This window comes from Anguilla rostrata, chromosome 14, assembly GCF_018555375.3.
Source record: "Anguilla rostrata isolate EN2019 chromosome 14, ASM1855537v3, whole genome shotgun sequence".
Lineage (NCBI taxonomy): Eukaryota > Metazoa > Chordata > Actinopteri > Anguilliformes > Anguillidae > Anguilla > Anguilla rostrata.
The window spans coordinates 29607895-29678062 of NC_057946.1; the positions used below are offsets into that span (position 1 = coordinate 29607895).

Sequence of the window (70168 nt, forward strand, 5' to 3'; positions counted from 1 at the left end):
GGTACTCTTCTGACACCCCCCTACCCCAGTGTAGGATGGAATTTGTGCATTTTTGTTAGTAGCTTGGACTAGGGGGGAAAAAAACAACATTCCTGTGGTGGAAGTCTCCCCCTTATTGGAAAAAGGACTTCCCACACATACTAAAATTAACTCCTGAAACATGTATTTTCATTTTTGTCTGACACAGACAAGCTTTGTGTCAGGATGTTTCTGTGACATTTTGCAGGCAAACGTTGATGTGGAAAATGTCTTGCATCCAATACGAGTCAGATTTGAGTGATCTCAGGAGTCATGTCCTGCCGGCAGATACCAAAGATGCCGTTGGAAACATTCTTTCAGGAATCCTAGGACTCCGTTTTAAATAGCTTGCAGAGATCTCAATGATTGCAATGATTCATCTCCTCTTACTGATAAACCTAGCTGGCAGGCAAGGTGAGTGTGTGTGTGTGTGTGCGCATGTGTGTACATATGTTTGCATTTTCCTGTGTGCAGAATCTATTTTTTCACGCGAAAGACTCCGTATGAGTGTGTTTATATATGAATCTGTTCAGGCATGTGACTGGCTCTCCTTGTGTGAATGTGTGTATATGTGCGTCTCTGTGGGGGTCTGTTTTGACATGTGACCAGTTCTCTGCGTGCCTATATGTGTGCGGTTATATGCGCGAGTGCATTTGTGCGTGTGTGTCTGTGTGTGTGTGTCTGTGTTTGCTGAGGGGCCTGTTGCTACTCTTGACGGTACACAAGGCCTCATGTATTCTGAAATATTTAGTTGGACGGGGTCATGCACATCAGCCTTCCCCCAAATGCAGACTTGTTTGTTTTACCCAGAGGAGCTCAAACCACCTTTAGTGCTTTTCATAGAGGCCGTGTTTTCAGTGAGCCCCCAGAGCAAATAACACATCCAGAGTACAGCTCCACAACTTCACGTCTTAGAGATCCAGGCCATGAAGAAACGGCTTTACTCCTGAATCTGTATTTTGACATATAAAATTGTGACAGTGATGTTATTTTTTAAAATTATTATTATTATTTAGTGAATTTATTTCACTGGTGGTACAACTGCGAGTGAAGCGCTATCGGAACAAAACAAGTATGCCTAAGGCTGTATGTTTATTTGGGCACCAAATTCAGCCACTATGTTCATAGTATAACAATATGACACAATGCGTTTATACAATTTTATAACAACACTAATAATAATAATAATAATATCAACAACAACAACAACAACAATAATAATAATTAATATTGGGGTACCTACCGATCATGCAGTTATAAGGAATCTCGTGTATAAATGTATGTGTCGACTGGTTGAGTAAAAGGATGCCATAACTGAGGTGTTGACAGCTGTGCTCCATTCCAGTCAAATGTGCTGACACTGGCCTAGGAGCCTTAGTGCAGACCTTTTAGATGGGCCACAAATGAGGACTTTGTCATTTATTGCAATCTGTCTGTCATGGTTGGATTTATTTTTCATTTTTCCTGCTATGGATCTCTTTGTAGACTAGTCTGAAATAAAAAAAGGTGAATGAAAAAAAAAGCATATTATTAATATTAGTGTCATACTTATGAACAGTATGATGAATGTTACCATGATGTTGATGATGATGATGATGATATTATTATCATCATCATTTGCATGCTAAGATGGCCGAAGTAAAGCAGAGTCCCTAAAGCATGAATTGAGTCCACAGCCAGAAGAACTACTAGATTTCTTTTTTTTTTTTTTGGATGTTTCAGGGTTTTCATGGCTGCCTCCAGGGCAGCTTATATAACTGTAATTGAGTCCTGCACACAGTAGGCCACTGGTGGAAAGCACGTGTGACTCACAAATATAAACAAACAAAACTATGAATACTTCAGCATACCTCCACGGGCATACTGCAAACTAGGGCAAGGTTGAGACGAACTAGGGAACCAATGAGACACTGTGTGTGTGTGTGTGTGTGTGTATGTATGTGTGTATGTAAATGTCGCCTATATGTGTACATAGCCATATTGCAATTAGTGTGAATTTATGTGAGTTAATCATGCCAGTTCCCATTTTGTGAAATTCGTTTTTTACATTTTTGGAGTCCATAAAATGAAATGAATAAAATAAGTTGTCTAAATGCATACTTAAGCAAATAACAATAGTTGCAACCAAAACGTCTCATAAAATGTATCATAATACTACACAAAAAGTTAGTGAAAATAGTGAAAATACATCTAGATCTCCCTGGTATTAGAGTTTTTATTTCAATAAAAATTTTGAGTTCACTCTCCCTCTGTTCACTGCATCTGTTTGTGTTTTGTAATCCATCTCTGACTATGAGTGAATTCAAGTCTATATTCTAATGCAAGTCTGCAAGTCTACAAGTCTACATTCTAATGCAAGTCTACATTCTAACGCAAGTCTACATTCTAATGCAAGTCTACATTCTAACGCAAGACTACATTCTAATGCAAGTCTACATTCTAATTCAAGTCTACATTCTAACGCAAGTCTGCAAAGTCTACAATGTAACGCAGGTCTACATTCTAATGAGCTACACAGCAGGTTGAGTTCATCCTGTGAGATTCCAATCCAACATTTGATTCACATTTTGCAAGGCTAACTGATGCGTCTTACACGCAGCCTGGTGGCATGGTTCTCTGATAGGAGCTATGAAATCCTGACCCCGATAATGTAGCAAAAACACAGAAAAACAGCAAGCGTGTGCCTGTCAGGCGCTCAACTCAGATGGTGAGCTCTGTGATACAACCGACCGACCACGTCACCATCGAAACGCAAGGCCAGGAAGCCCCACTGAAACATGTGATGCATAAGTCCTCTTTTCCAACATTAAAGAAAGGCACTCATTTGATTAAAAAATGGAAAATGCTCTGAGGTTTGCCTAAGTGCTCTATAAAATACCATATGAGGACATGGGGGGAAAAAAAAGATCAAACCTGCTTTTTTCCACCATACCGATGCTCCCCATTCTATCTCATCTGGTTTCTAAATCACGTATTCACATTACCTTAATTAAAACAAAACAAAAAAATCATCAAATGGAACAGAGATGGAGATTGTGGTGAGGCAAACATGCACCGTCAGAAAACATGCACCATCAATCACAATACTTCATTCTCTGTATCGCAGTGGTACGACTGGCTCAGAGAGAACTCTACAGGATCATGGTGTTGATGATTTATTAGTTCAGCAATGGGACGTGTGTATCCTAGTATTGAACAAATTATATCTATATTCTTGGCCCATTACATTTGTTGTTTTGGAGTAGTCTAACCAGCCCCTACCCCATCACCTCCCCCCCCCCCCACCCTGCAAAGACAAAAAAAAAAAAAAAGAATCATGTAGCATATCTGCACCCAGTTATACTACTAAACCCAGCGTTGTACTCCATCTCATTGAGAATACAGCTTGCATAGAAATTCCCTGGGCAAACAAGTACTTGTTTGCTAAATTGGGCAGGGGGGCTTGAACTAAAAATAAACTGCCGCCATTGATCTTTGGCAGCTGGACCCATAGGGAGCTGGCGTAAAGATCTGCTTTTAAATTTACTGCTAGCGTCCTTCTTCGTAGCCATTGCTCCGTTGTTTACGTAAAAGTGTGGGTGGCCCCAAATTACAGATGGGTGGGGATATTAAATCAGCAGGTAAAAGATGATTGGTCGACTCAAGCAAAGTCCGTTTTCTGTCGAAAACCTGCTGTTCAGATTTGCCTATTTCAAGAGAGAAATTACTAAAATCTCCGCTACACCTAACACCTCTCAGCAAACAAATTCACAGATCTCACAATGTTACACAACGGCAACTGTCTACAGCCCATTTAAACATTGAAATGCATGAATTTTATTATATTTCGGTTGCAAGGCTATTGGCCCCCCACCATTTTGTGGATTGGCACTTCAGCAGCCTGTGAGCTACAACTGAGCCGAGGCAGTTGAGATGAGGATCAGCTGTTGAAAGAATGCAATGTGGTTGGTGAATGATCCGTGATGCAATTTTGCTAAATGCTGGTGGACTGACAGCTGGCACCAACAATAGGTGCTAGACTATTGGGTGTTATGATGGTAAATGGTAAATGGACTGCATTTATATAGCGCTTTTATCCAAAGCGCTTTACAATTGATGCCTCTCATTCGCCAGAGCAGTTGGATGGTCTTGCTCAGGGACACTGACACGCCCAGGGCGGGATCAAACCGCAACCTCCGATGCAGACAATCGTCTTACCTGAGCTATGTCGCCCCCATGATCACTCGGGACAAAAACACGGACATCCCCAGCATTGCATTTAGGGAAATCGATACTTCTAATCTGTGCTTTCAATCTGAACTGGTTCATAATCGGAGCACGCTCTGCTGTGGTAACCAAACGTTTAGCCTTTAAATGTTAGCTGAACAATACCTGCAAAATATCCATCTAGGTCTGTTTACTGGCTGCTCTTCACAACAAGAGATTAACCTGACCGGCTAAAGGCCAAGGCCCCCAGCTAAGAGAACTATTTTCACTCTTAATGCTTCTCCAGGGGTGAAGTCATCGTCTGCAACAGACATTCGCATGCTAACTCAGGTCTCTGACCTCTGCGACAGCAAGTTGCCTCAGACCTGGGTGTGTAAAATAAACTGACTAAGCTTAGGAAATAAATATGAGAACCTACAGTCGTGCGTCAGACAAATGACACTATTTCCCTCTGGCTGGGCATCTGGCGCCCTCGCTGATTGGGTTATTTATGCGAGAAGACGCTGGAAGATATATACCATCGGTCATAGGCGTAGGTCGCACAGTGAAGTGAATGCCACATGCCAACATTTTATGGAGGTTAAACAAACGGCACCGCTCCAGGACAAAAAAACGTAAACACCCCGCTCCAGTGGCTTTAGAGCCGCCGAGTCGCTCGTAAATCATCCAATCAGCACCCGCGCCTGCAGAAACAGCGGGAGGCGCCCGCGTCACGGACATCAGAGAGGTGATGAATACAATTCTGAAAAACATAACTAGACACGACACCAGGGGCCCTCGGCCTGATGTTTGGCTTACAACACACCCACCACCCCTCCAACCCCCCACTCTAGCTCTGGGAGCTCCAGAAAATTCTGTCACACGCCGTCACCCTCCTACACAGTCCTTGTTGAAAAGTGGTAAAAAATTTAATAAAAAAACACACAATGTGCCCCCCCCCCCCCAAACAAAGCCATTGGGGAGCAGTAGGGATTGCGACCATGCATGTTAGTCAGTTTAGCAGTGAGGTGAGGGCACCCCCCCAGGGCTACCCCGGCTGCCTTTTAGTGGGGTGTTCAGTTCTGGCGCTGCCTTTCCCCTGGAGTCAACATTGCCGCCAACGCTAATGGCGTCTTAACTGTGTCCTCGTCACGCACGGCAGGCCGGGGGAACCGGAGCTGCTAGAAGCAATTGTGCCGATGCCCAGCGGACCCCAGGGTTCTGGCCACCCAAAGTTGTGAAAAAAAATGCTTAGTGATGTCATTAACCGCCCTCAGCCACCTCGCTGGCGTCCTCCTAAATCTCGCCCTGTCACACTCGCCCCTCGGGAGCGTGGAATGTGTAAGCACAGGAAGGAGCGTTTTGATGAGGCCTTGTTCCTGGCACAGCCAATTGGATCAGGCTTGCTGTTGGTGGCTTAGTTCAGGCAAAAATCAGCCAAAGCTGTGTCCCCTCGTACCGCAAGTTAGCACAGCGTGGCCCACGAGGCTCGGCTCATGAAACCGCTTCACGGGCGTCCCACCAAGCGAGCCCACTTCACGCTGGGATAGCTGTACAGGCTGTCGTAATGCTAACGTGCGAATCTGAGCTAACATTCAAAATTTGAAAATATAATACCACGGTTAACGTTTTGACCACTTTGGTCTTTATCAGAAGGTTCTGACGGAGATTGATGCGTTTGAAACGCTAACCGTTTTCATGGCTAAATAAACAGTATTAAAAGTTCTTTGGAGTATCAAGTGAGTGTCCAAGTCTTTTCTTTTCCGATCCTAAAACGTTCTTGTGAAACAGCACCGCGCACAAGTTGTTTTGGATCCTGATCAGTAGTGTCTGAGCACCGCAGACAAACTATGTTTAATTTAAACTGGAGATGGAGGTCACAATGACAGTTCATTATGCAAACACAGAATCTTATAGCCAATATTTTTTTTTTTAAAAAGGTATTACTTTGCACATTAGTGATTCTGTTTGAAGAATTCTGTTAAATTTTCCTCTTTGGCTTTCGGCCCCATAGAGCCTATGGCACGAGGGCCTCACCCATTAAATGGCCCCTGCCTTCTGCAGGTCTGGAGAATGCCTCAAACTGATGACCCAGGGGCCAGCGTCGAAAACAGAGCGTTTATTCAGAGGCATCACAAATTTTGACAATGTCCAGACTTGCATCCTGCATAGTGTCAGCATACCTCCCACTGGTGATGGGATAATAAGCCGTAGGTATGCATATTTTAATACGCCATCTACTGTATTTACACACATGCAAGATCATCAAATAAACAGTTTGTGAATGTTTACCCACAGCAACATCAATGCACAGGCACGCACGCACGTACACACACACCCACAGTAGTCTCCACTCAATGTACATGCACACCAGTCTGTGACTCAAAGAAATTTTTGATTTACCTAATTTTCCCACAGAGAACATTGCTGACAGCAGCTCAGTTTTACGTAAGCATGCTTAAACCTACGTGTGAAATATTTTTCATGGAACGGTGATAATTTGGGTTCCTTATATTGCGTCTTCTTATTTTTCCCTCCCCGAATGCAATTTTTTTTTGGGGGAGGGGTGAAAATCTTGTTTCAATTCCTCAGAAACCCAGACAATTCTTCATGCTAGCAGACAGACACAGTGTTATTCATGAATTGAATTTTTCGCAGAGCCAGTCATAATGCAGTCATTTCGGGCCGTAACCATCCCCGGGTCATACAGTTCAGGTTCCTTTTCTGCGATTTAGTCACCGCTCTGCGGTCCAGCAGTTCAGCTGCGCAGTCACCGCGCGGACGAGCACTGTATGCTTCAGCTGCGCCGCAGGGCTCAGACTGAGGAGAGGAGACGTTCCTGCGCGATGAGGCTAGTACGGTAAACACGGTTACAGGCATTTCCATACAAACCAAAACCCCCTGAATGGGGGCTACTGAGGCGGAGCGGCGGCTAAATTTGGGCCGTACGTTCCATTAGCACTTTCAGAGTCAGCGTCAGAGACAAGCGGTGTTTGTCGGACCCGGCGAGAAAAAAACAAGTCTGTCATCATTGGTAACTTTTGCTTTCCATGTGGACAAACCACCATTGTACTGTAAATGAATAATTATATAAATTAATGAGAAAACATAAACGTTAGTTAATGAAAAGCTGCAGTCTTTATGGGATGTCGCATATGAGGGGTGCGGGATGAAACACCCAAAAAAGGGGAGAAAAGTTGACTTCATAACCCCTGGGACATTACTGTGGTGGGGTTACCATGACGACCGTTTTTTAAACAAGATGCTGTTTAGAACAGTGCTTTACCGGGTGGTTAGAACTAAAGGGATTTCTGTGTGTGGTGCACCAGGGTCAACTGGTCACCTCCCCTCTCCCAGCATCCCTTCCTCAAAAAGAATAAGCTTCCAAATGATGATCTGGCTGATCGGTAATCACATTTTCATGGGCTGCCCCAGACACCAGTGGAAAATGGACTTGGCAACTTTCGTATTTTGTGCACCAGTACTGATGGCATGCCCAGAGAGAAGGGCCTTCCTGCACTAATGTGTCATCCCTGTCCTCAAATCCCATGGTAACCATAAGTGGTCATGGGATGGCATCATCTTTAAATTGTGTACAATGTTTTATTGTATCATTCATTCTTTGCGATTCATGTTCATCTTAATAATATAGTTATAAATTTTTTATTTTCTTCGGCGTGTATGTTCAAACTAGCCTCTCTGCATCAGGCAAGGAACACCACAGGTGCATTCAAATGAAGATGACATAATGACCACGGCGCCCGTCTGCTCGATCCGTATTAATCTCGTAACAGAGGCATAATTCACGTCGCGGAGTTTGTGTATAAACGTAGCCTGTGGTCGTTATGACGGTTGCTAAGGTGGTGACACAGTCACTCTGCCTCTGCCTCGGTTGAAAGAAAGCAAAGGGCGAGAGCCTGGCGGAGAAGCCACAGCGCCAGCTCAGCCTCAGAATCGGCCCTTTGAAGAGCCGCTCGGCTCCTGGCTGCGGGGCCGCGCTGTGCTTTTTAACCGCCCCCGAGTTACACAAACTGCAGGGTTACAGCTTTGAGCATGAGGTGCCAGCCTTTTTAAACCAGAGTTTGGACACGCGTAATTAAAGGCCACAGGCTTTGTGTGCTACAGCATTTTGAGCGGTTTTGGGAAATGTTTTCCTTTTGAATTACATATGACCCCTGCCTGGTGCCTGGAAAGGAGTTTCTCTGTACGTAGGCTCTCGTGATCCCTTTGTTAAGCAAGTGTGCAGGCCAGCTTCATTTTAAAATTGCTCTGGATAGTGTAATGTCAATGTAAGTAAATGCACGTCAACATGATCCTATTTTATAAGACCCCCGTATTCGAAAATAAATGTGACTTTCACCCACATCAGATCACAAGTCCCAAGCCATTATTAACTGACAGCTAACAATGTGTTTTATCCCTTTCTTTTTTTTTGCATTTGTATACATATTTATCGCAAAACACATTTCACTAATATCCTCCTCAAGTTTACCTTGGAAACTGAGAGAAATGGGCTATTGCTCCAGCAGAAAGCCAGGCAGCGTAGCAGGGCTGGTGACCTGACACTGGCTGCCCGTTAAGGACAAGCCTGCAGTTAACAGCGTTGGACCATCGCTGCTGCCTGGTGTTTCCCAGCATCCCACACTCGTATGGATTTCATGCGCAGAACTGCAGGGGGTTTTCACAGGGGCTTTTATATGACCATCGGTGAAAGACCATCCACAGTTATACAGTCACAGATATCTTTTATGGGGATCCGAGTTTGTGACTATTCTCTCGATAGTTTCACACCAATATAAATCACGTTATTGCCGAGTATGGTGATCTACAGAAAAACTACTGCTGGAAGAGCTAAAATAACAGAAATACGGGTTTATTTGCTTGGCTCTCGCAGAGAGTCACTCACAGCTTACGTTTGTGCGAGTGATCCATTTGCGCTGAAGCAGCTCCGGTGAAGCAAGGGTACGCCTGCTCAGGGGTAAGTCTGCTCAGGGGCACGCCTGCTCAGGGGTATGCCTGCTCAGGGGTACACTGCCACCGTTGCACTTAGCACACCATGAGAATGTTATTCCTCGTTTTATTGTGTGCGTAGGATCACTTGGCCTGAGAACACACTGATAATGTGATCGACTGCTGATTTCAAACTGCATGTTCAGCTATCTGCATCTCCACAGAGGGAGGAGGCCCTGTTGACACATGCCGTGGGATAAATTCATATAAAAGCACCTCTAATGCCACAAGAGAAAGCTCCACTCTGCTCCCTGCATAAATTCTGCCGGTTTTTTTAAACTTTCCTGTTGTCTCTTATGAACATCGGGTGTTGGATTTGGATTTAACAACAGCATCAGCGATACACACACACATTTCTCCCTCATAAAGGTACTATGGCAGTGCCTCTGGTGGGAAACAAATTGGTTTTAGTCACAGTGTGAAACTCAGGTGAGCCAGTATTTACACAGCAAAAAGGTTTGGTGTTAAATCAACTCTGACAGCAAATACTTTACTCTCATAACGTGCAGCCATTAAAAACGGTTTGGACTTCAACTCCCTAGGGTTCCAGAAAGGTACTGAATGCGGACTGGTTTTGAACACCAAGTCTCTCAAAGAGGACATTTGATCCCACTTGGATTCAAATAAACTCTGTTGAATTAACATTGAAAACCGTACTGCCTACTGGTACCTGTAAAAGCAACAACAACAACAACTAAAAGGGGGGGAAAAAGATTCACTTTAACTACAGTGTGGCTTGTCCTCAGGCAGCAACTCATCAGGGAGTCAAACAAACAGTCTTCTGGTTAAAAGGGCGCGATTTTTAAGCCACTGCCTCCATACAAATTTGGCGGAAACAGGACGTGGCGCCGTGCATCGCGGCTTCCTGGAGCGACGGTAGCACTCCTGGTCGGGAAAGCTCCCCGGCGACCGTCGAGAGAGAAAAAAAGAAAAAAGAAAAAACAAACAGAAAAAGGGCGGCTTTGTGTGACTGCTGATGACATCACTTTCTGCCATTGAGGGAGTGGAAAAAAGAATCAAAGCGCGCCGCTCCTAATAAAACACCATCACATTGCGTTAATTAAAGCACGCCAAGTAAATACACGAAACTAACCTCCGCGACTCCGAGTTGACGAAGGACGCAAAAACATAACAGAATACCTCGAAAAGATCATGGAAATTCTGCCCAGCCGCCACAGTAATCCCCCGCCCTTTGTAATAATGTAAATACTAGGCCACGGAGATGAAAAAGAACGTAATCCCTGCTACTTTTGATTGAAACGCAGCAACAGTTGAGTTTATGTTAATAGTTTATGGTGAAAAGCTCAAAGCACCGAACTGTTATGAGCTCTGTTAAAGCGGCAAGGCCACACACTACCACGGAACCCTGGAGACGGCAGCACACGGGCATTCACATAAACACCTCTCATCAACCGGCACTTTTTAAAATACACGCGCGCATGATTTTAGAACGCATAATACGGAAAATAAAGAATATACAAAGAATGTACGTGAATGTGAACCATGCCTACGAAAATGTGTCACTTATTCCCATTTTTTTAAAATTCCTTTCTCACCAAATTTGGAATGTCATAACTGCAGGACTGCCCCGACTTTGCACCATACTCCGCCGTGAGCCGTGCGCGTGAAGCACCCAGTGCTTCAGTTTGCTCTCCCCTCCAGGAGCTAAGCTGTGCAGTTACTATGCAGGACGACTGCAAGACAGATGAGGATGAGTCGCTTGTGCTGAACCAGACGAGGTGCTGAAGGTAGGGAAGTACCCCATCAACTCAAACCTCCGTTCCCAGCCAGCTGGATTCCTGACCACATGATCTGGCTCGCCCTTGTCTCTGCCGTCTTCTTTCTTAACCATAAGGATATGAAACTGAATTTAGAAGTAAAAGTTATTTATTCCCTGTCTCGGCTTCACAGAAATTAATGTGCAGCCGAACGGTAGCAAATATGGTAACCCAAAAATGTGTGAAACTATCGCAAGTTTTTACTGACTTACTGATCTAAACCAATCAAAGTGGTCTGCTATAAGGAACATTCTTTTGACAGGTGTATACAAGTCACTGATTGGCAACGTGTGCTAGCTCCACCCATTGGCAGTCCTTATTAAGCTATGCTGTCTCATTGGTTTGGTAAAGACTTAAGGTTTAAACGTTGCCCTAGTAGTTGGCAGCAGACATACTAAAACAGGACAACTCAGTAGCTATTATTCCATATTATTAATTTGTGTGCCATATAATTATTCAATGCCATATTTTTCAAGCACACAAGTCCCTCCCCTCCTCCCACACGCCAGAATGATCCAGCTGCCACATTTTTGCAGTCCTGATCTTAGCACTGATATTCTCCACTTTCGCTCAGCGGGGCACTCTAGATAAGAGGGTCTGCCAAGGGCCTACAATGAAGGCCTAATGTAAGCTACAGTAACAAAGGCAATCCAAGTACTGCATTGCATTACATTCACTTACTAGAAGCTCTTATCCAGAGCAGCTCACAATTTTGGATAGTGTCAGAAATTGAAAAGTGTGATATCACCAGTGAACCCTCGCATTACAGAAATAATTCCTCGGCGCTGACTCCACACCACCCCCGGCCCTCTCACATAGTTCTGAGAGGTACTGGCCTCGTTGGCACGTTTATTTTGTCTGACCCACATGTTTTTGAGCGACAGGGCAGCCGCTTGTTTTGGGGGCGCGACCCACTTCTTTACGTTTCCACTCATCCATCACAGGCGCTGTTCCACGCTCCCGCCCGCCCCGACAGCCCAAACAGCCCTTCCTTCGCTGCTCAGGTGCTGCTAACGGGTAAAACCGACAGCACGCGTGACTTCCGCTCATTTGATAAAGTTTAAACCTCCTCCGCTCAAAAATGTTTTTAAAAAACTTTACTATACAGATAAATTTTTGTGCAGAACTTCACCTTTTTTCACATTCTTCCACTGCAGACAGAGTTTCTCCGTACTTCCCTGAAATTTGAGTTGGAAGCGAACACAGACAAGTAAAATGTGTGACACCAAAAATATATCAAACCTATCATGGTCCACTATGCAATGATATGCAAATTACAGTAGAGGGATGTGGTAAACTGAAACCTTACTGCACAGAAACCTGACTAGTGGCATTGGTGTGACTTTTCATCTAGTGAACTTGGTCCAGATTTTACACTTTTTTTTAAATAAAGGAGAGCAGACAGTCCACCCGCTTTTGATATTTTTATAAAATGTCAAATTGCCTTCATCCATGCGAGGACTTGTATGTGGCTTGAGAGTCCACCACACGTCTCACCCACATTTCACTGCTGCAATCGTGCCTGTCAGGCAGGGTTAAGTCACAAGGGAGAACAGGACATTCTGCCCCGATTCTACCCCACTGAAGGGCCTGGGCTTTTAGCGACCATGTCATTTAGCGGGACTGTGGAGTGGGAGACAGTGGACCTGTCCAAATACTCTCAAGTAGCATTCTCCCTCCCTCCCTCCCTTAATCATGGCCTGAATTACTACTGCTTGACTAGGTGAGGTCACTACCGTATTGCTCTCACCTGTCCATGCTCTACATATCAGATGAAAATGGAAAAGATAAAATTAGATATTCATGATATGACCTTACTGGTAGAAAACAGAGCGGAGCTCCACCAATCATGGAGCACACTGCTAACAACTAATAGAACAACACTGACAGTAATTGGCAGATGCTTTTTATTGCTTTTGTTATTGGCTGGGTATATTTCAATGATGCCTGTGGACTTTACTAGAGATTGGCAGAAAGCATCCTCAGGTTACAGTTGGTGTTGTTCAAATGGCTGTTACTAATGTACTCATTAGTGTCATTGATAGAGCTCTCTGTATGTTGATATGACCGTCTTATAACTGGATGAATAAATGAAGTGGCTATGACCTTTTTGTATGCAGCCCAGGGATTGTTTTGTACGTTGGGTGAGATAATTCTTTACTTCAAGACTTCCATGCTTACCACAATTCTAAATGGATGATTAACCAGGGACAACGCCACTGCACCTATGTGGACTAACATCCAGAATATTTTTAGGAGAGGAAATATTGGCTCTATCCTCTTCTGTGGTCACTCACAAAATCCAAAAATTAACGTTGCAGAGTGCGTATAATGCAGTTATACGCAGGAAAAAGAGATTGAAAAACGTCATAGAAATGGTTTCACCTGTTGTATCTTAAGGAAATTACCACATTTTCCTTTGCTTATTTGTGCTGAAGTGTTAGGCACCTAGACAACCACTATATTTTGTCTCCCAGTCAGATGAGAAAAAAATAATTGCTACAATCAAAGAACTTGCACAAGCAATAAAGAAAGTGCTTTGCAATGTAGCATTTCTTCCCATTTGAGGAATGTATTCAGGTACATACTGCCACCTACTGCACTGGGGTGTGGGACACATGCAAAAAAAGGAACATCAAAATATCTCACTTGGTCAACGGACAGAGGTGGAAAATCCAGATTCGGAAAGTAAAAGCCCTCCCCAGTATTTTTTTCCAATCACCTGGATTTGCTCATTTTCACAATTCTTCAGTCTGGAGGTAGAACCAATTAATAAAATCAGCTGGCTGTGTTAATGGGTGGAAGAAACACGACAGGACTTTCCACCCTTGTCAGTGGCCACACACTTGCCATGCACTTGTCTTTTAAAAAATGTTTAAAGTCCTGAGAATTATTAATTACCCCTCTGGTATTAAAATTCAGCATGAATTTTCTGTCCGTGTTAACTCAGATCATTGTGTTGGTAGACTTTGAGCGAGAAGCCTTGGATGCTAGCCCAATCGCTGTATCTACATCTGACTTCACTGGCTACCTTGTACAACTCCCATCAAGTAATGTAATTTTATATATTTCCCCCATAGAATGTTTAAGTCATTGTTTACAAACTTTTAAGGGGACTATAACACTATGGTTGTGAACTTATGACAAAATAACATTGAGGCCAGATTAAACACTACCCCTTGTGCAGACCACACATACCATTTTGATGTTATGGTTCCAATTTCTTATTTGAACATAAAGCTGCATTTTTAACAAATGACAGGTTCAGACTAAATGTGTTGCTCATCAAGCGTGTCAGAGATTTTGGGAATCACCGCCTCGCGAGTTCTGGGAGAGCATAATGGAAAAATTAAGCGCAAGCTTCCGAGGTTTAGTTCGGGGAACGTTAATGGGCACAGCGTCCAGACGCATTGCCGGGAAAGGAATCCCAGTCCTCTCTGGCATGTTGGACAGCACAGGGCAGGATCACTAGCACTGAGACTTCTGGAGCGCACAGATGGAAACCAGTGGGTCAGGAATTCACACCTTCAGCTAGCTGCCACTTCAGGACTTCAAGGCTTTATAAAAAATGCAATTTACTCAACCAGTTTGGAGTAAAACCTTGTTCCGTTATCCTACTTGTGTAGTTCTTTTGTAAAAATGTGCAACCGATGAAATTTATGGTTTCATAATCACTCAAACTTTGACCTTACATCAGTATTGCATTTTTTTTAAGGGTGCTGAGAACAAATTTGTACTTGTATCCCAATAATTATACATTTGGCTAATAAATGATGCAAATATGCTCATTGGGTACTGCATTGTTTTCACATGCAAAAGCCTTAGCCTCCAATAGCTCAGCTTAAGCGGAAGTACAATCAAACAGGTGCCACAAAAGAATGAAAAACAAATGATTTTTTGTTCATTTTTATTTTTTCCGCTTTTGGTCCATCAACTTACTCCTAAAAAAGGGAAAGAAAAACATCCAAATCAATACAAAGAACAAGGGTCTGAAAAAAATGACTACACACGCAGAAGAACAGAGCCTTGGATGTACTCACAGATGGGCACTCCACTCTACCGCTGTTGATGTCATCGATGACGTCATGGGGAGGACGGCCATCAATGGTGCAGCCCACTGATTGGGCAGTGCCCAGGATTTCCTTAATGGTTCCTACAGATGGAATTAAATTCAGTTTAGTTTAGCAACATATCCTGCAATCAGTTTCCACGAGATCAGACTAAAGCCAGCAAAAGCACTCGTTAGCAGTAGGGAACGGAAAACAAATATTCATCCAAGCATGTGCTGTGGCCCTCTAGGACCAGGATTAGAAATCTCTGCTGTATTCGGAATGTTCCAGATCTTTCGGCACAGAGTTGCCCATGCGTAGGGCAGCCCTGCTTCCTAGAGCTGGTTCTCTCTCAGCCCCCACTGGAGTACACCAGTCACCCAGGCAGACAGGCGTAGTGGCGGGGGGCTAACGGTGAGCGGGGTCCGGGGCTCAGCGGCGGTCTCTCACCCGACAGCTCCCTGGCGATGGAGCGGGCCCTCATCATGCGCGCGATGCCCACGATCTCGTCGAAGGTCACGCTGCCGCTGTGTTTGACTGGGAACATAGAGGGGCAACAGAGGTTAGCCAGAGCGCCTCCCGAAAAAGAAGCCTGTTCATTTTCAACAGTTAGAAACATTTTTACCTTAAAATCAGAACTCAATGTGGATACAGAAAAGAGATGAGATTAACTGCTTTAATCGATTAAAAGCAGACCCTGTAGCTCTCCAGGAACAGGGTTATAGACCCCAGATCCAAGTTAGTTAACTTCCTGCAAGAATCATGCGACTTGAACAAATGCTGCTGCAGCACACAGGATACAAAACAAAAACCCATAGGCATGAAGGTCACATCCACATAACCTTTACAGTGCACGCAATATATACTGTAGGTGTGAAGCAGGGCTGCCCAACCCTGTTCCAACTGTCCTATAGAATTCTACCATCCTGTAGGTTTTCATTCCAACTAACAAATCATGCCTCACTCAACAGCTACAGATGTTGTCGAGCAGCCAATTAGTAGAAGCAGGTGTGCCAAATTAGGGTTAAAATGAAAACCTACAGAATGGTAGATCTCTAGGAACAGGGCTGGGCAGCCCTGGTATAATGTAAGAGGTTTCCTCACAGGCGTTTGTCCCAGATCTTTCGGCACAGAGTTGCCCATGTGTAGGGCAGCCCTGCTTCCTAGAGCTGGTTCTCTCTCAGCCCCCACTGGAGTACACCAGTCACCCAGGCAGACAGGTATAGTGGCGGGGGGCTGCTAAGATAAGATTGTAGCTAAAATGTGATGAATTAATCTATTAGCCTGATTATCATCTTTTTTTTTCCCCACCTACAACTTTGTAGTACTGACTGTTTCGGCCACAGACCAACTATCGACAATCACGATTTATTTTACATTTTTCTATGCATAGGCTATAGTCGCGGACAAAAACCACAGTCAGCTGCTCTTCATCCATTATGACCCTCTCATCTACTTGGCAACCACCACGTGCAAATGTCTGTCCCTGGTCACCCTCTTGTAACGTGCGACCTCACGCCATTGCCCCGGCTGATTGTGTGTGCACAGTTAAGACTGACGGGAATCACAGGCAGTAAAATGCAAGAGGTTCTGCAATGTTACGACAACACTAGAGTATGTCTGGCCTAAGAGTAAAAACCCATGATTCCTGTTAAATGTGAGAGCATGTCAGACTTCAGTTGTCTGGAAGTCTTGTAGTGTATGAGCGGCATAAGGGAGTGCGAGTTTGTTTATCGTGTGTGCATCTAGTTTCACGAATCACCTGTCCCTGTACATGATTTTGCACACTCCTTTATCCTGACGGCTTCAATACACATTTAGGGAAAAGGGTAAAGGTGTTTTAACGAAAAGAAACAAGTGGAACTCACTGTTCTTGACCTTCTTCCTGTCACGGGGGGGCTCCTTCAGGGCTTTGATGATGAGGGCGGAGGCAGAGGGCACCACCTCAATCTGGAAGGAGGACAGAGAGGAGCTGAGGACGGGGGAAACGTCTTTAGTGGGGAAACTAGCGACTGGCGGTTCTTTAAAGCTCAGGATAAAGAGGTAGTGTACAGATGACCCAAAGGACAATACAGTAATTACACCAGGGGACTGTGAGGTTTGAAAGGACTAAACCCTTGAGACAAACTGCTGAAGATTAGACCATTCTAAAAGGACACGTTTTTGCCAACAGTCCAAACGAAATTCTTACGAATATTAGTAATATGTTCAGTTGAAATGCCAAATTATGGTTGAAATAAAAGCCTACAGGATGGTAGATCTCCACGTAGAGTAGCCCTGGTATAATGTAAGATGGGCTTCCTCACAGGCGTTTGTCCCAGATCTTTCGGCACAGAGTTGCCCATGTGTAGGGCAGCCCTGCTTCCTAGAGCTGGTTCTCTCTCAGCCCCCACTGGAGTACACCAGTCACCCAGGCAGACAGGTATAGTGGCGGGGGGCTGCTCTGGACTGCTCCGGCTTTGTAGGGCTCAGTAGCCAGCATTTTCCATCTTTTATTAAGTGTCAGTGTGAGAGTATGAGCGAGTACAAGCATGAGAGAATGTGCTAGTGTGGGTAAATTCATAGGGATCTGCTCAAGCATTTTTTTTAATTTGACCACCAACAAGAGTTAAAGTACTGAGCTAAGTGCACGCAGAAGCCTGGCAATGTTACCACGGCAACGTCGTCTTACCGCTGCCTGTCTGTTTTGGATGGTCAGCTTAACAGTGATCCTCAGGCCCTTCCAGTCACCAGTTGCCTTGGCGATGTCGTCACCCACTTTCTTGGGAGACTGAAAGGTGACAGAGCAGCATTATGGTACCTCCAATCCAACATAAACAAATAGTAACCATTATAAATACACTGGGAATGTTCCAGATCTTTCGGCACAGAGATGCCCATGTGTAGGGCAGGCCTGCTTCCTAGAGCTGGTTCTCTCTCAGCCCCCACTGGAGTACACCAGTCACCCAGGCAGACCGGTATAGTGGCGGGAGGCTAAGTCACTCAAATAACAGACCAAACTCGGAGTGTTACTCACCAGACCCAGGGGTCCAATTTTGGGGGCCAGGGCAGAGGTGGCACCCACTTCTCCTCCTGTGCACCTCATGTACACTGTGGAACAAAGGACAATAAAAAATAAGGGGGCAGGGTTAGGACATTTGGAGGTCTCCACACCAAACAGGACAGGCTAACAGAACCCTGCACTTTACCAAACACAAATGAGGCACTTCAGTGACCTGTAGCCTTGATACTGAAAAACAAAAAGACCTGCTGGTGTTTTTGTTTTCACATTAAATATCAGCAACCAAATTCAGACATTTCAAACTGCTATATTGAACAGCACTGCACTGAAACTCCAACCACACTGGATAAACTTCAACACGTTTCCTGCTTGGGGGACAATCTTATCAAGAAGGACTTGTACCTTAATTTATCCAGCTGGGGGCTCTAAATATTCATGTTAACAGCCTTGTTGGCTCAGCATCTAAAGGCAGTGTCCCTAGTGAGTGTCACTTGTCACTAGTTTCACATTCAGTGCAACCGGCCCACCCTAATTTTCAAGTAGCTACAAACAAAAAGACTGGAATAATTCACAAGTCTTTTTTGCTATTGTGCATGTGTCATTGTGACATTTTGTACAAATTGTGTTCATGTGCTGTGCTTTAACCGTAACCTCCACTTTGACCAGAACACACAATTTTACTGGAAAAATGTGTTACTGACAAGACTTTTAAAAAAAAAAAACATCAGGTCTAGAGCCAAACCGCTAATCCCCAAGTGCATGCTCAGTGTTTCATGAAGGAAAACTCCATTCTTGAGAAACTGCCAAGTTCGCAACTTAAATCTGGTTTATACAGACAGCATCCTTGACATATCGGCCTGACCACAGACTGTGGAGACTGTCAAACGAACAGCCCCAAGGCCACTGAACACAACCCCCATAGGCCTGTATGGCGGGGAGAGCACACAATACATTTTATGAACCCCATCATCGCCCAACTATAATTGTATTGCCTCTATTCTGAAGTGCGCGTCCGAGAGCACTTGAGAAATGCATCAACAACCACTGCACAATTTGCTGTGCAGGGATTCTGTTGCTCTTATCAGAAATGTCAAAGCCATGATACAAAGCAACACGTTCTTATCATTTCAACCATGTAGGCTTAAAAAAATGTAAGCATACATTTACACACCCACACCAAGTGTGTAATACATGCCCAACGTATGTATACATGAATATATATATATTCATATACATGCATTTGTAATGATTATCACTTCAGCAGTAGCCTGTCACTTGCACGTCTGTGTGCAGGCCCACGTGACCCAGAAGACAAAGCCCAGTGGCATTTCTGCATGCAGCTGGCCTGTAAGGACTGGCGTGGATCAAAATTCCACTTTTGCCGTTGAGAACGGAAGAAAACCTGATGAGCAAACCTGCGCTCACTGAGACTTGCATGGTACTCAAGTTCCTGCTTAATATTGGACCTGAATGCAATGGCTACAATACAGAAGCTGAATAGCAAAGCCAATATCTTCCGATTTGGGTGTGTGGCAGTGTATTAATGTTAAGGGAACTGGAATTCCATCCCGGGATGTAGGTTCAATTCCCAGGTGGGGGGGGGGATGTTGCGGTGCCTTTGATTTATTGATATATATTGGCAAGGGAAACAAACTGGCCAAAAAACAACTTACTATTTAGATCAAGACTGTTCTGGACACCCTTCCAAAAAAAGCTTGACTTCAAATTTTTTTTGGAGTTTTACCCCATTTTGTGACGAAATATAAAATATGCAACCACTCTGCTTTAGTGGAAACCAAACTGTATATTGTACTAGGCTGCGAACACTAGTCTAAGTACTCTTCAGCACAGTTTCTTAAATGTAGTATTTTTAAATGTAAAAATTGAGTATTAAGTTTCCATTTCAAATGGAATTCACAGTATATATCCTTTCCAGCAGTCTACATAGAATCAGTTGATTGTCGTGACGACTGCATTTTCAAAATAACCCCAGCCGAGGATGGACCTTGTGAACACGTGCACATCATTGTCAGTGAATTGGCCTGTCACTGTGCGCCATGACTATGATTTAAGTCTAAAAATCCCTTGCAAGTTAAATAGATTAACGTTAGCTTAGCTAGCGCGCTAACAAACTTCGCATTGGTGATCACTGCATATTTTAAAACTTCGTACCTGAATTAAAAATGAGTCTTACACTTTTTTCCAGTGACGCTGCTAGAGAAAATTGAGGCCTAGAACTCTTTACGAACTAGCGATTAAGAAACGATAGCTTCTCTATAGCATAGCAGCACGTGTTGATATAAAAATAGCAAATTGGAATACAGTTAAATAATGAAAACATGGCTTGGCAAAGCCATAGTTCATCTGCACCGAATAAACTCCAAACATTCGAAGACTTGGCTAATGTGGTTTGAAATCCATTCCTTATACTATCCGTCACAACGGTGCATCAAACTTCCAGCTTTAGTAGCTAAATTACTGAACGATAGTTAGCGGCCTGCGGCCTAGCGCAGCGCATGAGCAAACGTTAACATCTAGTCAAAAATAGACCATTTTAAAGAAAATTACAAACTTATGTTGGAAACACGCCTGTCCATTGTCAATCGAGTTAGCGTGATCCAGCTACATACATAATTCAATCTGCCTTATACAAATGACATCCTCAAAGTGGCATTTTTAATCACAACTTCCACACGTACCGATTTTGATTTCATTTGGGTCGCATTTAGGAGGCATGGTGCTGTCGGTTCAATCAGTTCAGCTCGATTCAGTGAGGGTGTCGGATGAACCCGGATTCGGGACGACCGAAAACTGTTGCACCTTCACCGTCTAACGTGAGAAAGGAAAGGAAGATAAAAGCACATGCGGTCGGATTTATAGTGATCACAAAATAACGCGAGATTTACGTTAGCCATCTTTGTTGCGGCATTCAAGTTGTCATAAGCCAGCCACAATGTGTGTGTCAAACCCATTCTGGCTACAACGAGATCGCAGATATCGCGATGTTAAATGTCGAAACAAATCGGAAGGCGTATAAAAAATATCACATTCAGAAACAATAACATTGTTTTTATATTTATTTGTTTTATTATTCAATGTTTTGTTTAACCTAACTGGGAGGCCGATAGCTATCTACGGTACATATGTGGCTGTTCACTTGAATTTTTCTGGATTGCCAAACGTTTGCTGATACACAAGGTAATCTACGTATGTTAGCTAGCTAGATAACCATAGCCAGCGTTAACTGAACACAGTCGGCTTGCTAAATGTCAAGCAGTCGTTTGGCGAGTTTACTTTAGTTAACGTTAAGCTAGCTGGCTACATGTCTTTCTTATTTGAACGTTTTGCTTTGACAGCTGCCTAACTGCTTGCTAAGTTTGCAAACTAACCAGTTGGACTGATACCTACTCTATCATCAAAACATCGGCATGTCGTTGGCTGGCAAGTTGATGGGCTGGGGAGATGAGTAAAATACGTTAGCTTCTTAAATAACATAACTTTATGTCTTCCGGAACAAATTATTTAGCTGAGATTAGTCAGCGATTTTTTTATATTTGCCATTCGGTTCGCTGGCAAGGTAGATTCTGCATTATCTGTACTCGAAATCTCTGTATAATTGCTGACGTTAATGGTTAACGTTGCCGTGTTGCTTAAATGTCTTCTGGCTTCGTCATCCCACGGATGTCTGTTGCTAACAATATTGCTGAATACCGTTTCTTAGAGCAACATGTTAGAGTGCAATTGGTCTGAGTACAGTATGTTCTTACAGTGTTTTGGTAACGTTACATTAGATTTATTGTAAGTGCTATATGCTGCATATGACATCATGCAGTTTCCCGCAGTATGCCCGTAAAATGACTGTCGTTAAATTAATTAAATAACTAAACAAATGACGACGCGAAACTACAGTACCTTTATTGAACTGTCCATTTGCTTAAATTGCCATGATTAAACTAAGAAATGTCATGGATAAAGAGTTGTATAAATCATGACATATATAAGACATTCCATGAATTTTTCAACTTGGACATAAGAAAAATAAATAATTTGGGATGTTTTATGAATGCATGCCATTACAGAAAAACATGGGATGTATGTATAGATATACATAGGCAGGATTCATTGTGTGTGTGTGTGTGTGTTGTTGATGTTCAGGTTGTTAGCTGGATGTAGTGTAACCTGCTTATCACCACCATCTTGTACAGCAACCTGGTTGCTCTGCTGTAGACTAGAGAGCAGATGGAAGGTTAATGACTAACTGCTGTTTTTCTCTCTTCACCCTTCCTTATTCAGTGTTGTGATATCCACCCAAGCCCCTCCCACCTGTGACCTTCTCCAGCGGCTCTACAGCAACCCCTAGGCGTCTGCAGAACCAAGGGGGGAGGGGGGGTGCAGGGAGGAGTGCGTGGGCTACAGCAGAACTGAACAGGAACAGGGATCAGGGACAGGATATAGGGACCAGTATGCCTCTTTTCTTCAGGAAGAGGAAGCCAAGTGATGACTCCAAGAAGAGACTGGAGTATCAGCTGTGTCTGGTGAGGCCCCACCCACAGCACCGCCCATGACGCTGCCCATAATGACAGAGACCAGGGGTGTCAGGAGTGTCTTTGTGTCTTCCCCCCCACTCAACTTTCACTGTAAATCTTAATCAAACAAAAATACTCACTATTGTCATATTGGTTGAATGAAAGCTGAGACTGAAAATACACCTGTTTACACTTTTTTGGTTCAGCTAACACTTGAGTATTTATCATGAGTTTACTAGCCCTTCTTATACTACATCTGTCACTATACCCCGCTAACCCATTTCCTACTTACTTAAAAGCCCTGCACCCACAGTCTCCTTCTTGCAGCTATTCTGGCATTTATCATTATATTGTAGTTTTACATTCTGACTACTACAACCAGTGACACTGCTTAAGGCATCTGACTAACGTCTAAATATTCTTATAATGTACATGTTGTGACAAGTAATATTTCCATTATAATTTTCCATTGATTTAAATGCGCATGCTATGCACATGCTAATGTGTGTGGGGAGGGGAAGGTGGTGCACATTGTTGCAGATGCAGGTGAAATGAGAATAACAGCCTGACGCGCATAGCGTTTGTTAAATATGAGCAGGTTGAGCAGCGCTGGGAGCAGGCTCAAGAGCTGGAACAGCAGCGGGAGCTCCTCTGATCCGCTTCCTCTCTTTTTGATCTGCTTCCTCTCTCTCCTCTTCCAGTCCAAAGAGGCTGGTGCCGATGACATCTTGGACATCTCCAACTGTGAGCTCTCAGAGGTGGGGATTCTCCGTTTAGTCATGTTCGACGTGCTCGACTCTGCCCCCCCCCCCCCCCAGTGGTGGAATAAGCCCCTCTGCAATCAGGAGAGCAGAGTTACTGTGAAAACACACCTGTTTACACTGCATCTAAACTGAAATAACACTGTGCTCTGAGCATATATATTACCGGTTTACCGGATTACCCAACCTGTGTCGCACTATAACCTCATATCCATTTACTACTTAAATCACTTGTAGGTTTACATTCTGATTGCGGCCTGATTTGGCATCGTTTCTGTCTGTTGCCTAAATGTACTTTCTGAAGTAATTCCAGACTTCAGTAAGTGCGCACATGCCCCAGCTGACAGGCTGAGTGTTGTGTTTGTGTCATTGAGTTTAGGCGTGAGCGCAGTGACCAGGCACCAGCGCTAATGTGGCCCCCATTTCACGCCGCTTGTCTCTTTGTTACAGGCCCCTGCCACGGCCTTCTCCATATGCAGGGTCCTGCAGAAGAAGGTGAGTTGGGTCGGCCAAACGGGCAGGGGAGCAGAAATCTGCGGTATCCAGGAGAAATGGACACAAGTGTATCAATCGCCCTGTTAACTGAGCATGTTCATGTGGGGTTTTGATATACTTGCCTATATCTCCAGATGCTTACGTGTGTTTCATTTCACACGCACACAGGTCTTCATTCTCCATGGGAATGAGCTGAGGTCTCTGGTGCCGAAAGGATGCAGCATCAGCTGCCTGGCGACGCTGAAGGTCAGTCTGAGAAAGGCTGGCGCTGCCTGACGTCTGCCTGCGTCGCTTTGATTCCTGCCTCCTCCCTGTCTCCATCTTCATGCGCTTCTGTCATGTTTTGGAGAACTAGGGACGCAGTCTCGGACATGAAGCATTATGTTCTTTACGGGTTTATTTGACCAGTAGGTGAATCCCTGTCTACAACAGGGTTGTCAAACTCCAGTCCTTATGTGTTTAAGCCTTGTGGACTTTTTAACCCAACTGTTGAGTCAAATTAAGCTCTTAGGTGCTGGAGCACACGAAACCCAGCAGATACTGCAGTTCTCCATGCCTGACCCTCCCTGTTTGTATGTCTCTCTTTCCCTCCGTCTCACTCCCTCACTCACTCTCTCAAAATGAATGTGCGGTATTGTCAGAACATTTTGTATATATTGCCCATGTGCAATGTTTTTCAAAGAACATGCAATCATAATCATTGAACCCTCTATTACATAAAATAGGGAATCAGTGTGTGCATGTGGGTGTTCACAGTATATGTTAAAATGTACTAAGTAGAATTTAAAAAAAAAAATAGACTGAGATTGTTAGATAGTAGGTGATTGAAATAATATGGTTTATGGCCTGTATTTATGTATACCTCTCTCCATCTTCTCTCTCCCTCTCTTTCCTTCTCCCCCTTCCTGTCGTTGGGATTCCAGGTTTTAGATCTGCATGAGAACAAGCTGACGTCACTTCCTGATGACATTGGACAGCTCAAGTCCCTGCAGGTTGAAAAGCACCCCAACACTTCTTTAGCAACTTTTTACTTTGAGACCAAAATCTGTTACACAAAATTTTATTTATTATTTTTTAAAGTTCTTCTCTTCTGTTGTTTATTGATGCCTGCCAGGTGCTGAACCTTGAGAAGAACCACATAAAAGCCCTGCCCGATTCCATCGGGGACCTCCGGCTCCTCCAGACCCTCAATGTGAAAAGTAAGAGGCTAATGGCTAATGACTAACGTGAGAGGCTAACGGCTAATGACTAACATAAGAGGCTACCGGCTAATGACTAACATAAGAGGCTAATGGCTAATGACTAACATAAGAGGCTAATGGCTAATGACTAACGTAAGAGGCTAATGGCTAATGACTAACGTAAGAGGCTAATGGCTAATGACTAACGTTAGAGGCAAACAGCTAATGACTAACGTAAGAGGCTAACGGGTAATGACTAACGTAAGAGGCTAACGGCTTATGACTAAAATAAGAGGCTAATGACTAACATAAGATGCTAGTGGCTAATGACTAACGTTAGAGGCTGACAGCTAATGACTGACATAAGTGGCTAACGGCTAATGACCAACGACTCAGGTTCTTTTTATAACTTGTTCCTTCTGTACAGCTGGAAACACAGTGTTATGTTTGTACGGTGAAATGACTCCCTGCTGAACAGCAGGAGTTGGAATAGCTTTCTGCGGATCCTAAACAGTCTGATGGCTTTTCAATTGGATTAGCAGCTACAGCCCAAGCAGTACCCCATTGTGTTAGATTGATCACAGGCCTTCATATGGGACCGCTAGACAAGCCTCTCCCTCATTGCAGCTGTGTGCGTCCTGGCATTATGTAGCTTACCGACACCATCCACAGATTTATAAATATCATACCGCCAGTATGCAACAAGTATTAGTATTATAACAAGTAATACTGTTGTAGCTGGGAACCAACTCTACAGCGAGTGCAATGTTATTAAACAGGGATACAACTGCTCTTCTCACGGAAACACTCTGAAGGATGTGCAGCCAGGAAGAATTTCCCATATATTCCCAAATATCACTTAGTCCAAAGTGTGATTAGGGAAGGCGGCCCGTTAGTTGCTGTTTTTTGGAAAGATTTTTCCATTTTAAGATCGTGTCCTTGCGCGAGGCTCAAAGGGAAGTTCTGTGGCTTGGTGTCCCTCGCAGGGAACAGTCTGACCCAGCTGCCGGCCTCGCTGGGTCAAATGAGCAGCCTGCGCACGCTGGACCTGAGCGAGAACGGCGTGAGGGAGCTGCCCACGGAGCTGGCCAACATCCGCACGCTGGAGGTGAGTGTGTGCGGGCGCGGCCTTTTACAATGATAATAATAATAATAATAATGATGACAATAACAGTAATAATATTAATAACTACAACATGCTGTGCTTAATAATTAGGAAAGCTACAGATTCTTTCCTGCTCCTTCCCCCGGCCATTACTACCACCTCTAACATGTTTGTGTGTGTTTGGTATTTTTGTGTGCAATTCTGCGCTTGTGTCTGTGTGTCTGTGTCTGTGTGTTTGTGTCTGTGTCTGTGTGTGTCCGTGTCAGTGCCTGACGCTGGATGCCGCTCAGATGTCCTTCCCTCCAGCCTCTGTGTGCGGCGGCGGCACTGAGGTCATCCAGCGCTTCCTGTGCACAGGTGAGAAATAGTAAGAGGAGGAAGGCCTCTTACGGTTTCTGAAGTACAGAGGGTCCCTGACCCTGACCCTGACTCTGGGGAGCCCCCGGGTCTGCGCTTAAAGGTGAGGCGATCTGACTTTGAGCCGAATAGCAGTGAAAAGCAGCGCCCCCCTGTGGCTCCCCGGCGCCGTGGCTGAGCTCTCCTGCTCTCGTGCGCTGGTCTGAGGCCTGCCCCTGTGTGTTTTCAGAGCTGGGGGTGGAGTACTGCCCCCCCTCTCAGTACCTGCTGCCCGTGCTGGAGAGCGACGGCTGTGCCCAGATGGAGGACTGTGTTGACGGGGAGGAGGTCGCTTGGCAGGTGTGCCCCATTTCTGTCCGTATGTTGGTCTGAAGTTCAAGTAGGCCTTTTTGGCATGATGGTAAACAGGATTGAGTTTGCAATGCATTTTAAAACAAAATCTCTCTCTCTCGCGCTCTCTGTTCCTCTCTCTCTTTGTTTCTGTATGTCTTTCTCTGACTGCAGAGTAAATTTCAGGACTACGAGAAGAAAAAGGTAGGAGCTGCGCTTTTTCTACTGTAGTGTCATTAGCTGGGGTGGTGTGAGTAGGGTGGTGTGTGTGGATGTATACAGGTAGTGTTTGGGTGGTGTGTGTATAGGTGGAGTGTATAGGTGGTGTGTGTGGATGTATACAGGTAGTGTTTGGGTGGTGTGTGTGTATGTACAGTATAAAGGTGGAGTGTATAGGTGGTGTGTGTAGATGTATACAGGTAGTGTTTGGGTGGTGTGTTTAGATGTATGTAGGTGGGTGTATAGGTGGTGTTTGGGTGGTGTGTAGATGTGTTTAGGTGTGTGTATATGTAGGTTTTGGTGGTGTGTGTGTAGATGTGTGTAGGTGGTGTTTGGGTGGTGTGTGTAGATGTATACAGGTAGTGTTTGGGTGGTGTGTGTAGATGTATGTAGGTGGTGTATATAGGTGGTGTTTGGGTGGTGTGTGTAGATGTGTTTAGGTGGTGTATATAGGTGGTTTTGGGTGGTGTGTGTAGATGTTTTGTGTGTAAGGTGGTGTTTGGGTGGTGTGTGTAGGATGAATTTAGGTGGTGTATATAGGTGGTGTTTGGGTGTGTGTGTGTATTTAGTGTATACAGGTAGTGTTTGGGTGGTGTGTGTAGATGTATGTAGGTGGTGTATATAGGTGGTGTTTGGGTGGTGTGTGTAGATGTGTGTAGGTGGTGTATATAGGTGGTTTTTGGGTGGTGTGTGTAGATGTATACAGGTGGTGTTTGGGTGGTGTGTGTAGGTGTATGTAGGTGGTGTATATAGGTGGTGTTTGGGTGGTGTGTGTAGATGTGTGTAGGTGGTGTATATAGGTGGTGTTTGGGTGGTGTGTGTAGATGTGTGTAGGTGGTGTATATAGGTGGTGTTTGGGTGGTGTGTGTAGATGTGTGTAGGTGGTGTATATAGGTGGTGTTGGGGTGGTGTGTGTAGATGAATTTAGGTGGTGTATATAGGTGGTGTTGGGGTGGTGTGTGTAGATGTGTGTAGGTGGTGTATATAGGTGGTGTTGGGGTGGTGTTGTAGATGACTTAGGTGCGTATAGTGGTTTGGGTGGGTGTAGGATGTAAGTGGTTATAGTGTTTGGGCGTGCCTAGAGGAGTGACTAGTCTGGGGAGAACACGGTGAGCTGTTTTGCTCTCAGACGAGAGCTCCCGCGACAGGAGGAGGACATCCTCCTGTCCGTCAGACAGGTAATATAGGAGGACATCCTCCTGTCCGTCAGACAGGTAATATAGGAGGACATCCTCCTGTCCGTCAGACAGGTAATATAGGAGGACATCCTCCTGTCCGTCAGACAGGTAATATAGGAGGACATCCTCCTGTCCGTCAGACAGGTAATATAGGAGGACGTCCTCCTGTCCGTCAGACAGGTATTAGGAGGAATTCTGTCGTAGAAGGTAATATAGGAGGACATCCTCCTGTCCGTCAGACAGGTAATATAGGAGGACATCCTCCTGTCCGTCAGACAGGTAATATAGGAGGACATCCTCCTGTCCGTCAGAGGTGTATAGGAGGATCATTGTCTCAGACAGGTAATATAGGAGGACTCTCTGTCGTCAGACAGTAATATAGGAGGACGTCTCTGTCCGTAGCAGTGTATATAGGAGGCATCTCTGTCCGTCAGACAGGTAAAAGGAGACATCCTCCTGTCCGTCAGACAGGTAATATAGGAGGACTTTCCTGTCCGTCGAAGGTAATATAGTAGGACATCTCCTGTCGTCAGACAGGTAATATAGGAGGACTCCTCCTGTCCGTCAGAAGGTTAATATAGGAGGACATCTCTGTCGTAGACAGGTAATATGTAGGACGTCTCGTCTGAGACAGTGTATATAGGGGAGTCCTCTGTCCGTCAGACAGGTATATAGGGGGACGTCCTCCTGTCCGTCGGGACAGGTAATATAGGAGGACGTCTTCTGTCCGTCAGACAGGTAATATAGGAGGACGTCCTCTGTCGTCACAGGTTATAGGAGACTCCCTGTCCGTCAGACAGGTAATATAGGAGGACATCCTCCTGTCCGTCAGACAGGTAATATAGGAGGACATCCTCCTGTCCGTCAGACAGGTAATATAGGAGGACATCCTTCTGTCCCTGAAACAGGTAAAATAGGAGGACATCCTCCTGTCCATCAAACAGGAGTGTTTAGAGCAGGGTGTGTATGTAAGGGAGAGTGTCTTCCCTTACATACAGGAGAGCTACTCTGATTGGGCAGGTCCACCAGTGACTCGCAGTGTAGCGTAATGGTTAGGGAACTGCGCTTGTGAGGTCGTAGGTTTGATTCCTGGGTGGGAATGGGAGTTGTGTAAGTTTCTCTGAGCGTGTGCTAAATGCCTTAATGGTCCTCCCTCACAGGAACAGGAGCGGTTGGAGCAGGGCTTGTCCCAGCAGCAGAGGACGCTAGAGCTCGAGAGGCAGAGGCTGCTGGGACAGGTCAGGATAGCGGAGACCAGCATCACCAGCCGCATCTCCTGCCTGCTGCTGGAGAACAAGAGGTGTGTGTGTGTTTGCATGCGTGTTGGTGTGTGTGTGTGTGTGTGTGTGTGTGTGTGTGTGTGTGTGTGCGTACGTGTGTGTGTGTGTGTGCGTGCTGGCGTGTACGTGTGTGCATGTGGTTGTGAGTGTGTGTTGTGTGTGATGCTATGTGTGACCGTATGTTTCTGTGTAGTATGTAGGGGGTGAATGTTCGTATGTGTGTGTGGTTTGTGGTGCTGTGTGTGACTATATGTTTCTTGTGTGTGTGTTTATGTACCCTTTTACCCGCCAGGGAACCGTGCAGCAGGTGCTGATGTGTCTGACTGTGTGTTTCTGGTGTTTTAGGCAGAAGAAGACTACAGAATTCCTGCAGGCTCTGGAGGAGGACCGGTGAGTACCAGTGAAAAGCCACTGTTGTCAAAGCCAATCACACCATCTCATTTTCGACTACTGTGCTCTAAGCCAATTGCAACATCCCAAATTAGACCACTGTGCCCTAAGCCAATCACAGCATTTTGATGTCATTTTGTCAGCCAATCGCTGCGTCTCACTAGAGCCTGAGATGCTAGAGTCTGAGTCTGAGATGCTTTGAGACTGCAGTCTAAAACAGTCTCATAGCATCTTGGTGGGAAGGATGGTGGACGCATCGTCTCTCTTGAGACTACCACAGTCAGAGCCAATCACAACGTCTTGCTGGAGTCATTGTTATAATGGCTGCATCTCTTTGTTTGGGCAGGATACGGATGGAGCAGCTGACCTCCATCACACAGGAAGAAGCTGATTCACTGCGCAAGAGGGAAGTGGCAGGTGAGTCTGGGAGATGTAGTTCACTTGCACACAACACAAAGCAACAGTGTAGGGATGAAGGACATGTTGACTTGTGGTGATGGTGAAGTAGGGTTTCAGTAGTCTTGTTGCTCATTGTTCTTGAAGCAGAGCACAGGCATGTGAAACAAGAAAAAAATGTTAGTAAACCTCTGAAAACATGCACTAAACTTTCACTCCCATTCTGTATCTCTATTCCTCTCTCACCCTATGTCCGTCCCTCTGTCTTCCCCCCCTCTCTGTTCCTCTTTCACCACCACCCTCCCCACCTTCATGTCTTGCTTTCTGTCCCTCTCTTGCCCTCTGCTGTCTTTCAGTGTCAGTTGAGTTCAATTCAATTCAGGCGTTTTATTGGTGCTAAAATGGGTGCCGAACCACATCATCTAGAAACAAATACTCTTTGTTCCCCCTCTCGCTTCCTCTCTTTTTTTGCTCTCTGTCTCCAATACTTTATTGGCATGACAGATATGCCATGTCATGTTGCCAGGGGAAATGATGTGTTAATAAGTTTGCAAGGTCACTAAAGTAATAACACAGTAATAAAGAGTAGTAACATGGATGTAATGGTCGCAGATTTCTAATGGTTAACACTAATGCGCACACTGTGGATCTCTCTCTCTCTCTCTCTCTCCCTCCCCCTCTCCCCCCCTCTCCCTGTGGGCGCAGCGGCCATGCAGAAGATGCTGTCGGAGGGCTACTCCATGCGCCTGCTGCAGGAGACGTGCGAGACCCGCAGGCAGAGCCTGGTGACGGAGACGTGCCGCAGGTCAGAGCGAACACAGGCCGCACGCGCTCCGTTTGTTTCTCTCTGTCTCTCTCTCTCTCACTCTCATTCTCTCTCTCTCTCTCTCTCTCTCCCCCTCTGGCAGCATGGAGACTCTGGACAGGAAGTTTGACCAGGTGCTCTCACTGCAGCAGCTCGATAAATCCAAAGCTATAGCTCAGATCCTGCAGGAGGTAAAGCGCACAGCGGCGCACGCGCACACAAACGTGCCCTCGCAGAGCTAGCGCCCCCGATGGCCAACCTTCCGCCGTCTCTGGGTTGTGCTGCACTACTACAGCGTCTTTGCTCTCTGTCGCCCTCTGCAGGAGGAAATGCAGAAGGCAGCCTTCGAGGCGCTGCATCTCAAAAAGGACAGCATGCACGGCTTCATTCGCAAGCAGGTGGGTCACGACCCCTTTCCATAACCCGGTAGGACGCGGGGTCTATCCCTGACTCATAGAGTATAGGCCTGCGGGAGGATTTGTCACGTCGTTGGATATTAGAGAGGGTTTTACTCTCTCCATTGCTGACACTGACAGTAGTATGCTAGTGCAGCCCCTGTTATTGCAGCTAAGGTCATTAATGCGGGTGGCTAAGGGCTGTAAGCAGTCATACATAGACCATGCTCATCCTCCACCCTCCTCCACCAGGGGGCAGCACCCTCAGCACCTCCAGCCATTGCTCTCCCACCGTTTTTGTTTTTCCCCAAGTGGCGCCGTTTTTTTTTTGTTTTTTTTTGTTTTCTTTTTTAAAAAGAATTCTGCTGCCCTCTTGTTGTCTCAGCCAATCCCTTGCAGCTCTCCATATCTCTCTCATCCAGTCAGCTTCCCGTATGAGCAGGGAAGGCCTCAACCCGAGAGGCTTTTTTCCATCTGGTGGAGATAGTGATTTTTCTGGCATCTGGAGGGTTCAAGTGTGTATTTTGAGCCAGGTCTGACTGAGACTTATCTGAGCACGAGCCTGACAAACGGAAGGAAGGGGATGCCGCAACACCCAGACGAATTTGTGCAGATCTCATGTTTCATAAGAGCGGCCTTCAGATCCACTGCATACACCATCTACTTTCCATATTACATATTACATATTTGGTGTAATAATGTAACTATAATTATCAACTGTGAGTCTAAAGACCACATCAGTAGACCTCCACCACTGCACAAGCCAGCAGAAGAATCTTGTGTTTTTTGTGTACAGGCTTAGTCTGTTGGTTAAGTCTACGTGTGTCGTGCTACATAAGAGCCTGTGGTTGAGGTAGGGAGGGACCTGTGACACGGATCCCATGACTGTTCTTTTGTTTTTCGTTTTTTTATGTGGTCTGCGTGCTGATTGGTTGCTGGTGGTTCACACATGGTTCCTCTTATCTTCATGTTTCTAGATTAGGCTAATAGAAGCTGAGTTAATGCAGCTGACTAGGCTGGAGGTAAAGAGGCGAGATCTGGACGCTGAGAATTTGCAGGTACGTGCTCGTAGGGGGCGGGGTCAGTCGCCGACCAATCACGGCCTGCCTCTACCTAGAGGAAGGGGCGGGGCCTGATTGGAGGCTGTTGCATGACTGAATGTGGTGAGAACTGGAGAGGACACAGGGCAGAGCTACTGGTGTAGAAAATCATCTGTAGACCCCAGTACTCAATGTAGTCTTGGTTTTCCTGGGAAAGTTTCAGTGGACAAATGGTTTGATTCTCCAAGAAACATGCATTTCCTTCTGCACATGTACTGTACGCACAGAAGTAAAAAAATATAGATGAGGTTTAGAAAATAATTATTTGGTTGTAACGGCACAGTCCACAGCTGAAAAGCTGGATCAGTTATTTCAGGTGTTGGGAATTGTGTAAAGTACCTCTGACATGAACATTTTAGGGTTGTTTCTGAAGACCCCCCCTGCCATACCCACTCCCCCCGCCCTCTGCGCTCCTGTAGCCCTCCTTTCTGCCCAGCCCATAGTAAAACTTGTTTTGCTTTCGTTCTTCGGCTTCTCTCACTCCCTCCATTGCGCTCGTCTTTCATGAGAACTCTGGGAACACGTTCATTCCATCGCCAAGAGACGCACAGAAAGAGAGGAAGAGGAAATGAGACACACACACGCTTCTCTCATACATTTTCTCTATTTCACACGTTCACACACACATATACACTCACGCACACACATACATGCACAACCACATCGGCTGTGAACTTGTTATTTCAGGCCACCTGTCTGTAAGATTTGGATCAATACACCTGGATAAAGAAATGGTTTAATGTGTGTGTGTGTGTGTGTGTGTGCTTGTCTGTGTGCGTGCGTGTGGTATGTGTGTGCGTGCGTGTGTGTGTGTACGTGCGTGTGTGTGGTATGTGCATGCGTGTGTGTGTGGTATGTGCATGCGTGTGTGTGTGTGTATGTGTGTATGCGTGCATGTGTGTGTGTGTATATGTGTGTGTGTGTGTGTATGTGCGTGTGTGTGTATGTATGTGTGTGTGGTGTGTGTGTGTGTGTATGTGCGTGTGTGTGTATATATGTGTGTGTGTGTTCAGGAGGTGCTGGCAGACCAGCGGGCCGCTCTGACAGACCTGCTGCAGCAGCTCCTCAAACAGAAGGACCAGAGAGAGGTGGAGCTACGGCAGGTCCTGGTGAGTCGGGAGGGCGTGGTCACGGCAGGGTGGAGAAGAAGCCTCATTTTCTCTGGGTCTTCTGAGGGTCGGGGACTCAATGCGTCCGTTTGTCTGTCTGTCCGTGTGTGTGCCTGTCAGACGGAGATGGAGCTGAAGAGCGATTCAAACCAGCAGAACTACTGGATGATTCAGTACCAGAGACTCCTGGACTCCAAACCACTGTCCCTGCGCATGCAGGTACGACACACTCCTGCTCTATTGCTGTGCTCTGTCTGTCCTTGCAGGAGGCTGGAGTAGAACAGTTGTCTGTGTGTCTCTGGAGGAGTTGTGTAAGCTCTGTGTGTCCCTGGAGGAGTTGTGTAAGCTCTGTGTGTCTCTGGAGGAGTTGTGTAAGCTCTGTGTGTCCCTGGAGGAGTTGTGTAAGCTCTGTGTGTCCCTGGAGGAGTTGTGTAAGCTCTGTTGTCCCTGGAGGAGTTGTGTAAGCTTGTGGTCCTGAGGTTGTGAATCTCGGTGCTGGAGGAGTTGTGTAAGCTCTGTGTGTCTCTGGAGGAGTTGTGTAAGCTCTGTGTGTCTCTGGAGGAGTTGTGTAAGCTCTGTGTGTCCCTGGTGGAGTTGGTGTATCTCTTGTGTAAGATCTGTGTGTCCTTGCAGGAGGCTGGAGTAGAGCAGCAGTTGGTGTCTCTCCTGTGCAAGCTGTCTGCTCAGCATTACCTCCCTGTGATCGCTCACCACCACATCACCTCTGAAGCTCTGCGTCACATGACCTCCGCTGACCTCAGCAAGGTGTGTGTGCATGTGTGGTTAAGTTCTAATGTACAGCGTGTGTGTGTATGTGTGTGTGTAGGTACGACTGTGCGTGACAGGGCCTTACTGTGCTGACACTGATCTTGTCTTATAGTTGGGAATCTGTGAGGTGGGAATACAGAAGGCTCTGCTCATCTGGGCCAAGGAGCGGATCAGCCCATCTGCTGAAGGTGAGCATGGAGAGCGAGGCGCTTTGGCCTGCTGTCCTAAAGGAGCCTCTCAGTATTCTAAGAGAGACAGACAGGTTGCTCATACAGTGAGAGTCCTTTGGGAGAGACAGACAGGTGTTGTGACTCATACAAGTGAGTCTTGAGAGACAGACAGGTGCTCATAAGGAGTCCTGAAGAGACAGACAGGTTGTACATACAGTGAGAGTCCTTTGAGAGAGACAGACAGGTTGCTCATACATGAATTCTCATTCATTCAGATGGCAGACTTATCGACGAGTAAAACAAGTGTAAGTGTAAGTCATACAGTGAGAGTCCGTTGAGAGAGACAGACAGGTTGCTCATACAGTGAGAGTCCTTTGAGAGAGACAGACAGGTTGTTCATACAGTGAGAGTCCTTTGAGAGAGACAGACAGGTTGCTCATACAGTGAGAGTCCTTTGAGAGAGACAGACAGGTTGTACATACAGTGAGAGTCCTTTGAGAGAGACAGACAGGTTGTACATACAGTGAGAGTCCTTTGAGAGAGACAGACAGGTTGTTCAGACAGTGAGAGTCCTTTGAGAGAGACAGACAGGTTGCTCATACAGTGAGAGTCTTTGAGAGAGACAGACAGGTTGTCAACAGTGAGAGTCCTCTGAGAGAGACAGACAGGTTGCTCATACAGTGAGAGTCCTTTGAGAGAGACAGACAGGTTGTTCAGACAGGGTGTTTTGAAGGCACACGGTTGCTCCAGTGAGGTCCTTGTGAGAGAGACAGGAGGGTTGACAGTCAGTGGAGGCACAGGAGAGCGCAGCCGTCCAGTTGCCATGCTCCTCACAGTGGGTCCTTTTCGAGAGGACAGCCAGGCCTGGACTCACACAGCTAGAGTCTTGGGTGAGAGACAGACAGGTTGTACATACAGTGAAAGTCCTTTGAGAGAGACAGACAGGTTGTACATACAGTGAGAGTCCTTTGAGAGAGACAGACAGGTTGTACATACAGTGAGAGTCCTTTGAGAGAGACAGACAGGTTGCTCATACAGTGAGAGTCCTTTGAGAGAGACAGACAGGTTGCTCATACAGTGAGAGTCCTTTGAGAGAGACAGACAGGTTGCTCATACAGTGAGAGTCCTTTGAGAGAGACAGACAGGTTGTACATACAGTGAGAGTCCTTTGAGAGAGACAGACAGGTTGCTCATACAGTGAGAGTCCTTTGAGAGAGACAGACAGGTTGTACATACAGTGAGAGTCCTTTGAGAGAGACAGACAGGTTGCTCATACAGTGAGAGTCCTTTGAGAGAGACAGACAGGTTGCTCATACAGTGAGACTCCTCTGAGAGAGACAGACAGGTTGCTCATACAGTGCGAGTCCTTTGAGAGAGACAGACAGGTAGTTCAGACAGACGGGTGTTTTTAAAGGCACACTGTCCCGTGCTCGCAGGTGCGTGTGAGGCACAGGAGGAGCTCGCAGGTGCGTGTGAGGCACAGGAGGAGCTCGCAGGCCCGTCCCAGCCCTCTGCCCCCACCCTGCTCCTCAGCCCCCCATCGTCTCCGGGCTCCTTCGAGCTGGCCCTGACCCCTACCGCCCCCGGCCCTGACGACTCACCCGGCGCCTCTGAGTGTGTGGTGTGCATGGAGACGGAGGTATGCCTGCGCCCCACCTTCAGAATACAACACTGCACACTCTGTAACCCCCACACTCTACAGCCCAACACTCTGCAACCCCCATACTCTACAATCCCCACACGCTGTCCAGCCCCCACACTCTGCAACCCCCACCCTCTACAATCCCCACACTCTACAACCCCCACGCCGTCCAACCCCCACACTCTACAGCCCCACCCTCTATAATCCCCACACTCTACAACCCCCACGCTGTCCAACCCCCACACTGTACAGCCCCCACGCTCTACAACCCCACACTCTGTTGCCCCCACACTCAACAACCCCCACACCCTCCCACCTTCAAACTGTTTAATTGCCATGATTGGTCTAGCCAAAAAAATGTGTGTGTATTAAAAATGTAATTATGTTTCTCTCTGTCTGCTGCCCTCTTTCCTCTTCTGACTGTCGATCTCTCTTCTCTTTACCCCCCTTATTCTTACTCTCCTCTTTCTGTTCTCTCCGTCACACTCTCGCTCTGTCCCTGTCTCCCCCTTCCTCGATTTCTTACCCTCTCTCTCTCTCCCTCCCTCTCTCTCTCTCTCTCCCCTCCCCCGTCCTCCCCTCCCTCCCCCCACCCCCTCTCTCTTCTCTTCTCTCTCCTCTCTCTCCCTCTTTCTCTCTCTCTCTCTCCTCTCTCTCTCTCTCTCTCTCTCTCTCTCTCTCTCTCTCCCTCTCTCTCTCTCTCTCCTCCCTCTCCTCCTCCCCCCCCACCTCTCTCTCCTCTCTTCTCTCCTCATCTCTCCGTCTCTCCGCCTCTCCTCCCCTCTCTCTCTCTCTCTGCTCCCTCTCCTCCTTCTGCTCTCTCCTCCTGGCTCCCTTGCTCTCTCTTCTCTTGCTGCGACCCTGCCCTGCCGGTGGCAGGCGCTGCCCGGTCTGCAGTAGTGGCGCCGTCCTGGGCCCCGCCTCGACCCCATCTCCCCTCCATCCATCCATCCCTCCATCCGGTCCTGCACACGCACTCGTCCCCGCTGGGTGGGCGAGTGGGGGGGGGTCCTGTGAATGCCCCCTGGCCCCTCCTTTCACACCCGGGGTGGCTGACAAGCACCTGTCCTTCGGGCCCTCGTTAAAGGGACTCGTCAGCATCGTTAAACAGCTCGTTAACCTTGTAGAATGACGGGTGAATAGCTTGTAAAGGACTCGTTAAATTGCTCGTTAACCTCGTTAAAGTGACCTTGGCCCAATGACAGAGCGAGCCGTTAGTGGTTTGCGTGCGCAGGTGCGCTCAGGAGGGGGCGCTGCGGGCTTGGGAGAGCGGCAGTGTGGTTCGGCTCGGCGCTGTCATGGGCGACGACCCTCTCGACCGCACCGCGCCTCTAGCATCGCTTTCCCTGTGACGTGATCTTCTCATCCTCTCATCTGATTGGCTGACTAAAGGGCGTAACGGGTCTGTGGGGTCGGAGGTGTCAGCTCTGAGATGGGCGGGGCCTGCGGGCATGGCACAGCATGCTGCATCGTTATGGCATTCTACCCCCCCCCCCCCTCCCACCCCGTCCACTAGCAGCATGACAACCCCAAATATCACATCCCATAATAGTGCCTCACTCCATCTGAGCTTCCTCAATCTGTCACCTCGCCCCAAAACTAAGACTAACCCATAATCACTGTCCCTAAATGTAATCAGTGTCTCATTCCCAAAAATTACTCACACTGAAACCTTCCATGCAAGTGTACTTAGACATTTTTAAATCCTGCATGCTGGGGGAAGGGAATTCCCCAAAGCTCATACTGTACTCTAAAGATTAACGTAGCTCGGTAGTACGGAGCTCTTGATCACTAACTATTTATGTGTTTAAATGGTCGGCTATAGTGGGGTCATGACCTTTTTAAGAGGACTCGAGCTGGCTTCGGTTTTGCATGGTTTCGGTGATGTTGTGAGAGACGAGTTTCCTGAGCCTAATGAAGGGGGCGGAGTGTAATGATGTCGGCCGTTGCTTGCTCTCAGCCAATAGAATTTTCTTCAGCAGAACTTCACGATTGGCTCACGTTCAGCAGGTCACCTGACACCACGTCATAAAAAGAACGATGCAGATAAATTGCATTTATATAGCGCCTTTATCAAAGCCTTTTTTGCAGCCAGATGGGGAATTTTGGCCAGAACATGGTGGAACCCTGAATGACAAAGTAGCCTTTGTAATCCGCTGAGAACAATCATAGAAACATGTAGCAGTGACCCTGCATCATGGACTCAGTGAAACATCTGAATCCTTTTAAACTGCCGCCCTCTCTCAGTGCTTTCTCAGTCACTTCAGTGTGTTCCGATGCCTGATGCAGAAAAACAGTCTTACCTGCTGGAGCTTGCATTCAAAGCTGTCGCATACGTGCACACACACACACACACACACACATGCGTATCTGAAGCTAGGACAGAACACATTTCCAAATAGCTCACACCTGTCCCAAGAGCATAGCATGCTGTGGCATCCCCTTTAAAGTACTTCAGGGTGTAATCATGTTTATATCGGGTTTAGATCATGTTTTTAGTGTTTTTTTATGTTCTGTTTTAATCTTGCAAACTTTCTCTCTTCCTTTCTCTCCATTTCTCTATCTCTCACTGCCGCCATACTGCTTTTATACTGCCCTTCATATTTCCATATGTGTCTCTGAATCCCAAATATAAGGAATATATCTTGATTATATTTCTGGAGAAATGTTACAGATTACTATATGTGTGAGTGTATAGTGCTTCTTTAAGAACTCCCAATTTCTTCTGCTCATTATTGAAAAAATATACGACAAATGTGTATGTCATATTATACTATATATTCTGTATGTCTACTGTATGCACAGAGAACATATATGAATGTGGCCAGGATTGATATGTTTGAATGTAAGATGTGTATTTTAATTTTCCTGCCTCTTAAATTACTGTGTCCATTTTCCCTCCTGTAGAATCCCAGCCCCATTCCATAGTAATGGAATGATGGGAGTCCCAGATTTGGGTTGCCCTGTAGTGCGGTTTAGGTTCTGTCCATCCGCACCCTCCAAATGTGGCAGGCAGCCAGACAAACTACAGTGGGAGGAGTCAGTCAGTGTTGCCAGATTAATAAATCCCTCCTTCCTCCCCCCATCTTCAGTTGATTTCTGAAGACATAGATTCGATAGATTCCCCCCCGCCCCCACCCCACCCCCCGATACAACCTTTTTAACCCCAGTCTACATTTAATTCCTGTTTTGCTTCCTCTGAAGCATTTCAGTGATTCCCTAAATCCCCATATTTGGGGGTTTAATAGGTGTTTGGGCTCAGGATCTCTACTCTAATTACCATGAAGTCAGAACTGGTTTTCTGCTTTTTATTATATTAAAATGACCCAAACCCAGTCTTTTAGTAATTGTTTGATGCAAAGCTAGAAAACTACTTTCTGCTGGTGGGTGAGTTTAAATGAAACTATAATTTTTTTTTCCCCGACACAAGTCTCAAGTATTCTTTTGTGTTTTTTGTTTTTTAAATGTAATCTTAGACTATGAGTGCTGTAGAGCGTTTCTCATGGTATTTCACATGTTGTTTGTTGTGAGCATCGTGAACATTGCGATTGGCAAGATCCTCGTTCTGAGCTGCTGTAATAAATGTGTGTTCACTTCTCTTTCCCCTACTTACTGTACGTGTTTGTTGATCTATGCAAATAAAGGAGTGAGGTTTTTTTCTTCCATTTGTGTCAGTAACTGTATGGAGCCTCAAACTCGAGGGACACAGCACCTGCAGGTTTAACTCCCGTCCCAGAGGGACACAGTGCCTGCAGGTTTAACTCCAGTCCTGGAGGGACACAGTGCCTGCAGGTTTAACTCCAGTCCTGGAGGGACACAGTGCCTGCAGGTTTAACTCCCGTCCCAGAGGGACACAGTGCCTGCAGGTTTAATTCCAGTCCTGGAGGGACACAGCGCCTGCAGGAAATGTACTTTACCTGGGTAGTCGCCCGTCACCCTACACCTTACCGTAAACTTTCATGGGCATACTCATTTCTTTTGTGGTTCACACTTGGTTGATAGCAACAGGGGCATGGTACTCTACTGTTGATATCTCCAGGGATTTGTGTATTGTGCCCAATCGTCATGACAACAGGGAGGCAATGCAAACAGCCATGTTACTACCATGTAGCCTTTTCATGTCAAACAGCTGAAGCTAAGCAGGGCTGGGCTTAGTTGTATTGAAGCTAAGCAAGGCTGGGCTTGGTTGGTATTGAAGCTAAGCAGGGCTGGGCTTGGTTGGTATTGAAGCTAAGCAAGGCTGGGCTTGGTTGGTATTGAAGCTAAGCAGGGCTGGGCTTGGTTGGTATTGAAGCTAAGCAGGGCTGGGCTTGGTTGGTATTGAAGCTAAGCAGGGCTGGGCTTGGTTGGTATTGAAGCTAAGCGGGGCTGGGCTTGGTTGGTATTGAAGCTAAGCAGGGCTGGGCTTGGTTGGTCTTGAAGATAAGCAAGGCTGGGCTTGGTTGGTATTGAAGCTAAGCAGGGCTGGACTTGGTTGGTATTGAAGCTAAGCAAGGCTGGGCTTGGTTGGTATTGAAGCTAAGCGGGGCTGGGCTTGGTTGGTATTGAAGCTAAGCGGGGCTGGGCTTGGTTGGTATTGAAGCTAAGCGGGGCTGGGCTTGGTTGGTATTGAAGCTAAGCAGGGCTGGGCTTGGTTGGTATTGAAGCTAAGCAGGGCTGGGCTTGGTTGGTCTTGAAGATAAGCAAGGCTGGGCTTGGTTGGTATTGAAGCTAAGCAGGGCTGGGCTTGGTTGGTATTGAAGCTAAGCGGGGCTGGGCTTGGTTGGTATTGAAGCTAAGCGGGGCTGGGCTTGGTTGGTATTGAAGCTAAGCGGGGCTGGGCTTGGTTGGTATTGAAGCTAAGCAAGGCTGGGCTTGGTTGGTATTGAAGCTAAGCAGGGCTGGGCTTGGTTGGTATTGAAGCTAAGCAGGGCTGGGCTTGGTTGGTCTTGAAGATAAGCAAGGCTGGGCTTGGTTGGTATTGAAGCTAAACAGGGCTGGGCATTGTGCTAGTTAGTGATATCGGTAGGCCAGTAGAGGGTGCTCTTCCCCCTGGACAAATAAATTTCGATGAATATTTGATTTCTGTGGTAGTAAATTGCGATGCAGCACACATTGCACTATGTGGTTAAATGAAGGTTTAAAAAAAAGACAAGGACACGCAGAACATGACTTGATGACTTCTGTGCAGCTTTATGTACAGATTCACTACATGGTACATTCAATGCCAGACTGAGCAAATCAACAAGCACACATGACCGTAAACCTTTCTGAATTTCAGACACATCCCCTGATAACTTATGTCTCTCGAACCTCCCGTTCACGCCGCCCAAAAAAATATTGATAATGATAAAAAGTTGTTAGAATTCCTAATCCACTGAAACCACTTTCTGAATGCTGCAGACCTCTGTGCTCTCTTGTCCGGTGTGAACAGGAGTTAAAAGGCTGGTTTGGCGGCTCTGCATTATCCACACATGCAGAGTACAGTACTGTGCGTTTCCTCCCTCTCGTGTGGCGGATCGCTCTGTCCCTTGTTCGGAACCTGAGCGTGCGTAACCACGGCGGCACTGGAGTTTCCGTACGCTCGTGCACCTGGGAACTCCGGAGAGGTAGGTTCTGTGTGAGCGACCCCTGCGTACACGTGTAGATGAACCGCAGACCCCGCCCCTTCCTCACACACTCACACACACACACACACATAGCTGGGCACTGAACGCACGCAGGACTAAACGCAGACTGATGCACACACAACTGCTGACCAACATCAGTGGACACCGCTTAACATGCAAACAGCGCACACACAGAACACACTTGTTTGCAGGCCCTCACACACACACACGCACGCAGGCGCGCACGCACTCACTCACTCACTCACTCACTCACTCACTCACTCACTCACTCACTCACTCACTCACTCACTCACTCACTCACTCACACACAGAGATGGTAGGGCTCTCAGACAGTGCTGTGAAAAAGTTTGTCCGTCCGTCCATCCTATCTGAGGGCCAGGGTGTGGACCTGGTAGATTTCTTCCGGAAAATTCTCCTGGCGCTCCTCGCAGACGATCTGCAGGCCCGCCCGCTGGGCCAGCGTCCGCACCAGCGGCAGGTCGCGGCACACGCTGCTGTCCACCTCGTCCAGGATCACGCCCTCGTACGCCACGTTGTCCTTCACCACGATCAGCCCGTCCTGCCGCAGGCCGCCGCGGCAACGCCGCAGGAACTCCACCAGGTGATCGTCCGTCAGGTGACCTGTCGGGGGGGGGGGGAGGAGTCACAGAGCAGGATGCGTCAAGAAAACCCTTCTCTCCCTTTATTTTGAATATTGACAAAAGCACAAGTTAGACTGGAGCTCTTCTTGTTTGTAGTGGTGGGTTGCTTACCGTGTTAAATGCACCTTTTGCACCTAATGTTTGTGGCCCAAACTAACAGTGGGTCAATAATTCAGAAATAATAATTGGGTCACAAACATTTAATTAGCCATTTTAATGGCCGTTTTTATAAACCAAGTGACCTACCTACCTCAAATAAAGTCAGCAAAGGAAAAGACTGAAGCCACTGTTTATTTCATTGAATGCCCTTCTTTTTTTGTCCTTTTACCATTTCTATATTTTGTAAACCGTGTTCGAACGCACTACTCAAGTTAGCAGTTACTGCAGCAGGAGGATGCAAGTGCCGTATTTCCTCATTGTTTACTCTGTTTTTACCTTGCACCTGTATTTATATAGGAGTGCATGGTGCCTCACTTAAAGAACATGGAGTTGATGATCTGGACTATCATATAGGAAATCTGTGGCAGAACAGAGCAGTTTACAGCCTCTCTCTCTTTCTCTCCCTTCCCCCCTCTCTCCCTCCGCAGCACTCACCGATGACCCACTGGATCCAGATGACGTCATAGCGGCCGGGCTCGGGCTTGAAGTCCTGCAGGCCGCAGCAGAAGTAGTTCTCCACCCGCTGGGCCTCCTCGCCCAGGTAGGACTTGGCCTTGTCCAGGAACTCCTGGGTGACGTCCACCAGGTCCACGGTGCGGAAGAGCGGCAGCAGCAGGCGCTTGGTGATGCGTCCGATCCCCGCCCCGCAGTCCAGGGCGCACCCCGTGCCCGTCTTCCCCTTGCCCTCCTGAGGGGAGCGGGAGCGAGCGTCAGCACCTACAATACGCCTCTCCCCAAACTACAAGCACGGCCACCCTACTGCAGGTGAGGGGTGCGCGTGCGTGACTCACCCCCAGGAACTTCTGCAGGAACTTCCTGGACCCGTTGATGTCGACGCTGGAGATGCTGCCGTAGCCCCCCAGCATTCCGTCCACCGTGGGCGGGACTTCCTGCCAGTAGCGCTCCGCTTTGGAGTAGAAGGTAGTCTTGTCCTCCACCGTGTCCACCATCCTGTCTGCAGTGCGGTGGGGAAAAGACCCACCCCCGAGCCCCAGGGCTGGCTTTACTGTGCTTGCATTTACAGATGCTCTTATCCAGAGCGACTCACAATGCAAACACAAGAATATTTACAGTAGTAGTAACGTATACCAAATACCTTGATGAATTTTCATAAGCTTTAAATATAGCCTAAAGCTTTTTATATTTCTGTCGTGGTCAGTATATACTGGTCCCCCTATTTGGAACTGCAATACATTTCCCATGAAGCCTTTCTTCAGCATCTGATAGACACCATAGGCAAAGACTTCACAAGTAACTATGGGAGCTTGAGGCAAGGTAACAAGGAACTTCTCAAATGTGCCTGATTTTCGAATAGCGCACTAATTCACCTCACGTACCGTAACTACACAGTGACAAGCTATAACAGACAGTTGTCTGTTCATTGCATTGAACACAGGTGAACTTAAAGCTATAACACTTCCACTATTCACCTAAACAAATTTATTTTTTATTTGATTTTCTGTTGCCCATTGTTCACATAATGGCAATTTTGAAATGGAAAAATGATATTTCACACTGTGACTGATGAAATTATATATTTGGTCATAATAACAACCATTTCAAAAACCTTTTCACTTTGCAATTTTTGCACTGTCAGCTGTCATGCTTTATTTAAAGGTTAGCCAGTTTATTCAACCTTTCATGAATCCCCCTCCCCTCCTGTGCCAATAACATTGGAGTTTTACAATACGTTATCCCACCACCAACCTTGATGAGCCCACCTTCCCACCCTCACGGTAGCCCAGGAAACATAGCAAAACACAGCAAACTGCTGTGAACTTCCTGTTCGGTAGACGGAACTTTTGAAATGTAACAGTTCTGCCTATTGAATTCACACCAACCAGACTTGTCCGTCGTGCTGCCTCTGCCCCTTCGTCCCCCAACCCCCCTCCTCCCCTCGCATACCTTCAGTTCCAGGTCACACACCTCCTGTCCGTTCTGCCCTCTGCCTGCCCCCCACACCCCGCTGGTGAAACGAGCGTCCCACTACAGCCAGGACCCTAACCCTAACCCTGCCCATCCTCTGAAGACTTGCCACATTGCACTCTTCAGTTTGCACCATGGCTCCCCTGACCCCTGGGAGATTTCCTTTCTTTTTAGTTCTTTCTTTGGACATTATTTCTTTCTTTAGATTTCCTTTTGGGATAATGCTCTATGTATAACTGTGTAAAGATAGTTTATAGCTCTTTCCACACATAATCTGCAGTATAGGTATCAATTATCTAGTTTCTGTTAGCATATTAAGGCCTTCAGTATGCAAATTCCTCCTTAATTGGGCTGTATCCATGCAGTTTTGATGATTTTAATATTGGAAAAAACAATAATGCACTGTTATCAATTCCATTCCAGTTTCATCAACTGTCAATCCAAACATACTCCATCTCTCATTTATCTTAAATCAACTGACTGATCTGACACAAGATTGAGTGTGGGATTAGGGCTGGCAAGGACACTGATCGGTCGTTGGTGAGTTAAAATTATTCAGTGGGGTAAACATACTGTAACGTAACACCTATCCCTAGTAGTGGCGTGGAAGGAGCTGAAACGTATGCCCTATCACCCGCTGTGGCATTCCAGTCTCGTTTTCAACAGAAGCCAAATCTGGCCCTGTCACAGCTGTCAGTCGTCAGCGCGAATCTTGTGACAACGGGTCAAAACGGGGCACGACGTGTGATCGCTGGCTAGGACATATTTCATTTAGCTAGTCACACGAGAAACTTATGTGACGAGCTTACTGTAAGTTATTTTAGTAATTGGATGATTGCTTGCCAGGTTGCTGTGTATCTGTCACTGTACACTCAAACTGACAATCTGACAAAGTTATCCACCTCACCCAAGAGGGTAACCTCCACTTACAATTAAAAATACCAAGCGGGGTCTGTCCAGCCTAGTTGGTATTAATAACAGGCAAGCATTAGAGCATAAAACAACAGAACATAAATGTTGCAGGATAGTCGTAGCTAAACTACAAGATCTCACGACTAGCGAAACATTCAAACATGCACTGATTAATGAGAAAGTCACAGATTCTGGTAGACACATAATTGTATCAACAAGCGAGTCGGTCCGTAACTAATCATGAAAGGTCCGTCGAAAGAGGATGAACTAACTAGCTATAGCTACGCGGGATTTGCAACAGTTCAGATAATGTTGCCCAACTCGCTTTATTTATAGCCGACTGAATGGTTTTCTAAGACAACGGGGGATGTAGGCTACTCCACAGTAACCAGTTACCCATGCGTTATAGAAGTGATGAACAGCAGCACGTGTTGACACCACCTCTAAATAAAATGACCCCCCTAACGTAGTGCCCTGCTGTGTACGGCTTTTGACTACTTTCAGCAATTATTAAACTCACAGACATCCTTAATCTGTATAAATCAAAAAGTTACCAACTCACCTCACAGAGTTGGTTAGCTACTGTTCCTTCCCAGTCCCTACAGCCTCCCAATCATGACACCGACCAGCTGCGAAGCACTGTACCTTTTTTAACCGCTTAACGTATATCTGGCTAGAGACCGCTGCCGAATGTTTCTCCAACGACGTCATTTCCTTATTTAGTTTGCGCATGTGCCGTGCCGTGCAGTCTCTGACCGAACGAGTATGCTCAAGGGTGCGCTTTTGAGTCCAGGCAGCAGAGACCGTTGCCAAAAAGTTTCCGTGTGTGTCAGATCAGGGTCACGTACGCATTTGCAAAACTTAAGCGTGTATATAGGCTGTGGTTTAGCAGATTGTAACACATGGGTTTTATAAACACGTCTGTGGTTATTGTATTGTCTTTTCAAGTCAATTGAATATTATTTGTATAGTGTTTGTTACAGAGACATTATAAATTGGCCTTCTGTGCCTTGGTGATATCACACTCGTATTTCTGAGAGTGACACTGATGTTCTGGATAGCAGGGTCTGCTAAGTGAATCTTAGTGAACGTAATGTACTGTTACCATGGAAACAAAGACAGATAGCGGCTTGGTGGCAGACAAAATGAGAGATTAATTCTGAGGACCAGCGAGAGGTAAGTGCATTCTTGCTGTGAAAGCATACGTATCTGTGAGTGTGTCCGAATGTAGTTTTTACTGGGTGTGGGACCATGCTCCTATCTCACATACTTTGATTTTAAAATGCAGTGATTACCCCCCCTCCCAAATTTATTATTTTTTGTAACCAATTTCGAATGCCCAACGACCCTCACACTGCAACACGCATTAAAACCTCCGTATATTTACGATAGCGCAGACAACCGTGCGCTCTTCTCAGAAGAACACGCTGCCTTCTTACCGCCAACAGCTTGCAAGTCAGGCTCAGACAGACACGAGTTGGACGAATGCACCTTGTGATGTGCGACTTACGTAGCCTAATGGGACAGTTCACCTCAAAATAAAATAAAGCTATATTTTCACTATATATCCATCCAGATAGTTTTGCTGAGGTTCAACGAGTTTTATTGGATATCTTCTGCTGCCGCTGAACCGGGCGGATACAACAATGTTTTCAAACAAGGTTGACATTGCGCCCCAGAATTAGGTTGAGACTTTTTGCGGATTGGAGTACCCTACTTCATTAGAAAGTAGTTTTCCCGATTAAACCATACACAACAAGGTCTGTGGATGTTATTATATTTGGAGAGTGATTGTGCTATTAAGCTTTTCTAATGTAAATCTTTGGTGCTTGTGCGGGACACACGTTGGCCCCGTTGAGACAAGCTGAGCTGAAACGGATGTCTAGTGGTTCTCAAACTTGGTCCTGGGGGACCACTGTGTATGCTGGTTTTCATTCTGACCTCAACTGCTATCCCAGAATTTTAACAAGCTGTTAATTTTTCTTAATTAGGTGCTTTTCATGTTTTAGAGCTGGGGTCCCCAGTCTTATCCAGACAGGGCCAGTGTGGGTGCACACACCTGATTATACTAATCAAGGTGCTTAGCAAAGACTCTAGTGTTTGATTAGTAGAATATATATATATTTTTAGGCTGAACTTCCTCCTTAAAATGCAGACTTGCAGGCACCCAATTGGCCAGCAGGTGTCAGTGATGAACAGTGAGATGCAGTCATTCCAGCTGATTGAAACCTTCCCATCCCTGAGGCGACTCTAAAGGCATCTTAGCATCATTCTGTGCGGCTAATAGCAACAGTTGGTACTAGCTTTGCATGGATTTGATATCAGACCGTGAAGGGCCTTGGACTGGAGAAGTGCCTTAACATAATGAGCCATAACACAGCAGTCCTCTTTCTGGTTCTTGAGGTAGTCAGTGCAAAAAATAATTGAGTTCTTCATTGGCCTCCCTGGTTAAGTAAAGACTAAGCAATAATAATAAAACCTTAAAAGGGCCAGATTTCATATAATCATTCATTTGGGATGTGAGCTAAGATGGCATATGTCCAAATCGCAGTTTTAGAATAGGGGGTCCTCTACCCGGTCTTGGAGAGCCTAAAGTTCAGCTGATTTTCATTTTTAAAAAGCATAGCTCCTCCCTTAGAGCAACGCGTCTTTTTCTTTTGGGACATTGCCTTTGGACGTCATACCTAATGTGACCACAATGTGGCAGTACTTGCCTTATTTTCTGCCCTGAAGACTTTCTTAAAGACCTTCTCCACTAAAAAACGTGCTTTTTTTTAGGGTTAACTCTCGGAAGCATGACATTCACCATAAAGATAGATTTTTGTGCAGAACTTGCCACCAGAGTGCCCACAATCTTACACAGTAGACTGATTTTCTCCACACTTCCTTGAAATCTGAGTTGTAAACTTGCACTGTGATGTCAAAACATATTAAACAAATTATTATTCAATATTGAATATTTTTAAAGGTTTTAAATTACATCTGAAAGGGGTACTTTAATTCTAGTAATCAACCCAATGAATGAAGCTCACATTGATAATGAATTGATAATTTGTAAGAATGAAATCATATGGTTTTCTATTGTTGTGATGTTTTATTGTGTTTTTATTTATTTGTTTGACAAAATAATTTTTTATCATTAACATTTCCAGTAGTCCCAGCTGTGCACAAATTGCATGTAGCTGGTCATTTACTGCAGCTTCATTATCTATCACAGTCATTGCCAGGCACAGCAGCTGAATTAACTGCAATAATGATCAAAATGGCTCTTTGATTTTGCGAGCTAATTACAACAGGAAGAGTAATTAAACACATCAAACACACAAAATGATTTTACAGTAGATGTTTTACAACCGTTAAGCCGTGGGATTGAGTTCAAATGAATCAGTAACTGCCCACAGCATGGTTATAAATATGAACTGTTCCAAACCAAACAGGTTTACTTCTCTTGAAATGCCTGAAGGATACTGAGAATCAAAGAGATATATAACCACAACATATATAACCTTTTTTTTTAAAAGAAAAGAAGAGCAGTCTTTATTCAGACAGGGAGAGAGCTGGAAGTTCCTGCCTCTCGCCCAATGCACGCTAGTTTAGGCTCCAGCACCCCCCTTGCCCAGGATAAGCAGGTATAGATAATGGATGGATTGATGGATGTATGGATGGATGCAGAAAGCAGAAAGAGTAACGTATAGAGAAAATATTCTCAAAAGGTGCCATGGAAGCCCTGGATTATCAAACCCCCATCTGCACAAGGGGGGTTCATTGATGTCTTGAGAGCCAGCTGCCCTATGGACTCCACCACAAATCTCAGCAGGAGTAAGGGAGGAAGAAGAAGAAGAAGAAGGCGGCTTTTATTTGTCACATGCATATACACGTACATACAGTGGAATGCATCCTCTGCATTTAACCTATCCTGGTTACTTAGGAGCAGCGGGCAGCCACAGTGCAGCGCCTGGGGACCAACTCCAGTTCCGAGGCCAGTGCCTTGGTCAAGGGCAATGGCAGGAGTACACCTAGGGGCAAATTTAGACTCTCCAATTAACCTAACCTGCATGTCTTTGGACATACTGTGGTCGACCACCATTGCCATTCACATTACGGCTGCTGCTATTTGATTGATATCTAAGAATGAAACAGCAGCTTAACAAATGCTCAAGCAAGCAGAAACACCACAGAATAATGCATAACTAAGTTGACATATTCATAATAGGAAAAGTAAAGCATGCTAAAATATGAATGAGCAGATGCAGAGAATATATTTTCATATGTAAATGGGTGCCATATGTCCTAATGAGAGTCTGTTGTTTGTTGTTTCTTACAAATTCTGCATGCGGTACACTAGTTTCTATTATCATCTGTGTGACAAGGTGTGCATAAAATCCTTGGTGAGTCAAATGTGAATGTAGAAACATAAACGTCTTTTCAACATAGTCTTTGTATTTTTGTTTTTACTTGTTTTAAAAGAAATGTTGCATTTCGTTAGTGAAGAGAACCAATGATACAAGTCATCAGCACGGTTTTTTAACACCGTCCTGTATCTCTCACTCTCTTGTTCCTCTTGTTTTCTTCCTCCTTTTCTCTTGTTCCCTACTTCTGTGTGATGTTGTAATGCTCAGAGTTTTGTGTTTAGTTAGTTCTCTCCGTCTCTTTCTCTCACCCTCCCTCCCTCCCTCCCTCCCTCCCTCTGTTCCCTTCAGAACTGCAGGCGGAGCACAGAGCTTAGCGATGACTCAGTCCAATGCTTGCCGGTGTCATACGGTCTGAAGCCAGTCGATATCTAATCTGATCTGCACTCCCCCAGTCCTCCCCCTGCTACTGACACTCTCCCGCTCATTAGAATTACAAAACAGCCAAAGAAATGGAGTGGAAATCAACACTTTTCAAATAACCCTTACTCAGCACCAGCCACAAACCAACCCCACCTCCCCTTCTTCTCTTCTTCTCTCGCTCTCTCATTCTGCTCCTGAAGTGTCACTTGCCTCATTTCTGCTCTGGTTCAACCGCCCCCTCCCTCCCCCCCTCTCTCGCTCTGTCATAACATAGCACTTCAGTCAGGACAACTCAAGTATTTACATTAAATATATAAACAAATATGCAAAGTAATTATTTTTGGTTTGGTGCTGAATGGATGTGCTGTATATATGTCTCTGCACGTACCAGCATGCACTGCTAAAAAGGAGAAATAACAAAACTCCCCCAGACCTACAAGCTGATCCAAAGAGCAGGTGGAAGCTGGGGTGGTGGAGGGTGAGCGCAATTCTGTGAGCTGCAACAAGCACAAGCAGAGGTCTGAGCGTCGGTTTAAAAAAGGTGCTCCATTAGTGATGTGTGTTTGTGATTGGTTGAGTATGAGAACATGTGGTATTTGAGGCTGACTAATGATCGGCTGCAGTAAGAGTTTCCTGATCGATCTCGCTCTGTGCATTTCATGCCTGTCGCTCATACGCACAGGCAGTGTCAGGAAAATAAGTATAAAGTCACTTCAATGAATGAACAGGAGAGCTGAACTCTGTGAGTATAATAAAATTAGCTGTATGACTATTGTAATAAAGTAGCTTATTTTCCTTTCTGCTCAGACAACCTGCCACTGACTGATGATGACTGATTCCCTATAAGTCTGTTTTCAGTGTGGGCCGGGGGAAGGGGATGTTTGCGGTGCTGGGGTGTGGGTGTGGGGGCGGGGTGAGCACATTTACCTCTCAGCTGCAGGACCTTCAACCTGCTCAACATTGGATCCCCTCATCCCACACCCGGCAAAAGAACCTCTTTTAAAATTTCTTTCTGCAGTACATCGTGGGCTGTGCTTAAGCACTTCTTGTATATTAAAAGTGAAAAGTTTCTTTTTCCTACAACATTATTACAAATTGTAGGAGAAACGTGATTAAAAACACCTACCTCGGGATTGAATTACACTGAATTACAATAAAATATCAGATCAAATCTATAGTTTCTATCTAGTGTCCACATTCATGTATAAGCATTTAGTTTTCATTTCTACCTACAATAACACAAAATGATGAGTTACTTAAAAATAATCTTAGACATGACTTTCCTCAAAATAGCCTCCTCGGTGGCTTAATACCTTTGGCCTGTACTGTTTGACAAGACTGGAAAGTGCACCTTCAGCCCATTGTGTTCAAGGGAACTGGAGTGTTTTTGAATGTCCCACCCCCCCACCTCTCCACCCCCTGTCCAAGCAACTGGCCTGTTTGACAAGCATGATTCAACTGATTACAGGGACCACCAGTAAAATCTACTCAGAACATCAACAATTTTAACCGAAACATCTTTTTTTTTCATCAATATTCTGAAAGTTCTTCTTTCAGTTGATTGTATGTTTTCATTATTAACATGTTTTGCTGAACATTCTCAGGGATTCTGCAGGAGGGTTTGTAAATTTGGCTGGCATATAATGGGTTAAAGTGTTTAAAATTCATACATTTACCTACAGCAGGTCTGCCATCAACTGAGGTCCAGCAACACAAACAGGGGGGCTGGAGTGGGGTGGGGTCGGCCTGAGTCTCTCCACATAGTAATCACATCATGACCTTCATCTCTGTGACACCAACACAAGGACACGCCTGCATATCATATACGTCCATGGGATGACATGGCACCATAACCATAATGGGTCATTCAGACACAGAATGTTGTGTAGATATATGTTTAATTTAACCCTTTAAAAAATATTCATGAATTTATATTTTTTTAATATGAAAATGTATACTGGGCAGGATCACATAGCCAAACCATATGAACTATTATTTTAGCCAAATGTTAAATTGCACAATTTTATGTGACATGAGAAATTACCACTGTATGAAAGTGGGGATAACAGAAGTGTCTGAAATGAATTACACACTTTACATCTTGATATTCATAAAAATGCAATGCCAACCTGTTAGTTTACTCACCAATTATTGCACCATAAAATACACATCAAGTGTGTATCAACCGCTTTATCAACAACAGTGATGGTCATTCTTGTTTCTTACATATATACAGTGAGCTCCAAAATGTTTGGGACAAAGGTAAAGAAATTGGGACTTCCAAATTCTGCCCGCCTACAGACAAGCATATTTTAAGCCTGACTGGGGATTACCTCCAAGACTTCCAAGAAACCTGGAGATATTGAAGAATTCTAGTTATCACCAAATGCCAAGGAACAGAAAGTGAGAGAGAGAGAGAGGTTTGAAAAAACTTGTCAACTTTACCTCATCCTCTTTACCTGGTACCTCCACAGTTCATGATAATGTGCTGGGATTTCAGGCCAAACTATGCAGGTGTGCCAGCTGAATGAACTAACAGCATCAGCAATCTACATACTAAAGGAACAAAGAATAATGTTTTTGTTTTTTGTGTTTTTTGGCAAATGTTCTGTGTTGCACCCAAGCCAGTTGGTACGAAGCCCAGGCAATTATCAGTTTGCGAGCTGTCTAGTAGATTACTATTAATTTAATACTTCTTTTTTCTTAAACTCCATTCTTGCAGCTTTTATCCTGCTCACATAAAATAAGACTCAGATAGTTGTTCCCAGCCAGCTGCTCTCCACTGACTTAGCATTAAATATTGTACATTTTTTTGGAACTCTGCAGAACAGCGTAAAAGGTCGTCGAGAATAGCATGTCAGGTTGTGGTAGCTTGTAGCAGAGCTATGCACCATGTCTGCAAAATCAACCACGTGGTGCTTGTGTATCAGCATGGGGTGCTGTACTCACTGAGGTGTGCGTGGCAATAAACACTGGATTCTCGTAGTCATTTGTTTTCTTAGTCGGGCTGCCTTCGGAGTTGGCAAGGGTTTGAAATGTCGAACATAAGATTAATCTAACTGTAAATTTGCTGAATTAATTCCGGTAAGGCACCTTATTCAAGGGAGCCAAACCACAGTTCTACACCTGGGGGAATCAAACCAATAACCAAACCAACCAGACTGCCTCCTGCCTTGCTCCTTCACACAGCCTACCGCTCGACCGCCTCACCCCACGGTCCCTTACACAAACAACAAATGAAGATAAACAAGCAGCGAATGCTGCTTGCTAATGGGTTCCCTCCTTTGATCTGAGGTATTTATTCTGAAAACTGAGATCACTAAATTTGCCTACACTTTTAAGTGCTGTAGATGCAATAAGGAGGTTGAGGACATGGTGACGAGGCTTTGAGGGTAGGTCACTGTGTTCAATGTAGCACAAATATTTCCAGAGGTATTCTCCCCAGCGTAGGATAGTACAGGGCTAGATTTTGTTCAACTAAGATGCAATTTGTTCAGGTGCATTTTCAGTCAGCTGGAGGATGGAGCAGCTCTAGCCAAGCACTGAAAGCACCAGAATACAGAGCAGCCCAGTTTTAAATTTAGAGTATGAGTATTTCTGAAATTTTATTTTGTGTCTTAAGCAGAGCCAGTGCCTACCTCTGTTCTGTACTATACCCCAGGTCTATGAAAGACAGACCCAGGTTTTTCTGCACCATACACATATGACCCAAATGAAGTCAGATCTCACGTATTACCTTAAAAGTTGAGCAAACGATTATACGGCTACGTACAGACCTAGATTTCGGGGAGAATTACTGCAGGTCAAAGCATCGAACGTTTTTTCAGCCATAAGCATTTAGGCGGCGGCTATGGGGAAATTCTGCACGAGTGATCCTAAGTATTACAGTTGATCAAGGGACTATAGTAGAATGACAATTAAGTGATGACGTGTAGGGAACTTCTGCATAATCTGACTTTCTAATTAGCTGAAAAAAATATCCTTATCCTCATAATAAATTGAAACTATATGCGCCGTCACGTATTTCTCTTTTTAAAGATACCTACGTGACAATATGATATGCGAAATATCTGATGAATTGGCAGCAGGATCTTTGCTGATCAGTTATATACATACATCCAGTTTTTTAACCTCCGTGAAGCGATCAACGCGTTAACTGGGACTCTGCAAAGCTGTACACTACGATCAAGCAGGCTATCGCCTGTCTGGCTAACGATTCTACATGGCAAAGATGCTCTGGACGTATAACTGCTATTGCTGTGGAACTACACACTAAAATAAGTGTATCAAATAAAAATAAATAACTTCAAAATACATTTGTAAAGTCGATATGAATATATAAAGATAAGATATAAAAATCACAATAAATTATGTTATTTTAACATACTGTATATCTGAAAAATTCATTTTAAAAATCATTTTTTACAGAATTTCACCATTAGTCCATGTTTTTACACTAATATTTCAGTAAATATTTACAATATACAGACAGTTTTGACACATTTACATTAATTTGACGTTTCCCGAATATAATCATTATATAGCAGAGAAATTTAAATTAGAAGCAAATATTCTGTCTGTCTGTCTCAGGGGAGTGATATAAGGAAACAGGTGTGCAAATTTTTTTTTTTTTTTTAGCTTACATGGGCAGTGTTGGATCATGTCTCTTTTATGCTATAACAAAAAAGTAAATGGAAAAGTGTCCAGGTAAGCCGCAAGAACGTATTTTCGTAATACGTGCAATGCGTCAAAATACCACAGGGTGGTACTGTTGTGCTTTTAGAAGTTTAGTTTAAAAAAATATAAATAGGCAGTTTAGAATGCATTTTAAAGATATAAACTTTCCTGCGTGATGTAACATTATCGTATACGTTTGTGGGAGTCTCAGTTTGTTTCATGCAGGTACATTATGAAAGACCATTGACAAGTTGAGACAATTAAGATAAAGCCTCTGAGGTCTAATATACATAATAATGATAATTTCTAAAAATAAAAAAATGCCGACCACGATTATATTTTGGAGACGATAAATTCAAGAATATACGAAACTGTTATAGTTTAAGGATTATAATACTGTCATAAAGGTATTGAGGTGGCTATAATCATGCGGAAATTGCTATGGTTTTGGTCTGTTAGTGGCTAAACTGAGGGCGAGCTAGTTTGCATTCACGACTCAGTGCTGCACGTGTCTAGGCTACTTGCTTTAGCGCGAGCATTGCGAATTTTACTGCAACTGAAAACGAATGCAGTGACTCATCAGGTGGCTTCAGCGTTGGAGAAGAAAAGTAGCGACGCCGCCCGGAATCGGGGCAGGAGGCCACGCACTTTGGCGCCTGAGCCCAGATGAGGACAGCACAAAGTATGGCAAGCAAGGAACACGCGCGCATGCACTACATGCTTGATCAGTCCCAATGCTTGTACATAGGGAGTTTCTTGCTCCGGTTAAAAACCGATGCGCTTCCACGTTTGCATAAGTAGACAGATCAGCTATCATTTTCACTAGCCTATACATGTCCTACAGATTTAACATAGCCTGTGTGAAGGATTTGGCCTCACCAAAAATCACTCCATGATTTTAGTGTTTCCGAATATTTATTTCTTTTTTCGTTCGTTTGTTTGTTTGTGATGATCCCGACTCATTCAATAGGCGCCAGACTCACTTCAGCCAGAGGTGAAGGAGCTTCGTTGTTACCTAAAAGTGGATTACAATTGTGGACAAAAGATAGTTGTCATTTTCACCGAAGGAAGGCGTTAGAACGTAGCATGAGGATGACAAAAATATAATGATGTCAATGAAATAATCACGAAAAGCCCAACCCTTCCAGGAATAAGAAAAAGAACATCAGTTCTTTAGATGAATTTTGAAATCGCTCGAGCCGATAGTGTCCATGTGGAAATAATGGGACGAATAATGCGCACTGCATTTATTTAAATATTGACGTTCTTGGACTGTACAGTGTTGGCCGTTAAAAAAAGAAGCAGTGCAGCAACTTGCCTCGTCGCTGGAACGAATAGCAACGAATAATTTACAGGCCAGGTGATGTGAGAAAACTAACGCAACCAATCTAGAACATGTTCTGAATTTCAATAACCTGGATTCGCATTGGTTTTCGTAATAGCTTGTTAGATCAAACCACGGCCATTCATAAGCTATGCACGTTTTCTGCTATGTGGTGCGTACGCTACCTGGCACTGGGGGTTCCACGCAGTACTTCGAATCTAAAAACACCGGAGGGGTTTTGTGTATTTTCCCCCCTTTGTTTGGTACCCCTTCCTTTTTTTTAAAGGGGGGAGGGGGGGGCTTCTCTCCCAGACGGATGGTGCCCCTTGTCAACTATGCCTAGAACCAGCCCAGTGAGGGGGTTCCTTATGGAAAGTGTGTGTGTGTATACATGTATACAGTCAGTGGCCACTTTAATAAATACACCTATCTAATACCAGGGAGGACCCCATGGACTAAACCCCTACACCATGTCTGAATGCCTTATATCACAAGTCAGATTTAAGGCCCATGGACCAGATACTACCCACCCCCCAACACACACACACATTTTGATCCAGCCCTCAAATGCAGTAAAATGCAAAGTATTGTGACTGTGACATAATTTTTGTTATTTTGGCTCTGTACGTCAGTACATTGGATTTGAAATAAAACAAAGAATATGAGGTTAAATCACAGACTATCAGCTTTAATTTGACGGTATTTACATCCTTATCGAGTGATCCATGTAGGAATGAATGTAGGGGGCAGAATTCATCTTGAGAATTCAGAATTCATCTTGCTGTTGGTGTCAGCAGTCACATCACCCATGAAGACAAGTGAGCCAGTACCAATAGCAGCAAAACACACCCAAGCCGTAACACTAGCTCCTCCACAGATGCGGGGGGTGCTTTGGATCATGAGCAGTTCCATTTCTTTCTCTGCATTTCCCCTGTCCATCACTTTGCCACAGGTTAATTGTCATCTCATCTGTCCATAAGACTTTGTTCCAGAACTCTACGTTTTTTTAAGCAAACTTTAACGGTGCTGTTCTGTTTTCGAGGCTTACCCGTGGTTTGAATTGTGTGGTGAACCCACTGAGGTTTTGGTGGTGTAGCCTCTTACACATCTTTGCCTAGATCCTGGAGATTGTTCTTGATGTGTCTGATAGTTGAAAAGGGTTTTTCTTCACAATTGAAAGTACTCACTACTGTGGTTTCCCATGGTCTACTAAGTTGTCTGCTATTGCTGATCTCACCAGTGCATTCCTGTTTCTTAACAATGTATCAAAAAGTTGATTTTGACACACCCAATGTTTTTGCTATTTTGCTCACATAGGAACTGATCATGAATCGCGGGGCTTGTTGAGACGTGTTGAGGAGCAGAACCAATTGCAGACTGTGGTACTAGGGATATGGGGGGTGATGTAAACAATCATGGACCAGGGGTATGGAAGGGGAGGGGCTTGGGGTGGTGTGGGGGAAGTGTGTCCTCAATGGTAAGGTTATAATATAAACTAGAAGTATAAAAGTATTAACTTTTATTTGCTGTTTGGGATTTATTATGACACACATTCAAAATGAGAGACTAGACTCAGAGGGGGTTAATAATACCATCTTTGCCTGGGATGAAAAACCGTCAAGCAGGGGAGGGGACAACATGAGCCCTGGGAGGGAAATACCCCCCCCCCCACTTTCCCTCTTAAAATTCACACCCAGGGCATACCTTTTACACATTAAAATTTGAATGCCTTGCCACATTTACTTTTTACCTACACATGAAACTCAACACATTTATGACGCACAAAATATTTTATTCAACAACATTGTTTAAAAAAAATGAAAGACATTTATTTGCATTGCTCACCAGCGTTGTCTGGTTCATAGTTCTGTAAAGTTATGAGCCTGACAAGTAACGCTAAGGAAGTGCAAGATTAATCTCCTATCGGTAGCTTCTGAAGTCTGAAAAGCTTTTTGGACTTTGTATGGAATTTGGGAATTGCATTAAATACTTGAACTGGCTACTTATTCATAGCCTTGATAAGCGTAAGTTCCGTAAAAGGCATGTAGAGCTGGTCACCAGAGGACCTGCACTACCCTGTTCTCCTGGGAGTGTAGCTTGATCACCTTTTTAAGTTAAAAACATTTTTTTAAATTCTCTTCGGAAAATATTCGACAAGCTGTGTGGTCTCATTATAAAAGCTGCTTTGGAGTTACTTGAAGTGTATTTTCTTGCTTTAGACCACAAACCTCTGAATACCCTGATACTCGACATTATATAGCTGGTAGGTAATCGGAAACCGCTGTATGTATCCAAAATATATTTTATTGTACACAAAAACTGTCTGAGCCAACTACACTACAACTGAAATAAAATATAAAAATACTCCAGAAATTTTATATATGTTGTCAAATAAAAATGACATAAAATGGTGCAGATGTATAGAGTATGCCTGTGTAGGGAGAATATTCATCAAAAAAAGATAAAAATACGACTTTCTGTAAGTAAATGTTTCTCTGCAAAACCAGACTTTATGATGTCACCCGAAGATCTAATGGACTTGATATGCTGTCTTACCAAAAACTATTTGTCATTCTTGTAATGATCTTTTCAAACGGTATCAGTAGTGTTTTACTAAATTCCATTTTTTAGTGTAAGCTTAATCATATTGCTTTAAATATAATTATATAATGTCCATCATGCTATGCCAATAATGAGTTTTTTAAATGTTATTTACAAGTAAATAGTATCAAGATGAAGTTAACATACATTTATTATGCATTTTATTTTAGTATGCATGCTTTTAAAAATATTCAAAATATTTATCTGAATTTGAATGTTAATATTTGAATATTCCTTGTTTAAAAATCCATTAATTATTAAAATCATATTTTGTCCTTTCATACCCATTCCTTACGACAACAAGTTTTTGAATTGTGTTAAAATAAATATTGACAGCTGATTATTAGGTGATTGATCCAGACGTCTCATCCAGTATCCAGAAAAAAACATACAACCATATGTTAAAAAAAAAATACTCATGGCAAGAATAAAAAGATGCTGTATTCCTTTTATCTGAGTAGCTTAATGCATGAGGTGCATTGTGGGACAGATTATTGATTATGGTTATGACATGAGACGCGTGTTATCAATAAAGGCTGAAGTAATAACTCAGATTAAAGCCTGAGGTGCAGGCCCCTGTCCAGCCTAAATACAATTTGGAACTGAAACTGAGTAATGGCTTGCACGTATGCTAGAAACGCAGCACTTAAAATGAACCAGGGTGAGTTTCTGATATGAACTGTTCTTCTGAGGCACTGCAGGTATCTAATGCAACTGTCACTCACACAGATACCCTAGTGCCCATCATGTGCCTTAAATGTCTCATGATGAGAAGGAAAACTTATGTTTAAATTAGGAATTAATATTAGGGAACTAAAAGGCATCTAAATGCATGCCAGCACTACTAATACTACTCTCACTATCATGACCACTACTATAACAACAACTCCTACTAATAATACTAGTAGTACTACTACTATAATGATGATAATAATAATAATAATAACATTCATATCTGGCCTGCTTCTCGAAGTGCTGTGCAATGTGCAATATAGCACTAAATAAAAATAACATAATAATAAAAAGCAGAACATCAACAAGGTAAATATTCTTTAATAGTATTTGTCACTCTGGATAAGAGTGTCTGCCGAATAATTGGAATGTGATATATATATATGTATATATATATATACGTGTGTATGGATAGGGAGGATCAGGCGAAGTTAAGTTTAATTGTTCAGATTTAACGGGGGCAAATCTCAAGCCTTGCTCACATCCTGAATACACTGGAAAGCACACTGCCAGGAGCACTTGACTTGACCTTTTTGAAGCTGATTTTAATGGAGCAGAGAGAGGCTGAACAGGGTATTAATAGTTAATGGCAATAATAATACACTACCAGTCTACCAATCTATGCTGTGTATAAAGTGTATCATTATCTCCCATTTATATTTGCACTCAATAAAAAAAAAAATTCAAAATTATATATATATATATATATATATATATATATATATATATATGATCTAAGTGCTTTAGTGAACATTACACCTGGAAGACGGTTCAGTAAACATTACACCAGGCAGTCACAGTCAGCATTAAAATATGCATACAGTGGTGATTATTATTATTATTATTATTATTGTTGTTGTTGTTGTTGTTGTTGTTAAGAAGAATGTATTACAATTACAGAATAGCTTTCAGAAACAAGCAGTTTAATGCACTTCAAAGCAGAATAATGGTTATAATTCAGAGAAAATACATACAGTAAGTGTATAAAAACAATAAAAGGGTATGATTAACATTTGCTTGCTGAAGGATGTTAGTTAAAATATCATAGTCATACTTCCAATAAGTATGGTAAGCACCTGCAGAATTGAAAGTAGTTGTCAGAGAGGGAGAGGGAGTGGGGGAGGGGTGCAGCGAAATGGCAGTCGTCTGTCTGTCACTTTTACACATGAAAGAAAAAAATGATGAATACAAAAGTATAGCTTGTTGCTTATATAATTAAGCAACTAAGTGCCATAAAATCTTTCTGGGTGGGGGCAAATCTAGTTTGGCGGGACGTCCAAATAAAGTTATTGTATAGGAAAGTTTAACCCTGCACAGTGGTCTGATGGTAGTAGTGGTAACAATAGTCCTGGTGGTGGTGATAGTGGTCATTGTGCTGGTGGTGGTGGTAGTCGTGGTGACGATGATAGTTGTGGTGGTGTTGATAGTGGTCATAGTGCTGATGGTGGTAGTCGTGGTGATGATGATCGTTGTGGTGGTGGTGATAGTGGTCATAGTGCTGATGGTGTTGACAGTAGTGGTGGTGCTTGCAGTAATGGAAGTAGTAGCTGGAGGTGCCAAATGGTCTTTTCTACCAACAAGCTAGATGCTGTATGTGGGAACCATGAGTTATTGTATTGGGAAACAGGATACCCCCCATGTAATATATTTGTTATAATCATTTTGTTATGATTTTGTTATATTTGTATTCAGGCATATTGATACATTTTATTATTCAGTATTGGTTCAGGCAAGATGTTCAGGCACATCTATTATTATAGGCATCGCGTATGAGTGAATTGGCTCATGGCACAGGCGCCCATCGGGAACCACCTAGGGGTCCTGGTATGTACAACAGTTTAGAATGTGCAATGTAGCGAACTGTACACGTATTTCTGACCGTGTTGTTTTACGTATATTTTCAGGTGAGAAAAGTAATTGGTGACCGCAACTAAGTTATGAAAGTGTTGTTATGCATGCCTAGTAACTAATGTGATGTATTTGTGTATTTGATACTTACGGTGAAGTAAATACGTTATTGAAGTGATTGAACTTGGGATCGCTACGATAGCTAGCAGTGGGCATGCGGAAGGAATGTGATGCACACATGTACAACACAGCCTGTTTAGAATGTGCAACGTTGCGAACAGCACTCGCGTTTCTGACCGGGTTGTTTTATGTGTATTTTTACGGAATTCCTGTGAATTGTGAAGGAATTAAACATTTTTAACTCAGCTGCGCACTAGTAAAGCGTCTGCTTATTATGTGTGCAACATGTGCCCCTTAAGTAAATAATATATGCTACATAGTGTAATGTAACAACATTTAACTTGAAATGAGAAGTCTGTCCTCGTCAAAGTCTATTACTCGTCAAAGCATTTGAAGCCATTTTATTATTGTGCACAAGATAAAAACACAATGACAATTTCCGCTTGCTAGCTAAGGTAGTGAATTTTATAACTAACATTAGCTAGCTAGCTAATTTGGTATAGGCTATTTTCGAGCTACCTTATGTACTGCGGTGGTTTGGAGACAAAACTGAAGATACAATGGGGTTAGGTTTTTATCACGTATTGACTTAGAGTATATTATGCGTGTTGAAGCTGTGAAGCTACTAGGCCTAACGAGGGGAATTTAAGTTGTCACATGATCCTGTTACAAATCTCACTGATCCGTTCTTAACCAATTACAGACCACCTGGTGTGCCAACGTCTTTTCGGTTCAACCTAGAATTTATTTTAATTTTATCCAGGAGAGACGTTAAATGTTACTGCCTGTTTCTATTGATTACCACAGCATGTGCTTTTCGGACCTAAATGAGCTGTGAGTGAATACGATGAATTGTACACCACTTAGAAAAATTATAGAAAATAAATCACAGAACTCATTGGTTATAACATTTCCAGGTCATGGCGGCCATCTTGCGTTGGTGCCACTTGCGGAAGTACCAGAATGAATAGGGTTGAATGGAATCATGTGATCTTGTTTCCTTTCTAGCTCTTGTACGGTTCAGTGTTGCAGGTTCTCTCCTCGAAGCTCAACGTTTCTAACCGTACTGTACCGGCGGGCAGTGGCAGTAGCAGCAGCTGTGGAGAGTGAAAGGAGACTTGTGTGTGTAATTTTGGTCCTGACTGTGGAGAGTAAGTGGAGAGTAGGGACTGGTGCGTGTGCACAGTGTGTTTACTGAATTAAATAGGACAGCAAGTTACATAAGCCCCTTCCCCTCCTCTTTCCTACCACAACACGCCTGCATAACTGCCTCATCTCTCTTCCCTCTCTCCCTCTCCTTCCCTCTTGCCTTCGTTCTCATTCTTTCTATCCTCTCTGCCTTTCGCATTCTATCAATCTTTCCCTTTTACTTTTTTCCCTTCTCTTTCCCTCTCTCTGCCTTTTACACTTGAGTTCTCCTTCTCTCCTGCGAACCTCCTCCCTCCCTCTCCCTCCTATTTTCTCTCCCTTTCCTCCTCCCTCTCTACATACCCCCTCCTTCCTCCTCTCTTTCTCTTGCTCTCTCTCCATCTCTCCACCCCCCCCCCCCCTCAGGCCCTGGCCCCTCCCTGGCTGGTAGGCCTCTTTTCTAGGTCAAGCTCACTCTGCTGTCTGTTCTAATCTGCCCAGCTCTCTCTGATTAAATCCCAAACTATACCATCGAGAGGGAGAAGGAGGGAGACATAGACCGAGATGGAAGGGAGGAGGGAGAGGAAAATGGAGAAAGATAGAGGGAGAGCAACAGAGAGGGGGGGTGAAAAGAGGGGAACAGCTACTGTGCAATAGAGAGGAAAACAGGAGGGAAAGACGGAGAAAAATACAGATAGATGAAGAGATGGGGATGGAGATGATGGGAGGAAGAGAGATGGAGAGAGAGGACACAAGCAGTCGCTGATTGTCCCGTCTCCAGACCCAGCACTATCCTTTCCCTCCCCCTCCTCTCCTGACCGTTTCACCTCCTCCCCCTCCCCCTCCTCTCCTGACCGTTTCACCTCCTCCCCCTCCCCCTCCTCTCCTGTTTTCTCCCGGTTTGGAAGGCCCACTCTGTGAGCATTCCTGCTCACTGCTGCAGCCCCCTCTGTCAGACTGGGGGAACGCAGACGAGCGTGCGCTCTGCTCCGAAACGCAGACGAGCGTGCGCAGACGAGCGTGCGCTCTGCTCCGAAACGCAGACGAGCGTGCCTCTGCTCTGAAACGCAGACGAGCTTGCGCAGACAAGCGTGCCTCTGCTCTGAAACGCAGACGAGCTTGCGCAGACAAGCGTGCCTCTGCTCTGAAAAGGAGACGAGCTTGCGCAGACGAGCGTGCTCTGTTCTGAACGAGACGAAGCGTGCCTCTGCTCTGAAACGCAGACGAGCGTCTCGCTCGAACGCAGACGAGCTGCGCAGACGAGCGTGCCTCTGCTCCGAAACGCAGATGAGCGTGCCTCTGCTCTGAAACGCAGACGAGCGTGCCTCTGCTCTGAAACGCAGACGAGCGTGCCTCTGCTCTGAAACGCAGACGAGCGTGCCTCTGCTCTGAAACGCAGACGAGCGTGCCTCTGCTCTGAAACGCAGACGAGCGTGCGCAGACGAGCGTGCCTCTGCTCCGAAACGCAGATGAGCGTGCCTCTGCTCTGAAACGCAGACGAGCGTGCCTCTGCTCTGAAACGCAGACGAGCGTGCCTCTGCTCTGAAACGCAGACGAGCGTGCCTCTGCTCTGAAACGCAGACGAGCGTGCCTCTGCTCTGAAACACAGACGAGCGTGTCTCTGCTTCTTTCCGCTCTGTGCTTAATTCCACGCAGACTTCACGCGCAGTCCGTGCAGGGAGACCGTGTGACCCCTAACTGACCAGAGGGGTTACTGGTGCGTGATGATTCACAGACTTCCCGCTGACGGAGAACCCGGCCTCCCTGGTTGATGCCATAGCTAATTACGTGTCGCTGTGTGCGGCTACTGGCCATAGCCGGCACGGGCACTGTCCCAATCTCATACCGGATCACGGGGCTCGTCCACACACTTGAACAGCTCCTAGACAGCATAAGCTGCCCTACTGAAATTTTACTTTCAGTAGTACATTTTATTTGCCTTTCACATGCTTTATCCAATGTATGATCTGATGTATGACAGAGAGAGAGAGAGATCAATAATTCTGGAAGGGCCCATTGGCAGTGAATATGTGACCACATGCAGCAGAACAGACTCACAGAAAACTAATCCTGTGTGGCATCGAACGGTCTCAAAATGTACAAATAGTTATACGCAGATTATCTATTACAGCACACATTTTCATACAGTTTTTAGTTATCAGTTTAACTTACTCCCTACATTCTGTTATTACAGTTTACGCTTTTTGGTATGACTTGGTGTGTTTAACAGTATAGCGAATTTCAGTTTTGGCATGTTTTGTGGATGCTTTGGTTATCCTACCAATAAAGCACCATGCAATTTAATAGAGAGGGATTGAGAGGGAGAGAAAGGACTGAGAGGGATGGTTTGACGCACACTCTCTTTGCACACTCTGCTCTCTGTACTCCAGTGAACACCGTTTGGTGGGGGGTTCTGGGACAGCACTGGCGATTGGCTGGGCCCCATAAGGCATTTTGTGGTACAGCAGAGTGTTCTGGGACAATGGGCAATTTTGGTTCTGGGTTTAAAATCCACTGTTTTCTCATTCAATTTTCAGAGAGCTGATCTCTTTAGGTAGAATAGAGAGGGCCACAACTACACAACAAAATATATAGTGCCATATATTGAAAAACGTACTGGAATAGTTGAGTACATTTGTGCATAATGTTCTTCTCCAAATTTATTTTACAGTACTTGCAAGCATATTGCCATTTTTGCTTAATGACACATTGTTTCTTTCTACCTCAGCCCCACGTCTCAGTGAATGAGTTCACACAACATCCGTGCTTTCAACAAGGAGATCTTTCACAGGTAACTGTATTCCCTTATGCAGCTGCTGTAAAAAAAATTTTAATTGAAAATTTAGTTTTTTCTGTTTTGTTGATTTAATTAAGATGGGCTTGAGATTTTTTTTAAAGTTTGAAGCAAATGTTCATTAAGATGAATTATAACAACTAAATGACTCCTATCTTACTTTTCCACTCTGCATCTTCCCTTTGGCAGTCATTTTTGTTTGCTTCAATCGCTAACGTTAGTCTGCAGGCTAAAATTAGCAAATGAAGCTAATTATGAATTAAACATTCCCTCGGGTAAAGATTAATTCTTACTTGTCCATCTCTGGAAGAAAAACTATTATTCATTAAGCTGTATCATTTTTCCAATGTGTTGGACTGTGTTTTCGAATGTGCTCCCTGCTGATTTTGTTTGTTTCACTATTTTTTCAAAAAAGCCTTTTTTTTGTGTCCTCTTGCATTATCTTCCAACTGTTTTCAACTGCCTGTTACGTCTGGTCGTCATCGTAAATGTTCTCAACAGACCAACTTAATAAAGGGAATAAAAATGATTTTTTTTGCTCTAGTGGATGGACAAACACAAATTCATACTGCCCAAGAACACACAAAAGCACAATTCAATATCGCCCCATAAAAAAAGAAAATGAGAAATGTATGGCTAAAAGTCTACACCGGTGAAATAAAATACAGAATCAGGAATGAGAAATTCGTGATGAAGCAAAGCCTTGGTCCCAGAAGGCATGGAGGGGGAGACACAAATGGAACAACTTTGTTAAATCCTGCCCCTCTCTAAAACGAGTCCTATTTGCTTTCATTATCTCCCCACCCTCCCCACCCCCGCCCCCTGCCCCACCCCCGCCCCAGCCTCCGTCTCTCTGCGGCCTGTGATTTGTCCGGTAAATGTGTAGTGCTGTGTTAAACCGTTCGCTGGGCTCCCAGACAGACGAAACGCCCCGAGGTTCTGCCGGCTTTTGTCTGCTTGGCTCTTTCCCTGAGCAGTGCGGTGCAGAGCAGGACGCTCTGGGCCCAACAGCACCACCCACTGGCCAAGCGCTGGAAGTGCGGGGCGGAGGATTCGTGCCTGAGGGCGCGGGGTCAGCCTCGGTCTACCACGCCAGACTCCCCGGGGTCCCCCATGGCCAGCTGAGGGTGTCCTCAAACAGAATCTACCAAGAACCCCCCCACCCCCACTCCCCATGCTCTGAGCTGCCAGGGATCCTGAAACCATGACATCAGACATTTATCATTAATTATTCATGAGCTCCCTACATGTTACCAACTGCGCTTTGGGCTGCACTGGTTTTTTCTTTTTTTTTTTAAAGCTAGCCTAGAGAGTCCATTTGATGGCAGGCTGGTGGAGGGGATGGATGCTTAGCCTTGGGGATATATATGTATACATATCGCCAGCAGTTATGTTGACTAAAAACATCGTAACCCCATCAATTTTCCATCAAGCCATTGTTGACTTGGCACCATGAACGGTCGCCCTCTGGGGGGTCCTGGTGTGAGTGCTAATGACCGTGCAGTCTGGCGATATGTCAGTCAAACGTGATCCACTGCCGCGAGGCGTTCAGTCTTATCCAGACAGGGCCATGGCTGTGTTCAAACCCAGCGCTGCCACACCTGATTCCGCTAATCGCCCAATCAGCGTCTCCACTGAGGACTTCAGATTAGTTGATTAGCAGAATCAACTGTTTTAACGCTGCGATGGAACAAAAGCACCCAATGCCACACTAGTTCAGCAAAGCAGTACATTGTATGAGCTACACAGCACATTTCGGGGGGGCAGGGGTGGAGGATGAGAGGTAGGTATGGAAGGGAGGGGTGCCCAGATCGGGTGCCCCCAGTAGCTGCTGCCCCAGCTGGCTCCCCTCAGCCCATGGATGTCGGGCGACTGGTATCCATCGCTCCCCCTGTCAAAGGGCAGTGAAAATATGCGCTGTAACTCATTTATATGCGTACAAATAATGCATGTATATGTGGATAATATATTTGAATATATAGATGTACTCCCAAATATATTTTAAATATATTTTTCTGTTTTTGCTTAATAATGCATTCTGCTGGTTTGATAAGTGAATTCCACTGAGACTAAAGTGACAATAGTTGGTATATTTTGCTATGTACACTGTCATTTGTTTCATATTTGCTTTGTTTGCTTTGTTTATTTCATTTTGAAACATGAAAGAATGATTGGGTCTGGTGAAACATCGCTATCTCTCTCTCTCTTTCTCTATCTCTCTCTCATTCATTCTCTCTCTCTGTCTCTCACTCATACCCATTCAGGAATCTGAAATGCTTTCTCTGTGACAAGGTATGGCCCCTGTCTCTTCGCTTGTCCACAACCTGAGTCCCAGGGTTTCTGGAAGGACACCAGGGAGGTCAAAGGTCAGGGGTCGGGGGCTGTAGGGCTGCATTCCAACTAAAACATTGTTCTCTTCGCAAAACCAGCATAGCTTAAACATGCCTCATTGTTTTTCTTTCAATTTGATGTATTGCCATGACAAACACACTGTATGTCTGCATTGCCAAAGCATACAGTCAGAGAGGAGAAGTACAGTGTAATAGTCCCATAGCACAGTAACACCGTGAATAACTCCGAAGTCCAGGCGCTTCGGTTCCTCAGTCATTGTGCAAGTGTGCAGCGCTCCTCGTTTCTACGTTCCTCTTTGTGATGTGTCTCTCCATGACGGTTAAATGCTTTGACAGAACATCAGGATTTTGTGAGAAAAGTGATTACGCAGAAGAGTCATATACATTATATGATTTATAAAATCATTATAATAACCACAATCGTTTTTATATGTAGGGTTAGAATCATATTTGTACTCCCAGACTTTGTAATGATTGTACAGTTGAGCATTCTGGGTGAATTTGGCAGGGGTGTGGCATCTGTCTCTTCTCACTCTGTGAGGAATGAAAGGAGGGTAAGAGTGAGCTCCTCTCTCGCACGCACCGCGGCCTGTGTGTGTGTATTGATCCGGCTAAAGGCAGCCCTGGTCCTGAGAGAGATGGGGGTGGAGAGAGGGAGGGAAAGAGGGGGAAGAGGGAGGTTGAACATGAAAGACAAAGAAGAGAGAGGGAGGGAAAGAGAAGAGGAGGGAGAAGCAGGGGGAAATGGAGAGAAGGAGGTTGGAGGGAGAGAAAGAAGGAGGAAAGAGAGAGGGAGGGAGTACTGCAGCTATTTGAGCTAAAGCGAGCTGGTAGCGTCCAGCGCGTATCGGACAGCAGTGCAGCTGGAGCTTAGCTCTGAAATTAGTTATTGATCCTCCCTTCCAGGCTCTGGGGCTACAAACCCCTTCAGCTGATTCCTGCTCTTTTTCATTTGTTCCCTCTCTCCCCTTCCCTCCCTCCCTCCCTCCCTCCCTTTCTCTCGTGCATCTTTTTCCGTCACTCCTGTTCTCTTTTTCATTTGTGCTGTCTGTTCTTTTTTTCCTTCTCCCTTACGACATGTTTTCTCTTCTCTCTCTCCTTTTCCTCTTGTCTCCTTCTCCTTGATGTTTATATCGCTGCTTTTCTTCCTTTTATTTGTGCATTCGCTGTTCTCTTTTTCTCTCTTTGACCACACACTCTTTGTTTTTCTTTTTTGCTTTTTCTCTCTCTCCCTCCACCTATCAGTATCCCTCTTTATTCCTAGGTCCCTCATTCCCTCATCTCGCGTTTCCCCTTTTCCATTTCACTCTTTTTCTCTCATTGTTTCTCTCTTCCTCCGTTCTCTCTCTTTTGCTTCCCATTTTCACATTTCTTGTAGCCTCCTACAGACAGCATTGTGTATGAGAGAGAGAAGATGAAATGTTGTGGAGATAGAGCGTAAAAGTGTGTAGCAGCGCTTGGTGGAGATAGAGCAGGGTGTGGATCAGCAGTACTGTGGTGGAGATAGGAAGGTAGACCGTGGTGAGATAGAGGTAAAGGTGGTGTAGGATCAGCATACTGTGGTGGAGATAGAGCGATAAGGTGTGTGTAGGATCCAGTACTGTGTGAGAGCTAAGGGAGGATCGCAGATGGTGAGATAGAGCAGTAAGGTGAGTGATAGGATCAGCAGTACTGTGGTGGAGATAGAGCGTAAAGGTGGTGTAGGATCAGCAGTACTATGGTGGAGATAGAGCGTAAAGGTGGTGTAGGATCAGCAGTACTGTGGTGGAGATAGAGCGTAAAGGTGGTGTAGGATCAGCAGTACTGTGGTGGAGATAGTAAAGGTGGTGTAGGATCAGCAGTACTGTGGTGGAGATAGTTTGTAAAGGTGGTGTAGGATCAGCAGTACTGTGGTGGAGATAGTTAGTAAAGGTGGTGTAGGATCAGCAGTACTGTGGTGGAGATAGTTAGTAAAGGTGGTGTAGGATCAGCAGTACTGTGGTGGAGATAGTTAGTAAAGGTGGTGTAGGATCAGCAGTACTGTGGTGGAGATAGTTTGTAAAGGTGGTGTAGGATCAGCAGTACTGTAGGTGGAGGATCAGAGTACTGGTAATAGAGTAAGTGTAGGATCAGCAGTACTGTGGGTGGAGATAGATTAGTAGTAAAGGGGTGGATCAGCTAGGGATCAGCAGTACTGTGGTGGAGATAGTTTGTAAAGGTGCTGTAGGATCTGCAGTACACCCAACCCAACAGGCCTCGCAGTACTACTCAGAGGAGAGCCAGCGGCTATTTCAGGGGGGCGACATAGCTCAGGAGGTAAGAGCGGTTGTCTGGCAGTCAGAGGGTT

General features: G+C 44.9%; 3 protein-coding genes, 1 long non-coding RNA gene and 4 other non-coding genes across 9 annotated transcripts in view; 2 read left to right on the forward strand and 6 right to left on the reverse strand.

The window, feature by feature from the left end:
- Nucleotides 1-14881: 14881 nt before the first annotated feature.
- Nucleotides 14882-20900, reverse strand: rpl12 (ribosomal protein L12). Its single transcript, XM_064307505.1, has 7 exons — nucleotides 20741-20900; nucleotides 18057-18130; nucleotides 17712-17810; nucleotides 16909-16990; nucleotides 15491-15577; nucleotides 15032-15144; nucleotides 14882-14932 (listed from the first exon to the last, which is right to left on the reverse strand). The coding sequence occupies exons 1-7, from the start codon at nucleotides 20775-20777 to the stop codon at nucleotides 14927-14929; spliced, it is 498 nt and encodes a 165-aa protein (XP_064163575.1). The 5' UTR covers nucleotides 20778-20900; the 3' UTR covers nucleotides 14882-14926.
- LOC135240243 (small nucleolar RNA SNORA65) lies at nucleotides 15321-15445 on the reverse strand. Its single transcript, XR_010325631.1, has one exon. It is a non-coding gene; the product is annotated as a small nucleolar RNA SNORA65 (small nucleolar RNA).
- Nucleotides 16149-16273, reverse strand: LOC135240241 (small nucleolar RNA SNORA65). The gene has a single exon (XR_010325629.1). It is a non-coding gene; the product is annotated as a small nucleolar RNA SNORA65 (small nucleolar RNA).
- Nucleotides 17351-17475, reverse strand: LOC135240242 (small nucleolar RNA SNORA65). Its single transcript, XR_010325630.1, has one exon. It is a non-coding gene; the product is annotated as a small nucleolar RNA SNORA65 (small nucleolar RNA).
- Nucleotides 17886-18010, reverse strand: LOC135240244 (small nucleolar RNA SNORA65). Its single transcript, XR_010325632.1, has one exon. It is a non-coding gene; the product is annotated as a small nucleolar RNA SNORA65 (small nucleolar RNA).
- A 100-nt stretch (nucleotides 20901-21000) lies between the features above and the next one.
- Nucleotides 21001-36467, forward strand: lrsam1 (leucine rich repeat and sterile alpha motif containing 1). Its single transcript, XM_064308935.1, has 25 exons — nucleotides 21001-21239; nucleotides 22335-22576; nucleotides 23269-23325; nucleotides 23779-23823; nucleotides 23992-24069; nucleotides 24747-24815; nucleotides 24938-25022; nucleotides 25991-26112; nucleotides 26376-26466; nucleotides 26696-26805; nucleotides 26971-27023; nucleotides 28145-28193; nucleotides 29039-29065; nucleotides 29354-29493; nucleotides 29819-29863; nucleotides 30210-30280; nucleotides 30965-31064; nucleotides 31168-31255; nucleotides 31388-31462; nucleotides 32437-32517; nucleotides 33573-33668; nucleotides 33789-33887; nucleotides 34302-34433; nucleotides 34549-34624; nucleotides 36043-36467. Exons 2-25 carry the CDS (start codon nucleotides 22505-22507, stop codon nucleotides 36450-36452), a joined length of 2271 nt encoding a protein of 756 aa, XP_064165005.1. The 5' UTR covers nucleotides 21001-21239; nucleotides 22335-22504; the 3' UTR covers nucleotides 36453-36467.
- A 4929-nt stretch (nucleotides 36468-41396) lies between these two features.
- ntmt1 (N-terminal Xaa-Pro-Lys N-methyltransferase 1) lies at nucleotides 41397-46217 on the reverse strand. Of its 2 annotated transcripts, none has more exons than XM_064308207.1 (4): nucleotides 46058-46217; nucleotides 43449-43608; nucleotides 43093-43345; nucleotides 41397-42478 (listed from the first exon to the last, which is right to left on the reverse strand). In XM_064308207.1, exons 2-4 carry the CDS (start codon nucleotides 43605-43607, stop codon nucleotides 42222-42224), a joined length of 669 nt encoding a protein of 222 aa, XP_064164277.1. In that variant the 5' UTR covers nucleotide 43608; nucleotides 46058-46217; the 3' UTR covers nucleotides 41397-42221. The 2 variants fall into 2 exon arrangements, with proteins under 2 accessions (XP_064164277.1, XP_064164276.1); XM_064308206.1 differs by having other exon boundaries at nucleotides 43449-43612.
- Nucleotides 46218-61378: 15161 nt separating this feature from the next.
- The window catches only part of LOC135239671 (uncharacterized), an 18027-nt gene continuing 9237 nt past the window's right edge, over nucleotides 61379-70168 (forward strand). Inside the window, exons 1-2 of the long non-coding RNA XR_010325451.1 lie at nucleotides 61379-61505; nucleotides 65426-65488. This is a non-coding gene — a long non-coding RNA (uncharacterized LOC135239671). The remainder of the gene's footprint in view (nucleotides 61506-65425; nucleotides 65489-70168) is intronic.

Bases quoted from the DNA above. Each gene is read 5' to 3' on its own strand.
- rpl12 (XM_064307505.1), bottom strand. From the start codon at position 20,777: ATGCCTCCTAAATGCGACCCAAATGAAATCAAAATCG. The intron at 17,811-18,056 runs GTGAGTAACACT...GTCACCTTTCAG, and splicing joins AAATTGGACCCCTGGGTCTG to TCTCCCAAGAAAGTGGGTGA. The intron at 15,578-16,908 runs GTGAGTTCCACT...CTATGTTCCCAG, and splicing joins CAGGAAGAAGGTCAAGAACA to TCAAACACAGCGGCAGCGTG.
- lrsam1 (XM_064308935.1), top strand. From the start codon at position 22,505: ATGCCTCTTTTCTTCAGGAAGAGGAAGCCAAGTGATGACTCCAAGAAG. The intron at 31,065-31,167 runs GTCAGAGCGAAC...CCCCTCTGGCAG, and splicing joins GTGACGGAGACGTGCCGCAG to CATGGAGACTCTGGACAGGA. The intron at 31,256-31,387 runs GTAAAGCGCACA...CGCCCTCTGCAG, and splicing joins TAGCTCAGATCCTGCAGGAG to GAGGAAATGCAGAAGGCAGC.
- ntmt1 (XM_064308207.1), bottom strand. From the start codon at position 43,607: ATGGTGGACACGGTGGAGGACAAGACTACCTTCTACTCCAAAGCGGAG. The intron at 43,346-43,448 runs GTGAGTCACGCA...CGCTCCCCTCAG, and splicing joins TCCTGCAGAAGTTCCTGGGG to GAGGGCAAGGGGAAGACGGG. The intron at 42,479-43,092 runs GTGAGTGCTGCG...CCCCCCCGACAG, and splicing joins CTGGATCCAGTGGGTCATCG to GTCACCTGACGGACGATCAC.